We start from the raw sequence: 66,472 nt of genomic DNA on the forward strand, positions 1-66,472 counted from the left end.
GGCTGATCGATGCCCGAATGCGGTCAAGGGATGGCTTCCTATTGGTCAACCACATTATGTATGCCGACGACCTGGTAATTGCAGCTCACTCAGAGGAGGAGTTGGAGGCGCTGCTGCTGAAACTGCAGTGTGCCACTAAGAGGTGGGATTTACCATCAGCCCCACCAAAACGAAGCACCTGGCTGGGTATTTTGTACCATTGGGCACTCCACCTCCACAACTCCCAATTGGTGATGGGGCAGTTGTAGAGAGATTGGAGAGTTTCCCATACCTGGGCAGTGTGCTTATGACCGGCTCCGGTTTAACAGCAGAGGTCTCACTCCGAATCAGTCGAGCGGCATTATCTTTTCATCGGTTGCGTGACGCTGTGTGGAAACTGCCTGGTCTGTCGCTCCGCACGAAGCTTTGGGTCTTCTCGGCCACAGTCATTCCCGCCCTTCTCTATGCTTACGAAATGTGGACCCCCCCCTAATGAACATCTTCGCCGATTTGAAACATTTAGGCTGGCCTGCCTATCATCAATCCTGGGTTTAACCAGGCTGGATTGTGTGAGCTCACAAATCCTCGAAAGATCTGGACAAATTCCCATCGGTGAGCACCTCAGGCAGGCAAGGCTGCATTGGCTGGGCCATGTAGCCCGCATGCCCAATCAACTTTTCGGCCGGATTGAGGGGGCTAAACGGGCGCGGCACGGGCTAGAGAAGAGATGGAGTGACATGGTACAGGAGGATGTGGAGTTGAGTGGACTTGCCGATGACTGGTACCAGCGGTGTCCAGATCGGCCTCTGTGGAGGAGGCTCGTGAAGGATGCTACTGGGCAGTTGGAGGCAGTCACCCTCCAACAGCAACAGAGGGCAGAGGAGCGATGCTCACAACAAAGAGCAGAGCGCCGGGTGGCTAAAGCACAGCAAGTTGGCACAGTAGGGGGCACAGGTGGTGCATCAGCCAGTCATCTCGGGCATCTCAGTCAGTCGACCCGTGGCACCTGGGTCTGTCCCGTGACCTCCTGCCAGCGGGCGTTCGATGCTTCATGTGGCCTCAAGGTGCACATGGCCTGGTGGCACAAGCGTCGTGGTGACGTCACCGCCACTTAGTGGCGATTGGCGGTTGTCATAGCGTCGGAAATGCGTATGCACACACCTGTATCCACTTACCTGCAGTTACAGCCAGAGATCTGTAGAGGGTGCCAGCCTGTACAAGGGGATAGAGAGAGAGAGCCGCACCCTTGTGAGGCTGGGTTCCCCTCCCCTACCCCAGGTGGGGGGCTGGGGGGGGGGGGGCTTCCAGGATCCTCTGGAAGGTTCCAGAAAAGGGACGGTACCGGGGGCGGAGAGTCCCCTGGAGGTGTATAAAAGGGGCAACTCAAGCACAGCTTGGGGCAGTGCTATGGAAGACGAAGGCAGAAGACTGAAGACTGAAAAGCAGCTAGGTTCGGACCCTGGTACCTCGAGCCCGACGTCCTTGTAAGGGCCGGGCCGAGCTTGGACCAGTGGTCAGGACCCGTACCTTGGCTGGGTCGGGTCAGAATAGCCTCCCTAGCTAGGACCCTGGGACCTCGAACTTGACATCCTTGTGAGGGCCGGACCGAACTTGGACCAGTGGTCGGAACCCGTACCTTGGCTGCGTCGGGTCAGTTGGCCTCCCCTAGGTCACAGATAGCCGGAGGGCTGAGAGCCAGGTTACCCAGTGTGAGGACACGCTAGCCTGGAGGCTGTACCTCCCTAGATAGGGGAAGTTAAGGGAGTTCTGTAATAAGTTACAATAAGCCGTGTTGCCTCTAAAAAGACGTCTCAAGTCTCCATAAGAACTCACTACATATGTGTAGTGACTGACTCAGAGATAAAAAGAGTAGGGGGCACTGTTTATTAAAACGGCCTTAACAGTTAACACTTGGTAACTATGGTTCCCAGTCAGGACAGCTGGTAGACTGCCTGACTGGTGACGCCGAGATGACGTTGAAGACTCCAGCAGCACGACGGGGATCCCACTCCAAACGACAGCCCCGTGGTCCCCTCCCGGCGTCCCTCTTATACTGTCAGCATGGCCTGGCTCCGCCCCCGGTCACGCCCCCTCCCGGAACCTACTAGCGGGTTCTTGATGTGCCCCTCCCGTAACCTTTCGCCTAGATAACTCTCCGGTTTATCAGATCCCCTTCCCTGCCAGTGCTATGCTGCTACGTGACCGATTCTATGTCACTACACAAGCATGACGGCCATCACAAAGGCACAAAGTTTCACAGACACAGGCTGCAATAGTTTCACAGCAGGGGGCGATGTTGCTGTGCAATTTGTGGGTACATTTTTACATTCTAGATTTGAAGCTTTCGTGACTGCAAGGATTCATACTCTTTGTTTTTTTCGGTAAAGTCACGTAGATAAAACAAAATCAAAATAAAAGATAACAAATAAATCAAATCACGACGTTTCAGAGGCAACACAAGCTTCCGTCTTCAAGTGGAACAGTTATAGCAAGATAGCTGCATCAAGTGGTGAGCTCTGAGACCCTCGAGCTTATATTCAGGTTAAGGTGGTGGTGGGGGGGGGGGGGGGAGCCAAGCAGGGAACGACGATGAGGGTAAGTTAATCCGTCTTTTGTTATGTTGAGGGTTCGGGGGAAGCGGTGGTTCACTGCACGGGGGCAATGAAAAATGGTAAAAAAAGGATGTGCGCTTATAAGGTAGCTGAAGTTTTGACTTGGTTTATGACATCTTTCCAGTGGTTGCTTATTTTAAAACCATCCTCTCGGTTGAAGTTGTGTCTATGTTTGTATATCTGGATGGCTTCATGGACAAATCTTTGGTAATAACCGGGAGGTTTGCATAGTACTTTGGTATCGGAGAAAACAATGTCATGAGAACCCGCTGTGTTGAGACAATGATCAGCCACGGCAGAAGAATTCGTTCTGCCATGTTTCAAATCTGATTTGTGCTCGCGAATTCGGTCAGAAATATGTCGTTACGTCTTCCCAATATAGCAGTCACCACAGATACAACTCAATTTGTAAACACCGGGGTACCCTAAGTCAGGAATGATATCCTTTACGGATGGGATCAGATTACGGATTTTGTGTACTGTATCGAACCGAACCTGGATCTTGTGTTTGTTTAGAATTTAGGAAATCCTTTTAGTGACGCCTGCTATGTATGGCAGTGTGATGGTTTTGATCGGAGTGTCAATTGGTTGCTTCTGTATGGTAGGAGAAACAGCTTGGCGGATGATACGGTCAGAGTAACCGTTAATCTTGAGGGCTAGATGTACATCTTTCAATTCACTGGTCAGGTGGTGTTGGTCAGAAATGCAAGTGTACATTTTTACACTTAGAAAATGTGGATAATGTAGCCGGTAGAGACCGACTGAAATTCGGTTTTGGTTTCAGCGCTGAAAGGTGGCAAATGGCCTTTTTCGGCATACTTTCGGTTTTGGCCGAAAGTAAAATTTTAACTTTCGGTTTACTTTCCGTTTCGACCGACACTGATATTGACTTTCGGTCGTCAACCAAGGATCTATTTTCGAATATAACGCTAGTTCTACGTCTATCTCTCTGCCTATCGGCCGGTCAGTCGGCGCTAGGCAATCCTATGTGATAGGCTGCAAACACATACACGTCAGCATTGTATGTAATGGTACAGATTCGGGATTAATAAAGTACAACCATAACCACAATCATATAAACAGAAATATATTTTATAGCAATATATTGGGGGGGACATTTTGAGCATATTTAATTATGGGGGGTATGTGTCCCCACCAATATATATTATTATTACTACGGCTTTGTGTCAGGGGATCTTTGATGTCCACTCTGAATCAAACGGAGCGTATAATTGCACACACCCACAGTAATGACCAGGACGGCCTGCCGGATTCAAACCGCCAACCTCCCCAACAAGTGGTGAACGCGCTGCTGCTGGGCCCAGTCACGTTCACGATGATCCCCTGTGACATCCCTTGATTGATGTTTACGTGGCCATTACTTTATGCCACATGCGCCAAGCCAGTGTTCCTAACCCTTGCTTCAATCAGTAGGGAAAGCAAACTCAGACAAATATTATACACAATTACCTTTTTAGTCTGAGGAACTCGATCTACAGTCGACCCTTCTGCATCGCGACTTTCCCCATGGCGGTTTCGATAAATTGCGGGTTCGGCATAAGAAATAAAATGGGAATTATTTGGGAGTTTTGCAAAAGCCGCAGACGACATGCGAAGGCCAGCAGACGACACACAAAAAGTTTAGTAACTCATACATTAATAAAATATATGTACGGTACTGTATAATATTAATGTAGGTGCTCGCTTCGTTCGCCAAGGAGACCAAGGGGACATCGCAGGGGGCCTGTGCCCCTAACCCCCGCTATGTGGAAGGGTCGACCGTACATTGAAATTATTAATGCACTTTACTCCAAAGCAAATATTTTAATAAAGTTAGGTATTGAACAATCAAACTATATTAAAGCAGCAGCACAGTGTTTGATACAATATCGAGTAAAATGCAATTCATGGTAAATTAAACAGGTGATATTTTCCAATTTAAGTTTATTTTAATATATATGAGGTAGTGGGAACAGGATTCTCTGACAAGCTGAAAAGGATGCAAAAAAACGTGGAAAGGTGTCACATTGACAATTACACTGAGAGACAGACAGGAACACGTAGAGTAGAGAACACACACAGGGTAGATTCATCACGTTTATCTCCATCCACCAGCGGATAAGACCATGATTATTATTAAATTGAAAGACGTAAACACGTGGATTCGATTATATTTGCAGGGTAGAGACACCATCCTCACGTTGATCTCCATCCAGGAGTGGATATACCACGATGATGATGACATAGAGAGATGCATGCATGGGATCACAGCGAGGAACACGTGGATTAGACGACTCACAGAGGCAGGGCCGAAATAAAGTAACGAGTGGGCTCAGGCTGATAGGGGGGTTACAGCCTAAGTATGCATTACATACAGGACAAAAAAACGAAGTATTTGCCAATGTTAAAATTAACACATTTATTCGACTCAAGGTAATACAAACAAAACAAGTTTAGCTCATAGCTGTAGCAAAGTCGTGCGTGAGTGATGCCATCGTAATGCAGAGATCCTGGGCCCACAGCAACGCGAGAGGGCCTCACGAGCCTCTGGACTAACCCGGCCCTGCACGCAGCTTAGAGACAACATCACCACCATCACCGCACTGACTGCTGAACATAAACAATCAAATTATATTGTCGAACTTTACAATGCACTAATCCACGACCAGCGCGGTGGAGTATGGCCAAGGCGCGGGTGGTGGCACCCGCCACGAAGACGACGACGACGCCGCTCACAGAGAGCTCCGTGGGGCACTCACGGCTCGGTGCGGCACTCACGGCCACGGCTACACGGGGCGGCCGAGACGTCGGCTCCGTGAGGTTAACCACGACGCGCTGCTGCCTCGCCCTCAGCAGGGCTCCTCACTCGCCACCCGTGGACTTCACCCTCAGCAGGGCCCCTCACTCGCCAGCCGTGGACTTCACCCTCGCGAAAGACCCCCCCTCCAACCATGCAGCCTCTAACACACGAAATGTTATTTTTATAGCTTTATTTTGGTGATTTCTAAAACATATGGTTAAGCCATGTTTCTTGCGGAAGTGCGGAGTTGGCCTGATAACTTGAATCTAAATTGTCTTACGGTTGTTATTGTTTGTGTTGCATCACACTGGGGTTTTTGCGCACAGCGTTGTAATACGGTGTTTTTTTTCTTGAAGATTTGCTGGTTTATCCAGGATGTTTCTGTTGCGCGTCGTCGCTTTAAGATGTTCTCTGTTCATATTTTGTTTGTTGCGGTTGCACCCGACTCAAGAGCCGCATGGCTCACAGGGCTATACCTAATAAATGAAACTTGAAACTAACAAACTCGAGGTGAGCGATGTTCGTAGCGAGCGGCTGTGGAGGCCACGGCACGCCCGGTCGCCTTTGTCTCCCTCGTGGCGATGTTTGTCCACCACAAACAAGTACACCAGGTACTTGTTTGTGGCCGAGTCGACCTAGGGGAGGACCAGGCCCGGCTCAGATAATCGTCACTGGGTCGCCGGGTTCGTATCGCAGCGCGCTAACTGCTGCACCACCGCTCCCCATTAATCACCAGCAGCAGCCATGCTAAGTCCACTGCTGGAGGGAAGCTTCGCCAATCGTTGCCTCACGTGGATTCAGGCTCCGTCTGAGGGGGCCGAGTTCAGTTAAAACTTTGAGCTCTAAATCGCTCCCCAAGCAACAGAAATGTTTAATACGACGACAGAAAATTCACACGAAATGTCGTTTTCAAAGAAGTCTTCCCAGATGTGAGATGATAATTATACATAAACAACTTTCTCTATCTGTATATGATGAATATGATGAACGCTTGAGAGAGAGCGAGGCCCTCACCACCGATGACGACGACGATTTCCCATTCTCCCCACATTCACTATCACAATCAACAAGTCGCAGGGACAGCCGTTCCATTACGTCGGTAAGTGCACAACTTGTTATTAAACCAATCGAGGGGTTTAAAAACAAATGGAGGGGTTATCCATCGCGTTACCGTGACTCGAGTCGCTTGATGGACGTCAATGCGAGGAGAGGAGTCGTTCTGACGGTCGAGGCGTGAGGGCAGGAAAACTGCAACGAACGACGGCGCCCATTGAACCGACTGGGCGTGAGACCAGTTTCAGTTTCTTTATTTTGGTTTAGCCCTGTAAGCCATTCGGCTCTTGAATTGGGTGCAACCACAACAAACAAACAAAAACTAAAACACGAACAAGAAAAAACATCTTAAAGTGACTATGTGCCTGTACAAACAGAAAATCCATGAAAAAAAAACGGCAAAATATTCCTGAAAAAAGCACCGTACACCAACGCTGTGTGCAAAAAATCTCAGTGGGATGCAAGTCAAACAACAACAACCACAAGAAAACTGATGTAGCGGAGTAGAAAATTCACATGGGTAAATTGGCCATATACAGTACATACAAACAGTGTGGGTCATGTAAGGTCGGGCAGGTGATGAAGTCACGGGTGGCGTAAACAAGCCAAAGTAATTAAGGGAGTCAAGAGACGAGGGCTGTGATTGGTCGAGAGGCTGTTAGCGTTAAGTGGCGGCGTCACGGAGTCTGGGCCGTTGGACAGGTGCAGAGTTGGCGGGAAAATGCCAGCGAGGCACGTGGCAATTTATTAAGGCTGATTGGAAAGGGGATAAAAACGCTAGGTGATGTGGACGGCGGGGGAGTTGGCGAGAAGTGGAGACAGCAGGGGGTAGAGAGAGATGCGAAGAGTGGAAGCCGGTAAGTGTTAGTGGGAAATAGATTGAGAGCCGAACCCAGAGGACAATAAATAGCGATAGCGAGAGTTAGCGTTAGCAGAGTGGAGATTACGGTATAGGTAGGTACAGGGAGAGTTATCGATAGACAAGTCACTGTGTGTGAATAGATAGACAAGTCACTGTGTGTGAAGAGATAGACAAGTCACTGCGTGTGAAGAGATAGACGAGTCACTGTGTGTGAGGAGATAGAGATAGAACCACTGTGTGTGCGGTGAGAGAAGAAGAGACTGTGTGGGGAGACAAGGAGTATGAGCGGACGGTGCTGAGGGGAATTCGAGTGTTCGAGTTGGCGGAGCGCTGAGAAGATAAATTATATATATAGTGTGTGTGCGGAACGATGGAAATAAAAGTGACGGTGGAAGAAAGGCGATTGTCGTCCGAGTGAATCCAATGCACTACATTTGGTGTCAGAAAAAGTACGGAACACGCCACGATGTCAAAAAAAGCGGCAGAGAAAACAAATGTGCCAGTGTACTCGGGCGGCGACAGCAACAACGACGATGTACAGCCTGGCCAGATGGTCGGCAGTACTCCTGACCGGGACAGCGGTTCGGGTGGTGCTGAGGGCCCGGGATCGCCAGAGGATTGGCGAGTCCTCATGAACCAGTGGGAGGCCAGGATGGAGAAGTTGTCGGAGGAGTTCCGGAACTTTTTGACGGAGAACCGCATTCAACAACCAGTACCGGGTCTACCGCCGGAGGTTGCCACTCAGCCGGAGCGGGTGGAGGACTCTGACGACGAAGACGACCGGTCGGCGGGACCACCACGACGGCTACACGTACAACGATTTGAGGCCAAAGTGGGAGATTGGACGGAGTTCATACGAAGATTCCGTGCGGCTTATGAGTCTCTGAAATGGACGGAGAGTGCCGCGTTACGAGCACTGCCGACGGCATTGGATGATGACTCCTTGGCGACTTTTAATGGACTCCCTGCCGCTGTCAGAAAAACATTGGATGGTGCTATTGTGGGAATGAGGAAAGTCTACGAGCCGCGGTCGGTCGCCAAACGTCGATTTCAACAGAGGAAACGGGAGGCCACAGAGTCCCCCCTGGCATTCCGCAGCGCCTTGCTGGCCCTCGCCCAGGTTGCATACCCGGCGATGGACGAGGAGGGCTGGGACTCCCTGCTGCAGGAGAAGATGTTACAGCTGGCGAAGGAGCTGAAAGCGTCTTGTCACTCCCGGACAAGGACGATGACGACGATGTGTCGTCGTTGCTGATCGCCAGGAACATACAAGTCAACCTTGATATACGAGACGGACCAGCGGCGGCGGTGGCGCAGCCGTCGCTGTCAACCCCTGCCGGGGCCGGGAACCGGGGGTGGTGGTGGACGAGACGCCGCCGATGGCAGCGGCGGCCGGGGTGTCGACCAGAGAATGACGGCGTCGTCCCGGGGTGTATGGAGACGGCGTGCATCGGACATGCTATGAGTGCGGGCGGAGGGGTCATCTCGCCCGCGACTGCTGGAGACAGAGAGGTGGTCCTCCAAGGGCACTGAACAACTACAGTGGGCGGTTCCCCCAAGACCAAGGATCCCGGGTGAGTCGAGATGCATTCAATACAGGGCCGCCCTATCCACATCACTCATCCGCGTTATCTCACCCGTATTCATCGAGTTCGGATAGTGCGCATGGCCGGGATACGTGGGGCGCGTTGGTACATCGTGTGTTGGGGGCCGCGCCGGGATCATCGGATGTGATGGCATGCATTCAAGGTGTTATGGTATGGGTTATTGTAGATACCGGGGCGTCGGCGACTGTCATTTTGTTGCAAATTTTTCGGTCGCTGCCGATGTCGCCTGGATCGTTGGGGCCGGTGGAAGGGCCATGCGTAGCGGCAAACGGGGGTAGTTTGGGCATTATGGGCTGCGTGGTTGCGACAATTCAAATTGGGGAGGTGATTGTGACGGGAAGTGTTTTGGTTTCAACGGACTTGGCGGTACCGTGTTTGTTGGGCACGGATTTTTTGCGAAAGATGCCGATTAAGATTTTAATGGAAAAAGGTTGTTTGGAATTACCGTCGGGGAGATGTATGAAATTTTTGGGGACGCCTTCAAAATTTGCGGTGGCGAACGCTGTGGTGCGGACCGTGGTGAGCCGCACCGTGCGCATCCCACCTGCATCGCAAATATTGGTGCCACTATGGTTAAAGAAGAAATTGCCTTGGGATAAGCTGCAGGAGGGAGTGCTGTTAACACCCTCAAATGCTGTATCGAGAATGCCCACCGTGGTAGGGGCTTTTACTATAATACCAACATATATCCTTTCATTCAAATTGGAAATGCGGGACACAAAGAGGTTGTTATTCAAGAGGGCACTATGTTGGCGCATGCGACGGGTGCGCCGGGTCCAGAAACGAAAACGTGTTTTGCTATGAGACAGGTTGAAATGTTGTCAAGGGAGGAAGACGATCCGGAATGGTTAAGCGATCTTTACAAACAAAACCCAGAGTTATCGCCTGTGCAACGGTCGAGTTTGCATGCGTTGCTAATGGAATTTAAAGATGTGTTCAGTTCAGGGAAATACGACGTGGGTCGGACGACGTTGTTGCGGCATTGTATTGACACAGGAAACGCACCTCCGATCAGGTTAAATTCGCATCGTGTAGGTCCGCTTGAGAAATAATGTATTCGGCAATCTGTTGATGAAATGCTAGAGCAAGATATTATTGCCCCATCGTCCAGCCCGTGGGGAGCCCCTATTGTCCTCGTTAAAAAACATTATGGAACCATGCGATTTTGTGTTGACTATCGGAAATTGAAAAAAGTTTTGGTGGCGGAAGCGTACCCGCTTCCACGAATTGATGATTCACTGGACGCCCTGTCTGGCGCCAGAATCTTTTCGACCCTCGATCTGTTGTCGGGCTTTTGGCAATTGCCCCTGGATGAGGAGTCAAGACCTAAAACGGCATTTCGGACATCACAGGATTGTATCAATTTAACGTGCTCCCGATGGGACTCCACTCCACGCCGGCGACCTTCCAGTGATTAATGGAACTCGTGTTGTCGGGCCTACAGTGGGAGTCATGCTTGATATATCTAGATGATGTGATTGTTTTCAGTAGGAATTTCGATTAACATTTGCAATGACTGCGCGCCGTTTTTGGCAGAGCGCGGCGCGCCGGATTGAAATTGAAACCAAAGAAGTGCCAATTGTTAAGAACATCGGTGAATTATTTGGGGCACGTTGTTAGCGCGTCAGGAGTGGCCACTGATCCGGAAAAGACGAGTTGTGTGCGAACATGGCCAGTGCCGAGAAGAGCAGGGGAAGTGCGTAGCTTTGTGGGCTTTGCGTAGTATTATCGGCGGTTCGTTAAGGATTTTGCCACGATTGCTCGACCATTGCATGCGCTGACCGGGAAAGGTGTGAAGTTTCAATGGGGGATTGCAGAACAAAAATCGTTCGAAGCATTGCGGGCCGCATTGGCGGATGCACCGCCGTTGGGATACCCGGATTTTACAAAGCGATTTATACTTGACACGGATGCCAGTGATACGGGCATAGGTGCGGTTTTGTCACAGATGGTTGAGGGCGTCGAGACAGTGGTGGCATATGGCAGCCGGGTGTTATCGCCGGCGGAGCAAAAATACTGTGTGATGCGTAGAGAATTGTTGGCGATTGTCCATTTTGTTCGGCAGTACCAACCGTATCTGTACGGCAGGGAATTTTTGATCTGCACTGATCACGCAGCACTACAGTACTCGCTGCGCGTGGATCAGCCATCGGGGCAGATGGCTTGCTGACTTGAGACCCTCCAGGAGTACTCTTTCACGATCCAACATAGGAAAGGAACGCGCCATGTAAACGCGGATGCTTTGTCGAGGTTGCCGCGACCGGCTGAGACGTGTCGGTGCGCAGAGGGCTCGCTGCGTTGCGGCCCGCCGCTGCAGGAGGGTCCGCAAACGGTCGCTGCAGCGGGTTCGGGAGTGCCAGGGATAATTCCTGGAGCAGAAATTGGATTGTTGGGGTTGTCATTGAAACAGTGGAAGCAACTGCAGGTAGAGGATTCCTCGCTGACCAGGATGAGGCTGCGTGCCTCTCGTTCAAGGGGATCAGAGGATCGCCCATTTTTGATGTTGACGGAGGGGTTGCTTGTTCGCTGGGATGTGGCAGCACAAAAATTTTGTATTGTTGTCCCGAGGGTGTTGCGGGGGAAACTCATTAACGAGATACATGAGAAATTGATGCATTTGGGGGAGAAGAAGACCGCGTTGACAGTGGGGAATGAATTTTACTGGCCGGGAATGTTTAATGATGTGAAACAGCATGTAAAAGCGTGCCAAGAATGTGCGCGGAAGAAAGCGCCGACACGGCCATATCGTGTCCCTTTGCAATCGATTCAAGTTTCGAGAGTGAACGAAATTGTGGCACTAGATATTTTGGGTCCGTTCCCTGTCACCCCACGAGGGCACAAATATTTACTCGTCGGGGTGGAATACTTAACTCGTTGGCCGATGGCATGGCCGCTGTAGACCAGTCAGCGATGTCGATCGCTGAGGCTTTCTTGAAAGGGTACGTCTTAGATAACGGGGCCCCGGAACAATTGCTTACTGACCAAGGCAAAAAATTTTCATCGAAATTGATTAAAGACGTGTGTGATTCGCTGGGGACCAAAAAAATCCGGACGTCCCCATACCACCCGCAGACTGACGGGATGGTCGAGCGGCTGCATAGGACGCTGACGTCCATGCTTTGTCACGAAGTAAACACCGCTCAAGATGATTGGGACCTGCGTGTTGCAGCGACGCTGGCCGCGTATAGATTGGCCCCGCATGCCTCAACGGGGTACTCGCCATTTTTTCAATGTATGGACGGGAACCAGAAGCGCCGGCTATTGTTAAATTGGGAATTCGGAAGCGAGAGAAATTTACGACGGTGCCTGCTCCAATGCAGGTGGCTTTAGACCGTCTGAGGGAAGCCCGGGAGGCTGCATTGAAAAATACGGCACGACGACAAGCCGCTAACGAAAGATTGTACGGCAGGCAGCGGCCACGAGAGCCGTGGAGTGTTGGCGATAAAGCCTGGTTGCACTGCCCCATGGTGCCGGTGGGAACGTCCCCAAAGTTTCACCGCCCCTGGTAGGGGCCCGTTGATATTGTGGAGGTTTTACGGAATCAGAGTGTGCGAATAAAATTCGGTCGTTGGACATGGTTTGTTCACCCATCGCACCTGAAGAAATTTGTGTTACCATATGACGCGTCATCCCCCCATCCGAGAGCGGCCTGTATTGGATGTGTCCGACGAACCTGTGGGGAGGTCACAAGTGCGCGTGTCCCAGAGATCTGCCCCCCGTGTGCCTGCAGGATCGCCTCTTTTGGGCAGAGTTGCTGACCGGACACCGACTGAACGGCCACAGATCCGGACCGATGTCCGTCCCGACCGGGAACGACGGACAGCCCCTCCAGCAGTGTCGCTGGGACAGGGAGGGGTGCAGGGTGGAGCCCAGGAGCGCCCCTCGTTGGCGAGACGAGCGAGGCCCTCCCTTACCGCAGGGTGTCCCGTGCAGGGGAGATGGGCCGGCAGCAGGAACCCGTTCCAGGAGAAGTACACTACGTTGACTTTGGGGGGTTTGGGGATTCTGTATAAAGGTGTTGTGTGAGTGTCGTTGGGTTGTACGTGTCGGGTGGTTGTACAAAATGGTTATGTGTTGCGAGTGCGTTCTGTATATATGTTATCATCATTCCGTCCGCTTCACTCCACTACTCCAATTCGAGTATAGCGTAGCCGGGGACGGCTAGGTTCTTTCATCCTGGGGGGGGGGGGGGGGGGGGGTTCTGATATAGTGGCCATATACAGTACATACAAACAGTGTGGGTCATGTAAGGTCGGGCAGGTAATGAAGTCACGGGTGGCATAAACAAGCCAAAGTAATTAAGGGAGTCAAGGGACGAGGCGTGTGATTGGTCGAGAGGCTGTTAGTGTTAAGTGGCGGCGTCACGGAGTCTGGGCCGTTGGACAGGTGCGGAGCTGGCGGGAAAATGCCAGCGAGGCACGTGGCAATTAATTAATGCTGATTGGAAAGGGGATAAAAACGCTAGGTGATTTGGACGGCGGGGGAGTTGGCGAGAAGTGGAGACAGCAGCGGGTAGAGAGAGATGCGAAGAGTGGAAGCCGGTAAGTGTTAGTGGGAAATAGATTGAGAGCCGAACCCAGAGGACAATAAATAGCGATAGCGAGAGTTAGCGTTAGCAGAGTGGAGATTACGGTATAGGTAGGTACAGGGAGAGTTAGCGATAGACAAGTCACTGTGTGTGAAGAGATAGAGAAGTCACTGTGTGTGAGGAGATAGACAGGTCAGTGTGTGTGGAGAGATAGACAGAGTCACTGCGTGTGAAGAGATAGACAAGTGCCTGTGTGTGAGGAGATAGAGATAGAACCACTGTGTGTGCGGTGAGAGAAGAAGAGATTGTGTGGGGAGACAAGGAGTATGAGCGGACGGTGCTGAGGGGAATTCGAGTGTTCGAGTTGGCGGAGCGCGGAGAGGATAAATTATAGTGTGTGTTTGTGTGAAATTATATAGTGTGTGTGTGTGTGCGGAACGATGGAAATACAAGTGACGGTGGAAGAAAGGCGATTGTCGTCCGAGTGACTCCAAGGCACTACACTTACATTAAGGCATTCAGTCTAACTCCGTACTACAATCATTTAAACAAACATGTCCAAACCAAAAAACTTTTCGAAATCACCAAAAAATAAAGCCATAATTGCAACGTAACAGTGATCACAGGGACTGTGACCGGATTTTTACAATAAATTACCTAAATAACATGTAACACCAAATCCTAGAGCCATAGCTGGCTGCATGAGTTACTCCAAAATCGCCCTCTTACCGCCAACCCCCCCCCCCCCCTTCAAAACCGATGCCCAAGCACACAATTGGCCTCCTTCACTCACATACATTGCCTAGCCGTATATAAATATATATATAAGTATCTGTGTCTATGTTACAATTGTATGGTTGAGGAGTTTCAGCGCGTGCTGACAGCGTACAGTCGCCGTGCTGCAGCAGCAGCAGCTCTGTGTCTGAGACGTTTCGCGGAGTGACCTCACTCAGTGTGCCCGCTAGCGTCACGGCCTGAGCTACTGCCGCCTCTTCCACTTTCGCCCTCCGAGCTGCAAAGCGCAGTGTGCATTCGTTCATTACCGGTTTAAACCGATTAAGCCACATCCTCTATGAGGGGGGTTTTCATTCCGGAGGCCAAATTGTTACATTTTCTTGCTGTGGTTGTCCCACCTGATGAAGGTCGTTTGTGTTGCGATTGAAACATCGTGATTTATTTTATTTCTATCTGCTACGTGACTTTCTTCGCTCCAGTTAAGATTAATTTTATCCAAAAAACTCGTGATTATTTCGTGATAATCAACGTTGCTTATTTTAGTCGCAAAACGTTGCCTCAGCTGAGCCCCCAATGAGCGAGTCACGTGGCGAGCGCGAGCCCAGAGGGCGTCTCCACGGCGTCGTCTCGCAGCCCTCCGACCTCCAAGGCGGCAGCGAGGCGCTGCCGCCTGGAGGAGCGACAGCGCCGCGAGTGTCGGAGACGGAGCGGGGTGACGGGGCAGCACCGCTGGCAGAAGGAGCTCCGCCAGGCAGAGAGAGCCCCTCCAGGTGGCGCCGGGGTCGACTCTGCCGTGCCGGCCAGCAGGCGTTGGGAGAGGTGGATGTACCCACACTTCACCCCACCGCACGCGATCTGCTGAGTGCGGCCTCACTGTGGTGAACCCCATTCGTACGGCAGGGTGGACAAGTTCTGCGTGAGTCGCATTGAAGATGCTCGCCTCATTGTTTTAACTGCCACGCTGAGAGACAGAACCGTTTAGTTCACTAAACCATTCGGCTACCGTTGGTCGAGTCACATTTTATGCCCCCCCCCCCCCCAGGCACTCATTGATATGTGGGACTCGGTATATCCACCTATATACTATTTAGGGGACACACTGTGATAACAAAATAACAAGTGGGAGATTATTCAGTGTGGAAATAACCTTTCAGAATAGTCTTCTGACCAATAACACGAATGGTAGAACGGGTCCGTACCTTCCAAATGTCATTCTTAACGAAAAAAGACGTCTTACTCTTCTGGAATATCGTTCTGAATGAAAAAAAATAGCCATGAGACCATTCCGTGTCTTCCAGAATGTATAACAACTCAAAATACATTCTGCAACACGCACCATCTCCATGACATCTTTCATAAAAGGCGCATGGTGGCACAAGTGTAGTGGGTTCGAATTAGGTGCACACACGACTCCTTGGGAGGCAACGCTGATTTATTAGAACGGTAAGTAATATAACACTGCACATAAGGTGGTGACCACCGACCTGCTCTAGCTAACACATACTTCTCAAATACTCTAGCGTGACCCAGCCAGGTGGGCTACTGCCAGTTCCGCTGACTGGAGGCTTGACTCTTCTTGGCGTCTTCACGATGCATCTTCGCTCTTGATACGAGCAGCCTCGACCCTCGTGAGGAGGCTGCTTATATGGGCCTCGGCGTGCCCGGGCCCCGGCCCGGCCACGCCTCCCTTCGAGAACTCTCTCGAAGCCCCCCTGCTGTCCACGTGCCCTCCGAGGTGCCCCCTAGGCCCCCGGCCCCCACTAGGGTCCAGTTACGTGTCCAGCCGGGGTCACAGAGTGCCACGGCCTCACACCACCCTCGTGGCCTCCCGCGCCCAGAACCGGCCTTGACGTCATTCCCGCCTCCAGCCGGGATGACGTCATGCGTGTGTGTAGACCCGCGTGGTCATGACGCTCCCCCGCATAGTGACGTCACGCTTGTGCGTGTGTACACAGTAGTGATACTACCATCACTACACAAGCATGGATTCCAGCACTAGGGACACAGTAAGGGTTGGTGGGTCGCACAAAATGTCAAACTCTCTCCGTGGCCGTTAAGGAGCTATACTCAGACTCACCAGGAGATGGCAGTAGAAAACAAATGTGGACTCCACACGTTCAGTTTGCATGGGGTAAGGCGTTTCCCACTCGCATGCGTGATTTTATTCCGAGATGCAAACACTGATTAATTTACCTATAACACGTTAGTATATAGAGGACCGCAAATATTGGGCAATTGATGGCACTGGCTCACTGCGTGGCTGCCTTCCATCTTGCCTGTGGTGCCGCCTCACGCATCCGAGTCGTTCTCGTTCTTTGAAAGTGAGTGAACACTGTTCGCATTATAGGTTGAAATAATTATTCTGAAAGAAAAAACATATTCCTTCGAAGAGCATAAATCATGGCTGGGACCAAGCTCAGAGCCAAACCAATAAAAAAACGGTGATTGCATTGCTTGAGTGCAAAGGTCCAAGGGGAACATTGGGCAGACCATCCCCTAACACCCTTCCAACATTCACCTCCACCCTTCACTATCATCGCTCCCCCACCACCCCTCCCACATCCCTCATCACCCTCCTCACTCACCCCTCGCCACCACCCCACAATGTCATAGACGGGCTGTATTTTTATTTGCAACTTGGCTCTGGATGAATTTTAACCCATGTCACCCCAAGGCCGGGCTAAAGTTCAGCTGCAGCAGAGCACTAATTTTCATATAGGCCAGAGTGTGACTGCATTACCAACCCTTACCGATTGACTTGTCGAGTGGTGTTGGGTTCACAGCACAATTGTATTTACGCGATTTAACCCAAAACACATTAATATGAATGGTAAAATACTAACGTTGTTACTGGGCAAAAACTAAAATGGATTGTATGACCTTTTGATATTCATTTAAACTGTTGATTTCCTTAAAGTGGGGTTTTAAAGTTGTCAAGGAACAGTATTTATTACATATTCTTCGTTTTTTCGGTAAAGTCACGTTGAAGGGAAACAACAAAATAATAATATATATATAAAACAATGAAAAATTCTCACGACGTTTCGACCATAACTCAAACGGTCGTCTTCAGGTGTGTTGGTTTGCATAAATTTATTTGTAAACGGAGCATTTATTTACTTATAAAAAAACGTTAGCGCAACGATTTGGCAGTTTATTTAGGGCTAGTCCATCTATATTCTGAAAAGAGGAGGGGGGAGACGAATTTTTTTTATAATGTATGCTGTCTGAAAGCCACTGTAAGCGTGAACAATCAATTAAGACCTGAAATGGTTTATCAAATCTTTCCAATGATTGCTAAGATAGAATCCATCTTCTCGGTTGAAATTGTCTCTGTGCTTGTATATGTGGATAGCCTAATGAACGAATCTCTCATGGAAGCCAGATGGCTTACAAAGAACCTCTGTCTTGGAAAAGTCAATGGCATGTGAGCCTACTGAATTAGAACAATGATCTGCCACGGCCGAGGTGTTGGTCCTACCGTGTTTAAGGTCTGCTTTGTGTTCACGAATGCGGTCCGAGACATGGCGTTTGGTTTCTCCAATGTAACTACTACCACAGAGGCAACTTAGTTTGTAGACACCAGGGTATTGTATGTCCGGAATCACATCTTTTACAGACGGAACCAGATCACGGATTTTATGTAATGTGTTGAAACGGACCTGGATCTTGTGTTTATTCAAGATTTTGGAGATCTTTTTTGTGATCCCCGCAATGTAGGTTAAAGTGATGGTTTTGAAAGGCTCCTCAAGAGGGTTCTTCTTCATGGTTTGAGTGATAGCTTTGCGGATTGTATAGTCGGAGTAACCATGCTTGTAAGAGCTTGGTGTACGTGTTTGAGTTCACTGTTTATGTGTTCCTGGTCGGATATGCATTGGGCTCTATGATACAGAGTCTTGATGAGAGAATTCTTCTGTGATGGATGGTGGTGGGAATCCGGTTTTAGATAAGCATCCGTATGGGTAGCTTTCCTGTAGACAGAGTGGCTCATTGAACCATCCGGTCTCTTTTTAATTAGGACATCCAAAAAAGGTATCTTGCCATCTATTTCGACTTCCATGGTAAATCTGATGGCTGGGTGTATGGAATTGATGTGGTCGAAGAATTGGTCTAGAGCAGGCCGGCCATGTGGCCAGACGACAAAAGTGTCATCCACGTACCTCTTCCATAAGGCAATGCTACTGTCATCATGGATAAAATAGAATACAACAACAAAATTAAAGAATTACTCGACGATGGTAGTTAAACAAAAATAAAAAGAGATCCCACCAACACCCTCGTCACACAAACCAACAAAATAATTTCTGATTCAACCGCATTAATTGATCAATCTAAACAGTTTTCGTTGAAACCTTCTGCTGCCAGGCCACCAAGATTATACGGCTTACCAAAAATACATAAAGTAGATACTCCTCAAGAGGGTTCTTCTTCATGGTTTGAGTGATAGCTTTGTGGATTGTATAGTCGGAGTAACCATGCTTGTAAGAGCTTGGTGTACGTGTTTGAGTTCACTGTTTATGTGTTCCTGGTCGGATATGCATTGGGCTCTATGATACAGAGTCTTGATGAGAGAATTCTTCTGTGATGGATGGTGGTGGGAATCCGGTTTTAGATAAGCATCCGTATGGGTAGCTTTCCTGTAGACAGAGTGGCTCATTGAACCATCCGGTCTCTTTTTAATTAGGACATCCAAAAAAGGTATCTTGCCATCTATTTCGACTTCCATGGTAAATCTGATGGCTGGGTGTATGGAATTGATGTGGTCGAAGAATTGGTCTAGAGCAGGCCGGCCATGTGGCCAGACGACAAAAGTGTCATCCACGTACCTCTTCCATAAGGCAATGCTACTGTCATCATGGATAAAATAGAATACAACAACAAAATTAAAGAATTACTCGACGATGGTAGTTAAACAAAAATAAAAAGAGATCCCACCAACACCCTCGTCACACAAACCAACAAAATAATTTCTGATTCAACCGCATTAATTGATCAATCTAAACAGTTTTCGTTGAAACCTTCTGCTGCCAGGCCACCAAGATTATACGGCTTACCAAAAATACATAAAGTAGATACACCCCTTCGTCCCATAGTCTCTACTATCGGTTCCCCCACCTACAAACTAGCTCGTTTTTTGTCTGAAATCCTGCGTCCTTTCACTGGAAAGACCACCTCTGCGGTACAAAATTCTACTCACCTGGTATCGACAATCAAGGGTATTTCCCTGTCCCCAGACGACCTGCTTGTCAGTTTTGATGTAGTTTCCTTATTCACCAAGGTTCCTGTACCTGACACCATTGCAATCATTGAAGACTTGGTTCATCAAGGACTAAACACTGAGGTACCCCCCCTGGTGAGACACTGTTTAACCAATACATACTTCACTTGGAATGGAACTTTCTACAAACAAACTGAGGGCACCCCAATGGGCTCCCCCCTTTCTCCAGTTATAGCTAACATTTTCATGGAGAAATTTGAGACTGACGCCATCCAGACTGCCACTCTGCGCCCAACCTTATGGAAGAGGTACGTGGATGACACTTTTGTCATTTGGCCACATGGCCGGCCTGCTCTAGACCAATTCTTCGACCACATCAATTCCATACACCCAGCCATCAGATTTACCATGGAAGTCGAAATAGATGGCAAGATACCTTTTTTGGATGTCCTAATTAAAAAGAGACCTGATGGTTCAATGAGCCACTCTGTCTACAGGAAAGCTACCCATACGGATGCTTATCTGAAACCGGATTCCCACCACCATCCATCACAGAAGAATTCTCTCATCAAGACTCTGTATCATAGAGCCCAATGCATATCCGACCAGGAACACATAAGCAGTGAACTCAAACACGTACACCAAGCTCTTAGGGCTAATGGTTACTCCGACTATACAATCCGCAAAGCTATCACTCAAACCATGAAGAAGAACCCTCTTGAGGAGCCTTTCAAAACCATCACTTTACCCTACATTGCGGGGATCACAAAAAAGATCTCCAAAATCTTGAATAAACACAAGATCCAGGTCCGTTTCAACACATTACATAAAATCCGTGATCTGGTTCCGTCTGTAAAAGATGTGATTCTGGACATACAATACCCTGGTGTCTACAAACTAAGTTGCCTCTGTGGTAGTAGTTACATTGGAGAAACCAAACGCCATGTCTCGGACCGCATTCGTGAACACAAAGCAGACCTTAAACACGGTAGGACCAACACCTCGGCCGTGGCAGATCATTGTTCTAATTCAGTAGGCTCACATTCCATTGACTTTTCCAAGACAGAGGTTCTTTGTAAGCCATCTGGCTTCCATGAGAGATTCGTTCATGAGGCTATCCACATATACAAGCACAGAGACAATTTCAACCAAGAAGATGGATTCTATCTTAGCAATCATTGGAAAGATTTGAAAAACCATTTAAGGTCTTAATTGATTGTTCACGCTTACAGTGGCTTTCAGACAGCATACATTATAAAAAAAAATCGTCTCCCCCCTCCTCTTTTCAGAATATAGATGGACTATTCCTAAATAAACTGCCAAATCGTTGCGCGTGGCGCTAACGTTTTTTATAAATAAATAAATGCGCTGTTTAAAAATAAATTTATGCAAACCAACACACCTGAAGACGACCGTTTGAGTTATGGTCGAAACGTCGTGAGAAGTTTTTATTGTTTTATATATATTTTATTATTTTGTTGTTTCCCTTCAACGTGACTTTACCGAAAAAACTAAGAATATGAATTACTGCAGTCACGAAAGCTTTAAATCAAAATTTAATCGCCTCTACGGGGAGGGTTTTCACAAAACTTTAAGATCCTTCAACAAACTCCGGGATAAGAAAGCTCAGCTGATCGAGTCTCTCACCTTCCTGAAGAGATGCCGCGACTCTGGGGTAATACCAATCGCATTTACACTGACCTCTGCTGCTGTAACTTCTTCTAATGCGAAACGAATTCTTTTCAAAACTAGCTTAGCTCTTATCTCAGAAAAAATCAGACTTATACGCACCGAACTAGATCAGTTAGACAAGACACTCTACAAATCACACTTATCATTGACGGCAACAATGTCCACATCGGATTGGGAACATGTAGACAATATGACTGCCTCTTCAGCTGCTACTATGTCGACCAAATGTAAGGAAAACCTGATTTCCAAATTTAACCTCCTCTTCAACAACAGACCGGACCCACACACCAAAAAGTTAGACGTTAATAAAGTCGTAATTAATCGCAGTAACAGTTCTATTTCCGATGGTCTGAAATCCGTTTTAGCTAAAGGTCTAAACTTTGCAGTCACACCTAAACACATACCAGTTAATGATATAATTGCCCAAGTAGACGTTGCTCTCAGGGGCCTGGGTCACATCGCTGCAGAAGTAGCAAGATCTGAAATCGCTGCAACCCTCAAAAACGCTAAGATGCCAGATGCCAGCTAGCAACCTCAGCAAAGATGAGCGTTTTGAATTATATAAATTAAGAAAGAGGAATGATATTGTAGTCCTCTCAGCTGACAAAGGCAATGCTACTGTCATCATGGATAAAATAGAATACAACAACAAAATTAAAGAATTACTCGACGATGGTAGTTATACAAAAATAAAAAGAGATCCCACCAACAGCCTCGTCACACAAACCAACAAAATAATTTCTGATTCAACCGCATTAATTGATCAATCTAAACAGTTTTCGTTGAAACCTTCTGCTGACAGGCCACCAAGATTATACGGCTTACCAAAAATACATAAAGTAGATACACCCCTTCGTCCCATAGTCTCTACTATCGGCTCCCCACCTACAAACTTGCTCGTTTTTTGTCTGAAATCCTGCGTCCTTTCACTGGAAAGACCACCTCTGTGGTACAAAATTCTACTCACCTGGTATCGACAATTAAGGTTATTTCCCTGTACCCAGACGACCTGCTTGTGAGTTTTGATGTAGTTTCCTTATTCACCAAGGTTCCTGTACCTGACACCATTGCAATCATTGAAGACTTGGTTCATCAAGGACTAAACACTGAGGTACCCCCCCTGGTGAGACATTGTTTAACCAAAACATACTTCACTTGGAATGGAACTTTCTACAAACAAACTGAGGGCACCCCAATGGGCTCCCCCCTTTCTCCAGTTATAGCTAACATTTTCATGGAGAAATTTGAGACTGACGCCATCCAGACTGCCACTCTGCGCCCAACCTTATGGAAGAGGTACGTGGATGACACTTTTGTCATCTGGCCACATGGTCGGCCTGCTCTAGACCAATTCTTCGACCACATCAATTCCATACACCCAGCCATCAGATTTACCATGGAAGTCGAAATAGATGGCAAGATACCTTTTTTGGATGTCCTAATTAAAAAGAGACCTGATGGTTCAATGAGCCACTCTGTCTACAGGAAAGCTACCCATACGGATGCTTATCTGAAACCGGATTCCCACCACCATCCATCACAGAAGAATTCTCTCATCAAGACTCTGTATCATAGAGCCCAATGCATATCCAACCAGGAACACATAAGCAGTGAACTCAAACACGTACACCAAGCTCTTAGGGCTAATGGTTACTCCGACTATACAATCCGCAAAGCTATCACTCAAACCATGAAGAAGAACCCTCTTGAGGAGCCTTTCAAAACCATCACTTTACCCTACATTGCGGGGATCACAAAAAAGATCTCCAAAATCTTGAATAAACACAAGATCCAGGTCCGTTTCAACACATTACATAAAATCCGTGATCTGGTTCCGTCTGTAAAAGATGTGATTCCGGACATACAATACCCTGGTGTCTACAAACTAAGTTGCCTCTGTGGTAGTAGTTACATTGGAGAAACCAAACGCCATGTCTCGGACCGCATTCGTGAACACAAAGCAGACCTTAAACACGGTAGGACCAACACCTCGGCCGTGGCAGATCATTGTTCTAATTCAGTAGGCTCACATGCCATTGACTTTTCCAAGACAGAGGTTCTTTGTAAGCCATCTGGCTTCCATGAGAGATTCGTTCATGAGGCTATCCACATATACAAGCACAGAGACAATTTCAACCGAGAAGATGGATTCTATCTTAGCAATCATTGGAAAGATTTGATAAACCATTTCAGGTCTTAATTGATTGTTCACGCTTACAGTGGCTTTCAGACAGCATACATTATAAAAAAAAATTCGTCTCCCCCCTCCTCTTTTCAGAATATAGATGGACTAGTCCTAAATAAACTGCCAAATCGTTGCGCGTGGCGCTAACGTTTTTTATAAATAAATAAATGCGCCATTTAAAAATACATTTATGCAAACCAACACACCTGAAGACGAACGTTTGAGTTATGGTCGAAACGTCGTGAGAATTTTTCATTGTTTTATATATTTTTTTATTATTTTGTTGTTTCCCTTCAACGTGACTTTACCGAAAAAAACTAAGAATATAAATTACTGCAGTCACGAAAGCTTTAAATCAAAAGTATTTATTACAGTATTACATGCAAATGTACATTTTTTTCTCATTTATGAGTTTAACAATGCTTCCCTTTTGTTGACTCATAACATTTATAACACTGACCTATGCACATGTAAATACAGCACCACATTCTTGTCGCGACATATGAGCCATTCAAATTATGCAAGGCTCGTCAGGAACGGAACCGTTCGTAAGTCAAGTACTACCCGTAAAAAAGTGATTTAATTCATTACAGATTTTTTCATGATTACTGATTAATGAGTCTCAAACAAAGATAAACATCCCCCAAATCGCCTTACAGATTTTTGGGGCAAGTACTGTTAACGAGCACCTAATGAAAGCCAGCACGGTACACAAGGGGGTGGGTGGCCAGCACCACGTCCGGGCGCTTTTACCTCCCGAGGTGGCATTCAGATTAATCGTTACAAGTGTTGGCCGTGATCGGGAATCAAACCCGGGTGGCCAGGTTCATAGCGCAGCGCGCTAACTGCTACACTACCGCTCCCTACATACACACACACAGTCCAGAGGCTATCGCTGATGACATTCGAACACCAGTGGTGGACACCTCCCAGTCTTCCACCAAACCCCGTGATGAACAGCTTTGAAGTATGGTTCATAACAGGCCACATGGGGGAGGAGAGCCTCCCCTGGCCAGTCTATTGACACACGGTAGGCAGCAGATTGTCATTCTTCTTCCTGCCGTGGTAGTTAGGAGATATTAACAAACTCACCTGGTCTACAGGAGGTCGTGGGTTCGATCCCGACACTGACGCCTGCTGTATATTTGGAGTTTGCATGTTCTCAGCGAGGTCTCATGGATTTTTCTCCGGGTCCTCTGGTTTTTCCCTCCACATTCAGAAACATGCGTTTAGAGTTTTGCTGCAATACATTTCCACTTAATAAGCCACTTCGTTGAGTTGTCATTTGTGGCCAGGTTGCTTCTGAAAAAGAGCTATCTATATACAGTAGCTCAGTGGGGCCTTACCTGGTAAATAAAAGTTCAGTTTGGCGGTTGAGGCAATGTCCAACTTTGCTGCTGTTGTTGTTTATTCTCGCGACTCCTTTCAGTCTGGAAGTTCTTTCTCCTCACTTAATGCCGCAATGGTCGCGTACACCATAAAGTCTTCCCCGGGAGGTCGGCGAGGCTGCGTGCAAGGCGTTAGACGCTCCATTTGAAGGCTTGCGTACACGATCTGTAAAAAGACAATAAACATATCTTTAGGGCAAGTACTGTTAGCAAGAAGCACTTGCGAAGGTCGGGAAAGCACACAGAGGATGGGTGGCCAACACCACGCCCGACCACCTTTGTCTCTCCAGTGGCCATGTTTTGACATAACCACACCAGATATTCATTCGAGGCTTATTCGACCTCGGGTTCAAATAATCGTGTTGGCTATGAGCTGTAATAGACCTCGGGTCGCTGATTTCGTAGTTTAATGGGTACTGCAAGATCCAACCGTGTCTTTCTACTGCTCGCTGAGCTGCAATGTCTTTCAGTTTCCGAATGAGTACATTATAAGGTCGCACTCATTACACAAACAAAGTTCTTCCCACAAATGAACCACAATACCTTGGTGATTTCGTTAAGGAGTAGAAACTAACTTCACGTGGACTCCGGTCATCCTTGCAGTGGATTTTGGCTTACCATCGGGCAAAAACGGTGAGGGCATCGGACGCTTTCAGATATACTTCTGGGATGCTCTTATTAGGCAGCCACACAAAACGGAGTAATTCGGCCGAAGATGGAATCCTGCTGCTGCTGTCACCGTATCTCGAATTGTGGAGCAGCAGCAGCAGGACCTGCCAGTTGCTACCTCACTGCTACACATGGTAGAATTCAGATGGGAGCAGCAGTTGGAGTGACCAATTAATTATCCAGCACTCAGTGATTTACTCAAGTCACTCGCTGACTCACTCAGCCAGTCATTCTTGCCGCTAGCCACTTACTCAGCTAGACACTTAATAATTTTCCCATTAATAATTTACCCAGCACTTACTCATTCACCCTGCATTTATGCATTCACCCAGTCACTCATTAGCTCATTCACTCACCCACTTCTTCACCCATACAGTTCAGAGTAAAGCAGCTTTCAGGTTGATTTATGATCCAGCGCTCACTGATGTATTTCAATCCGTCGCTCACTCACTCACTTCCTTATCATTTTTCTCTAGGTACGAACATGGTCACAGTGGCCCATGAGACTCACTTTGTTGATCGTCCCCTGGCCCACCTATAGTGAGGACTACCAGACACTGACTGTCTTACCTACACTGTTCAACCACCACACTCTAGGTCACCACAACTCACTCAGTAACCCACTCACTCACCTACTCACTCAACCACTCACTGACCCACTCATTTGCATAGGGCAGGAGAGGGCAGCACAGCAAACTACACGGTTCCAATGTGATGCAGGATGTTGCTGCGGTGCAGTGTTGACTCCATGGGCAGTGTTGAGTGTATGGGTATCGTAGAGTCTAAGGCCAATGTTAAGTCTATGTGCAGTGTTGAGTCTATGCATGTGCAGTGACATAGGGCTGACTGTTGGACAGCAGCAGCAACTGCAGGTGGGCACTTTGCACACACGCCGCTGAGTATATACGCTGATGTGCTGGCAGGGCAGAGGAACTGGGGCAAGGGTCATGGTAGACCTCGTGTGGAAGCCCCTGGAACCCTCTGGAGCAGGGGTCGGGAATCTTTTTGACTAAGAGAGCCATGAAAGCAAAAAATTTGGAAATTTATTTCAGTGAGAGCCATATAATATATTTTAAAAGTGAATTCAACTAAATGTCAGTATAATAAGCCTCTGAATTTATTATTTTAAATAATGTTGTTATAACACTCACCATTAATGCGACTTCTGGTGCTGCATGGATTTGCTGATGTCTTTGTAGTCGGGTTGGTACTTGGTGAGGTTAAGCTTCATGCAAGCGTTGAGGCTTTCATCTGTTAAACGTGATCGTAGGTTGGACTTGATGTTTTTAAGATGTGAGAATGACTGCTCACATGCATACGTAGATCCAAACATGGTCAATACAGCAATACTCACACGCTGCAGTGTGTGGTATGTGACAGGAAGCGCGTTCCAAGTTTTGAGAATCAGCTGGTCTTCGGGTTGGAGTTTTTTCATTTCTGTCCACATGTGCTTGCTCGCCAACTCCGCTTTCTGTCGTGTGATTCTTTCCAAATCTTCATTCAGTGACTTGAACTTATTCACCCACATGTCTGAGGCCTTCAGGTCAGCCACTTCTGCTTCAAAATCTCTGACGGAGACACCAGGGATGTAATTCAGGTCGGCTGTGTTCAGTGAACACTCGTTTGGATGGGTGATGAACTTAAAAAGACGAGTGTGCTCACGAAATTCTCCAAAGCGTGCTTTGAAGGACTGTAGGAGACTGGATGTGCAGCCAGCTAGCTGGTGGAGATCAAGGTTTTGAATGGGCTCACTTGCTGTGCATGCATCTTTAAATTGGCTCAGTTTTTCAAAATGTAGTAAACGACCTGTTTCAAGATCCGTGATGAAAAGCTCCAGCTTGTTTTCAAAAGCAAATACAGCTTGTTGAAGGGATAACACTGTATTTCCAATGCCTTGCATTTTCACGTTGAGCTGGTTCAGATGTTCAGTCAGATCTACGAGATAGTAAAACTTGAGGAGCCACTCGGTGTCGGCTAGCTCAGGATGCCCGACGCCTTTCATTTCAAGGAAAGTCCGGATTTCGTTCAGGCAAGCCGCAAAACGGCTAAGCACCTTCCCTCTTGACAACCAACGCACATTGCTGTGCAAAAGCAGACCAGGATAGTTATTTACAACTTTATCCAGCAGTGTTTTAAACTGGCGATCATTTAAGGCTCGGGCAACAATAAAGTTGATCACACGAATGACCAGCGACATCACTTCGCCAAACTGCCTGTCACACATCTGAGCACAAAGTGCCTCCTGGTGTATAATGCAATGGAAACTTAGGATGGGTCTATTTTCATGTTCACGGAGAAGCGCCACAAATCCTTTGTTTTTCCCCACCATACACGGAGCACCATCAGTACACACTGAGAGAAGTTTATCCATAGGTAGACTTTTTTCTTGAGCAAACTCCATGAAAGACTTGAATAAATCCTCACCTCTTGTGGACCCTTTTAATGGCAGAACAGCAAGACTTTCTTCGCGCAGTGTGTCACCAACAGCATATCTTGCAATCACGCTGAACTGCGACAAATGGCTCACGTCTGTTGACTCATCCAAAGCCAGAGAAAAGAACGGCGCTGCATTTATGTCCTTCACTTGCGTTTCCTCCACTTTGTTTGCCATCACGATGGTACGATCATGAACAGTTCTTGCCAACAGAGGCATGTCTTGTATCCATTTGATTATCTTGTCTTTGTTCGGAAGATCATCAAAAAGTTCATTGGCTACATCCAGCATGAACGTTTTAGCATACTCGCCATCTGTGAATGGTTTTCCGTTCCTCACTATTGCTAAAGAACCAGCAAAGCTAGCCGAATTATAGTCACCTTGCCGGGTCCATACGCGGAGTTGCTGCTGGCTAGCTTGCACCCTGCTCAGAAGCTCTTGGCACGCTTTCTTTCTGCTGTCTCCCGCAGGGTATTTTGATGCAAAGGTAGCGTGGCGCGTGTCGAAGTGCCGCTTTACATTCGACCGTTTCAACGATGTAATTTTGTCATTGCAAATTAGACACACCGCAGAACCCGCTCTCTCCACAAAGGCGAATTCTTCGGTCCATTCGTCCTGAAATGTACGATACTCGTCGTCTTTTTTTCTTTTCGCCATCTTCTTCGTCGAAGGGTTAGCTTTGAGCTAATGACCGAGCAGACGCAGTCTCAGACTGATTCAAAAGGGGGCATTTACCTGTTTTACCCAGCAACGGCAAACGTAGGCCAGTATCATCCAATTAAAATAATGGACAATTGCTCCTGCAGCCCTGAACAGGACATGCGCAGTGAAAAATCGATGGATGGATTAAAACAAGTGAGAATATTTTGTTTTATCTGCGAGCCATATGCAATCATCAAAAGAGCCACATCTGGCTCGCGAGCCATAGGTTCCCGACCCCTGCTCTGGAGGGTTTGAGAAGGGGGGCGCGGCTAGGGCGGAGCCAAGCCGCCCAATCATTGCGTGGCCAGATAGCATTGGGCTGTCTCCGTCGACGCCACCGGTGTAACGCGGACAGGGTCATGTCTGGGACGGGGCACGCGGCAGCGGGGTCGTGTGTGAGAGAGAGAGGGAGCCCGAGTGGTGGCGTGAGCTCGGCTGGCTGTGTCTACGATGCACGCCACCCCCACACACAGACGACACTACACATGCATGGGTGTTGAACGTCTTTCACACTGTGCATAGCCAACCATGCTTATCAGAGGAAGGACAACAAACTAAATACAAAAAGCAGTTCTGAAGAAATTAGTTGAACACATAGGCTTTCGCGACCAATATTATCCATGATAAAACATTTGTGGGTTAGATCGCACCACCTGACTCAACATTGCCACCCATAGACTCAACACTGCCACCCATAGATTCAACACTGCCACCCATATACTCAGCACTGCCACCCATAGACTCAGCACTGCCACCCATAGAGTCAGCACTCATTATAGAGATGTTTTTTGGGTTAGATCACGTAAATATATAAATGTGTCGTTAAAACCCGTCACCACCCAACACAGCCAACTAGTAAGGGTTGTCCGTCAACAAAACATGCTAATTACTTACTACCTCAGCACACCGGTGTGTTGGAAAGTCAACCCACAACATTTACAATTCAAATACTGTGACGTTTCTCTGGTGATAACATCACCAACCAGCTTCATCAGGTGATAGCCAAAATTGTGAAGAAGAATAATTGAGTTATCAAATTATTGAGATGGATATATTTCACGCACCTCACTCGTCTCCATCTCCTCTAAGCGACGAGTCTCTCCACCAGGGTGCTGCGTCTCTCCCAAGTCTCCCTTCCTTCTACCACCACCACCACTATCATCAATACCATCACCATCACCACGGCTGAAATGACTTCTCATTGTCCTCCAACAACACCAATTCCTGCTGTGGTAGCGGTGGTGGCACCGGTAGAGAAGCACCATCAGCAACAGAAGGAAGATCAGAGCCCACGTGGTTATGGCGATGAACTCTTTGGCGCGAAAAGGCAAAACCGTCGATGGCACCGTCGATGGCACCGGCGATGTCACTGCATGCGTCGTAGCAGCGGTTCCTGTTGCAGAGAAAGGGACAGCGCGATTGGTGGTGGCTAGGAGATGTTAAATATATTGCCTGGTATACAGGGGTCGTGAGTTCGATCTCGACTGACGCCTGCTAGAAATTTGGAGTTTGCGCGTCTCTCTCCCTGTGGTCACGTGGATTTTTTTCTGGGTCCTTCGGATTTTTCCCTCCACATTTTGAATCAACATAAACGCATTTAGAGTATTTGGCTGCTATAAATTTTTCACATGATGAGCCACTTTGTTTAGCTATCATTTGCCGTCAAATCGCTTCTGAAAAAAGAGCTATATAGCTCAGTGGGCCTTCACCTCTTCACCTTGCGCCGTCAGGTCGAAATCGACCTCTGGTGACATCCACGACCAGACTCTCCTATCCAAACCTGTCTCTCACTGCCTCTCGTAGCTGGGCAAGTGTATGGCCAGTGGTGTTCTTGATGTCGTCCATCCATCTCCTCCAAGGTCGACCTCTGACCCTGATATCTTCTCCATTCCCAAGCAAGACTGATTCCTCTCGTCCAGAGGTCCTCATAAAGTGTCCAAAGATAGTACATTTCTGCTTCATGAATAAGGACTCGAGTGGAAGAGCGGGACCGATCTCTCTCAGGACGGACATGTTTGATATTTGGCTGTCCGTGGTTTATGTAGCATTCTTTTCCAGCACCACAAATGCTCTGATCCTCTTTCTCTCACTCAATCTCGGCGTCCACAACTCCCATCCATATACGACAACAGGGAATACCAGAACTTTGACAAGTCTCTTCTTGGTGCTTATGGTAATGCCCTTGTCTCTCCCTATCTTATTTAGCTGTGACATGGCTATTCTCCTGAGAACTGACCGCCTACTGATCTCGTGGCTACATTCTCCGTCTTCAGCAGTCAAGGAGCACAGGAAGACAACGTTCTTCGCAACTTTGATTGATGCATTTTCCAGACAAAAGAGTTTAGTGGTTCTGTCGCCATCATCTTAATCCTTTGGAGATTGAGCCACAGCCCAGCCTTCCCACTAGCTTCTTTAACATTTACCAACAGGGTCATAATTTCAGCTTTGCTATTTGATAGTGGGGTGGTATCATCAGCATCTCTTAAGTTGTTTATTCTTCTGCTTCTAATCTTCACGCCTGTTTCGATGCAATCCAGGCCTGCCTCTCGCATAATACGCTCACTGTATAAATTGAATAGGTAGGGACACAGTATACAGCCCTGTCTTACTCCTTTCGCAATGTCAAATTCTCGTAGAATGGGCGATGCTCTTTGGTTGGCATATATATTAAGTAACACAGTGGGCCATACCTGGTTAAAATAGTTTAAAATTAGCTTAAATTAACCTTTCTACAATTGACGTTGAAGATGATAATGCATAAGCCATTTCTGTCTATCTGTCTGTAACACGACGACCCTTGTAAATATGATCCTGCAGGAACGAAGCTTCAGCAAAATGATATGTTGCTATTAGGGGCTTACCGAATTGGGGAAACAATTTAAATTTTGATTTAAAGCTTTCGTGACTGCAGTAATCCATATTCTTAGCTATTTCGGTAAAGTCACGTTGAAGTGAAACAATAAAATAATAAAATTTGTAAAACAATAAAAAAAATTCTCACGTTTCGACCATAACGCAAACGGTCATCAGGCGTTATGGTCGAAACGTCGTGAGAATTTTTATTGTTTTATATATATTTTATTATTTCATTGTTTCGCTTCAACGTGACTTTACCGAAAGAGCTAAGAATATGAAACAATTTAAGTTATAAAAGTGCTGAACAAACGTTGAAGATACACGCCAGAGCAATAAAAAAGTATTAATTGAAAAATTTCAAATAGTGATTTGTCCTGGAAGATACCAGTACAGGATCCGTATTGCTGATTAAACACTTTCAAAGACAAACGTAAGCCGATAAGCTTTAAACAATCTACCTATTTGCGTGTGCACAATATTACTTCAATTCAAGACGTTGTAGGCTTCCGCGACAAATATATTGTTAAGCTGTTGTGGGCTAGATCGCGCAGACGTTTCATAAACAAAGGTGGGAGGGAGGAGAGGGAGGAGAGGGAGGGCGTTCCGGAGGGGCCCTGCAGAAGGAGCAGCGGCCGCATCTGAAAGCGCTGCACGATGCGGTTTTACCTCCATTCCGCACCTCCAGTTAACACGGTTGGCAATGCACGGTGCAAAATAAGTTCCACATACGTGCATACATACGACTGTCTTTGTTCGATGGTGAGGTCTTCATCCCAGCCTCTCTACAAGAGCAAATTGGGAGCAGTCGCGAGGGCAAAGAACCGCCGTGCACATCGCCCATTTGACCCCTCCTGCCCCCCCACCCCAGCAAGCTATTCACCTCACTGACCCAGGTGGCCACTAAGCATCATAAGTGTGGCAGGAGCGAATTGCGGTAGGCTCCGGCCACAGATGCCCGAAGTGGGTAAAAGGGAATGGCTCGCTTTGTTACCCATCTGAGAGAGTCACCGCTCCCGTGTCGCTGCAGCTTTCTCATCTTGACCACTGATGGCGGCCGTCCCAGATCTGAGTCTTGCTTTGCCCTCGGTTCCTCGTGAAGTCTTTCGTGAAGACTTGTAGTCGTGTTTTGCGTTTGTATCCTTGCGCCGTTGTGCTACAGAGTCGAGAAGAAACTGGGTCCCAGTCTGTCAGTTGCTCATTTTGAAAGAGCCGTGAATTGGTTGTCAATGTTGAGGACTTGTTTTTTTATATTATAGCTTGGGCGTTGTAGGAGACCTCTTGTTGGACAATCGTTTAAGCTGGTTGTGATAAATTAGCAATGGTCTGTATCAAACTCCAGGCTACAGACGCTCTGCGATTTGACAGAGTTTTCCATCAAGAGTTAATAAGTACGCAGTCAACGGTATTTCTCTATTTAGCTATCGCTTGACATCCCGGTAAATGAATGTTGTGGCTCTGGAGCCACCTGCCACCTATTCTGTGCACATAACATAATAAAATAAAAATTCAAATCTTGATTTGAAGCTTTTGTGACTGCAGGAATCCATATTTTTGGTTCTTTCGCTAAAGTCACGTAGGTAGAAAAAATATAACAGATGACGACGTTTTGATCGCAACACAATCGAAACATCGTGATCTATTCTTTTTTCTACCTACGTGACTTTACCGAAAGAACCAAAGAGTATTATTTTGTATTTTACCAGGTCAGGCTCCACTAAGCTATGTAGCTCTTTTTTTACATAAGTGACTTGGCCATAAATGATAGCTCAACAAAGGGGCTCATCACTTGGGAATTTATAGCAGCCAGTTATCTAAACGTGTGATGTTGATTTGCATGTGGAGGTACCCGGAGAAAAATCGAAGCGACTACAGAGATTGAGAGGGACGCAAACTCCAAATATACAGCAGCAGGTGTCAGGGTCAAGATTCAACCTTCGACGAAGATAACATCTCGCCACCGTGGCCCTCCTTAAAAATATGTAAATATTAATTTATTTCCCCACAAAGTAGTTCTCATTTAGTCAACCCTTTGAAGGATGATGGCCGAGTTCCCCTCCCCAAGCAAGGATTTAACCTTTGGTGCCAAGCTGCCTGAGCTAGTTTGAGATTTTACAGTGCATCTGAGTTAACATTGGGAGAGAGAAAAAAAATTGTTATGATTAAGATTAATAGTATCATGCATTGTTGCGATTCAAGGATTGTGATTTTATTCTGGAATCTATTTTCTTTACATTGTTTTGAATGAAGCGGCCTCTAGTATCTTCGGAGAAAAGTGAACCGAATACGTAGAACACACGCGTGCAGGTATACAATCGATTCTTGCTTACACAAATAATATGAATGTTTTGTGATGTTCAGACATACTAATTGATGCACCACTATAATTGTTACAAACTAAAACCACAACGTGTGTACTTTATTTACATCGAGTGAATGGTTAATGTGAATTTATATATGCAGACATTACATCTCAAGCTTTGTGGAATTACCTTGAGAAGTTACTGTCAAATTGTAAACCATCTCATGACGATCAGCTGTGCTTGTTTCCAGAAAACAGTGGTACATTCCACTCGCGTTCGCTGGGACTGAAGCCAGAGTGATGGAGCCATTTCCACTGCTCAGGTTCCCAGAGAAAACCACGTAGTAGAGAGATGGGTTGCAGTATGTGACACGTTGAATGCCACGAAATAATATCTGTCGAACAAGATATATTACACGTTTAGCAATTTGTTTTAATTGATGCACATTAGTGTTTATTCATACCAGTCGGCTGGTTCCACACTCCCAAAAACTATGTGGAAGAGCTCTATTGGAAATCTGCTGTCATATTTTGATTGAACCATTCAAAACGTATGATGGAATGTAACGTCGAATTATGTTTAAACATTTCATCCCTATAATTTGAAAGATTGGGGTTAAAATCGACATTTTTTTTATTTGCGCAACTATATTAGTTTCCACATGTATTATTAGTTAACGCTTCTAAAACATTGGTAGAATTTTAATGTACCTTCTTTTACATAGAGCATCTCACAGCAAAAAAAAAATCCCTTGTGTTAACAGAAGGATTTTGACTGAAACCCAAAATGCGGTACCCGGTAGCCAATTACAGAACTCTGAGCACTGGGGATGTTTGATCTCAATTCACCTTGTCCACCAAGAAGCCCTAGCAGCCCGCATTTTGCACAGAAATAGAAACAATGAAGAAGCTATTCGGGCAGTCCAGCAAACAGCAGTTTGCAATCGTGAATCCTTGAGGTTATAGTAGCGCATGATACAGAATCTCTACACCGCTACTATTTCAAAGGGGCATATCAGGCTATATTTCTGAACTTGTAGAAAGCTGAGCTAATTACAAGAGACAATCACTCCTCTAATCTAGCATTGACATTAAGGGCGATGCCAAAGCGTCGCACGGAAGATTAACGTTTTATTTTATAGCCAGCAACATTAAAAACAAAATCAGAACATTTATTTAGTCTGTAGGAATCCGTTGCGCTATTGGAGCTCTTTTTCACAGATGTCGTTACAACAACAACCAAACAGCTGCAGCTGATTGACAACTCATTTCTTGTCGTTGTGTCTTAGTTTGTTTCCCCCCTGTACTTCCAGTTAGTGTGGTTGGCTATGTACGGTGCCAAAGAAGTTCAACACACATACATAGTATACTATACACTACCTTATACTACACTACTAAACACTACACTACTATACACTACACACATACAGATAACTGCACACATCACTGCCCCCCCCCACCACCCCTGGCAAACAGGGGGCAGCTGATATTTAGTCCCACGAGAAGTAACACTGTCTCGCTATCATTGAGCCCAAAGGAAGTTGGAGGTCAACACATCTTGTTGTCCATACGACCAGCTGCTGAGGTCTCTGGACAGCTTAGACAAGTGGTTCTCAACCTGGGGTGCATGCACCCCATCTCTGAATGGGATCTCTGGACAGCTTAGACAAGTGGTTCTTAACCTGGGGTGTATGCACCCCATGGGGGTGCGAGATGCCATTTCTGGGGGTGCGAGATGGTAAATCATCGAAATACAAATTAGGCGCGGGCATGTAAGTACAGCTACTTTGTTTAATCAAACCTATGTATTTACGAACATTATATATTATTTTAATGATTGAAAACCAACGGATGCAGTAAAGGTTAAGAAGCACTGGCTTAGACTGACGAGAGAGATCTCTGAAAGGAACCTCGGCCTAAGCAATAGTAGACCTGGAGATCGTTTACTCGTAATGTATTTCATAACATTATTTTATCTATATACATTAAATAGACACAACGCCGAGGTAAATTCTTCACTGTGTGATGTCCCCCCCCCACCCCGATGAGTGCAGTAATTACTACTATACAGTCGCTAGATGCTACCACTATAGGCCTTAGATATTACTGCAGTGCGGCCAGAGAAATCATGGTGGGGGGGGGGGGGATCAGCGGTAGCAGCCCAGCCCCAGCCTGCCTAAGTGTCACCTCGGCCAGCTGCACAATCTCGACGAGGCCAGAGGCTCTGCACGGACTAGGCCTCACCACGCCACTCTGCCAGGTGAGTACTTTGTGCTAAAAAGTGGATAAATACTGCTGTAGAGTCAGCATGTACTACTGTCGTGATAGCAGGTCCCACCACAGTCGGTATGCACTGCTGTAATCATAGCAGGTACCACCATAGTATGCACTGCTGTAATCATAGCAGGTACCACCACAGTCAGTCCAGACTGCTGTTAGATTTTGAAGAGTAGTTTTGAAATATTTTTTTGGCCTTGGCAACGCCGGTTAAAAAGCTAGTTATTTTGTATACGGCACATTCTGCACGAGTGACATGCACACTGTGTGTGTGTAGCAATACAGACGGATATTGCACTGGGCTGATTATCCCTAAAGTGTGCTAAATTGGTAACACCACGTGTAATGAGAGATTGCAATACTCACCGTTGTGTTAGACTGTCCACATCTCCATCGCACGCGGTCTATTGTGGACGATGTTGAACAGTTAAGGAGCACATCTTCACCTTCAACAGCCGCCATGTGCTGAATGGGTCTATTTGCTACATAAAGAAAAATGTGCAAAATGAATGCAGAGACCACCAGCATTGAACTTTAATGGCTGAATATGAGCAGCCTGGAAGCATCAGCAAACCATGCCATCTCCACACACACACAGATACCTTATTAAAGTCTAATCTCTGGAAAATTAATACAGTATAACTTTCTGTATGCGCAAGCTTCTGGAAATTTCTAGTGACGCACATTCACGAGTTACTAAATGCATAATAATTCCCTATTCCCGAAACTGGCAGACTTCAGCATTCTAGAGTTGTATGAAAGTGCCGACAAACCGCAGAGTTTTACTACTTTTGAAACATTCCGCTGTGAAGATGAGGCGTGCTCTCTCTGGACCACGCGCTTTGTCCTGAACTCGCTCTTGTGCATGTTTTACTTTGTACTTACAGTTGACTTTGTTATATATTTTATAAATCGTCGTCAAATCATAATAGTCAAAGGTTATGAAAGAAAAAAAGATGTTCTGTGCATCATTAGACCTCCTTTGCCAGTACCAAAATGTAATAATAGTGTATTCCCCCTTTTTTCTGGCAACAAAACTGAAACCTTTTTACAAGGATTCATGTCTGCATTAACCACAATACCTGCAGTCAAAATGCAAACAAAAAACATACTATGATAATCTATCACTGTCCTTGAAACTGATTGGTCCACACCAAGAGACGGCTTTCTTTTGAGCATCGACCCAATTCGTGCTCGACCAGATGACGCCAAAAGGCATACAGCTCAAAGACAATGAACTATCAAAGTAATGAGGGCTCGGGGTGAGCTTCTACATCATTAGACCTCCTTTGCCAGTACCAAAATGTAATAATAGGGTTTTTTACCTTTTTCTGGCAACAAAACTTAAACCTTTTTACTAGGATTCATGTCTGCATTAACCACAATACCTGCAGTCAAAATGCAAACAAAAAATATACTATGATAATATATGCATTGTCCTTGAAACTGATTGGTCCACACCAAGGGACGGCTTTCTTTTGAGCCTCGACCCAATTGGTGCACGACCAGATGATGCCAAAAGGCGTACAGCTCAAAGACAATGAACTATCAAAGTAATGAGGGCTCGGGGTGAGCATCTACATCATTAGACCTCAATTCTAGATTTGAAGCTTTCGTGACTGCAAGGATCCATACTCTTTGGTTATATTCGGTAAAGTCACGTAGTTAAAAAATAAAACAACAATCACGACGCTTCGGCCACAACACAAGCGGCCTTCATCAGGTGAAGGGAACAGACTGTCTCGAGGACAGCGCTGGAGTGAGACCTGCAGGTATTGTGGTTAATGCAGTCATGAATCCTTGTAAAAAGGTTTCAGTTTTGTTGCCAGAAAAAAGGGGGAAAATCCTATTTTCAAATTTTGGTACTGGCAAAGGAGGTCTAATGATGTAGATGCTCACCCCGAGCCCGCATTACTTTGATAGTGCATTGTCTTTGAGCTGTACGCATTTTGGCGCCATCTGGTCGGGCACGAATTGGGTCGATGCTCAAAACAAAGCCGTCCCTTGGTGTGGACCAATCAGTTTCAAGGACAATGCATATATTATCATAGTATGTTTTTTGTTTGCATTTTGACTGCAGGTATTGTGGTTAATGCAGATATGAATCCTCGTAAAAAGGTTCCAGTTTTGTTTCCAGAAAAAAGGGGAAAAACCCTAATATTATTATTATATGTTATTTGCAGTTCATTATTTATCGTAGCCATCGTTATTAAACATTTGCCATTACTCCCCCCCCCCCCCCATGTTCACTCGTAACAGGAACATAACCCCCCATTTTTTCCCAGGTGGAACCAAGGTTTCTGGATTTGCAAAATGTTTAATTCACGATACATTTTCAAGAACGTTACATTCGCGGATAGAGAGAGGGTTTACTGCCGAAAATTACTCTGGGTGGCAGAGTCGGTGGGGAAGTGCTGCCCCCTATCGTGTGAGTCAGATGTCTTTTGAAAGAGGATTCTAGAGGTCGCTGTGAGGTTGCGTATCTCGTGATATTACGTTGATAACACAATTGGGGGAAACGATTGAAGACATAAAAGGGTCACGCGTGGTTGAGGAGGTCGTCACTGCCAATGTCGTTGATGCCACTGTCGTTGATGCCACTGTCAGTCCCAGTGTTCGCCGAGTACTCATTACACACACAGTGCGCTTGCCCCAAATGAACCACAATACCTTGCTGATCTCGTCAAGGAGCATAAACCATCACTCAAACTCCGGTCATCCTCGCAGCGGCGGCTTTTGGGTCTCCATCGAACAATTGCATCGCGCACTTTCAGATGTGCTTCTGCGGCTGTCTGGAATGCTCTTCCTTCCGAAATTGGGAAGCCACTGGAACTGTGCACTTTTACATAATACAGATTGACAACTCATTTCTTTCTAACTGATTTTTGCATTTAGTTGGTTGTCATTCCGCCACACCTCCGATTAGCACGGTTGACTACTGTACGTATGGTGCGAAAGAGGTTCAACATGCATACACACGTACATACAACCACGGGACCACCACTCTTAACTCAGCTTATTTTCATCACAAACGTATTGATATAAATAAAGCTGTATCATTAATCTACAGCGGACATGAATAACGCAATGATTGAACGGATCTTATCAGGTGTGTGTAGCTTATTTCTAACTCACAACCCATGCCCCACATCAAAATGCGCGTGGTTGCTAAGAGTAACACGGCTGACACAACTCTTGCCTGTCGCATCAAGCGATGGAGCCGCTATGCAAGCCTCGTGGTCTCACCACAGACTACAGGGCCTGAGATGTTTTGAGATATTATTTTACCAGGTAATGTCGACCACGGAGAGAGAGAGAGACATGCAACCTTCAAATATACAGGAGTCAGGGTCTGAATCAAACCCACAAACTCCTTCATACCAGGCGAGGTAGTTAACATCTCCTAGCCACCGTGATGATGATCAGAGAGAGAGATGCAGACTCCACATATACAGCAGGATTCAGGGTTGGGATCGAACCCACGACAACCCTGCATACCAGGTAAGGTAGTTGATATCTCCTAGCCACCGTGATGATGATCAGAGAGACATGCAAACTCCAAATATACAGCATGCGTCAGAGTCGGAATAGAACCCACGACCTTCTGTATACCAGGCGAGGTAGTTAACATTTCCTAGCCACCCTGGCATGGGCGCCACCAGTGCAAAATTAAGCTTGTGCGGGGCCTGTAGCACATTTTATAAAAGGGCCATAAATAAAAAAAACCACGTAAATATTAAAACACACATTTTTAACTTGCATAGTAAAGTAATTGTATTTTTTCATTCGCTATAGATCCAGATAATACGACAAATCGCTAACCTTAAACACCAAGTCGTTCGTAAAAGTTAAAAGCAGTATAGTACTATAGTAATAGAGCAAGTGCAGAGTCACTGAACCGGAATTGAAAGCTTGAAAGCATTTAGCGCGGGGCCTTTGAAAGTGCGGGGCCCATAGCTACACACGTAGCATCTTTTTCCTACTGGGATTATCCGGCACTGGGCGCGACCATTACTATCGCGAATTTAAACAACCGAAGGAGCGCGCATTGGAGAGCACGCACACACGCACGCTGAATTATGTTGTTCACCAACGTTCCACTCCATCTTTCTTACCTGAGTTAGTCACGTGCACCGCCACCGCCATTACCGTTACGAAGAAGACGGACTCGGGGTGGTTCATGGTTGGGAGCTCCTAGGGCGTGTTACAAGAGACAGGGATGAGGACAGGGCAAGGTAGGAGCAAGCACAACACACATGGTCCCGTTGTGATCAGTTATATTCACTTTACACTACAATACACTACACTACTATACACTGCACTACTTTACACAATACACTACATTATTATACACTACGCAATTATACACTCCACTACACCACTTTACTACATTGAAAACGAATTATTTTTTCTTGTTATGCACTTTTTTCTCGTTATTTACGCATTAACTTTCTTTTTTCCTAAGCAGTGGGGTTTTATTTATCGTCTTTTTAATACGGAACTGCATAATAGATGTGCAGCGTTGTGGTATGCAATTGCTTGAATGAAGCTATATGAAATGAACTAATGACCATTACGGTGCGACACAAGTTCTACATACATACACATAAGCATAGCGTAAAATAGTCGGTGCTGGCGTTGCATTGTGTTCTTGTCTTCAGGAACTGGTGCAGGAGAACGACATTGCTCTGCACGACCACTGCCTGCTCTGTTCCTCTCGCGCAGTGGTTCTCAGAGGTGCGGTCCCCTGACCCAGGAGTGGCTCCAGGCCACGGATGGCATCGGTGTTGAATTTAGATCTGAAAAAGTGATGGTTCCCTCATCCCCCCTCCCCTCCATTTAACCACCAACTCGCATTGACCAGCGTGGCGAAATTTGTTGTAGCAAATACACTCTGCATACACAAAATACTACGAGCCCCTATAGAGCATATACAGAGGCCAACAGCAAATATAAAGATCCCCCGTGTAACACGTAGGCTTTCGCGACCAATATTATTCATGATAAACGTTTTTGGGCTAGTTTACGTTATTTATAAATGTGTCGTAACCCTCCACCACCCGACACGGCCAATCAGCAAAAAAAGTGTCACGTTGACAAAGGACAAATAGTTCACTACTTTAGCCCACCGGTGTGTTGAAGAGTGAATCAACAACATTTAAAAATTTTGAGTACGCCGTTTCTCTGGTAATTACATCCAGCATCATCCGGCAATTCGCCAGAATGGTGAAGCCCTTCACTTGCTCCCGGTCTTAAATAGAGCAGCAGCAGGGTGACGTCATCATTTAACTCATTCAGGTGCAGTGATTTGAGGCGGAGGGGGGGGTATTGTAATTATATAATCGATTGGTAATCAGTCAATGGTTATGATTAGTAATGAGTTGTAGATTAGTAATGAGCTGTAATGTGTGTTATTGTAATTATATGCTACGTTTGTAATCAGTTAATTAGTATTTGTTTCCCCTATAAGGGATTGTAATATGTATTATTTAATAATATGCTTCCAGGCCGCACTAAGCCTGTAGCTGTCAGAGCGAATACAGTTATTTCTATTTATCTCAATTTCAATGGTTTATCTAATTAGTCTTTGCCAGTAATAATTAGTTTTGCACAACACTTCAACGTGATCAAAATAAATTGAGTGTCCTTGTTGACAAGCATGATCTGCCACTACCGACAGTTGTGTTTGAGATAATTTAATATTTATTTGGTGTTCTTTAAGTCTTACGCTGATGTTACGTCCAGCCTGTCCAATATAGCATCTGCCACAAAGCAATTAATCCGATATACACCTTCTGTTGATAATTTAGGTAATTCGTCTTTAGTGCAAGATACTAGTTTTTGAATTTTGTGTACTCCACCAAATCTTACTGTAATGTTTTGCTTTAGCAAAACACGGGCTAATTTGTCAGTTACTCCTGAGATATATGGTATTTTAAATGTTTTAACAATCTGATCGCTTTCAGCAGTGTTGCTTTGCGATCGTAATTTGGCATTTAGTGCTCTGTTAATTTGAGCATTATTGTAGCCATTCTGTCGTAATGCTTCTTTAACATGTTTCATCTCTCTCACTAGACTTTCACAATCTGACACTGTTTTTGCCCGATGTATGAGCGTCTTGATAAGAGAGGATTTCTGAGCTGGGTGATGATATGAATCTGCATTCAGATAGGCATCAGTGTGCGTTTGCTTTCTGTAAACGCTGTGTGTTATTTTTTCATTTAGGCCATGTCCAGGCAAAATATCTAGGAACGGGAGTGTGATATTCACCTCCATTTCCATGGTGAACTGGATGGCCGGGTTTTGTGCATTGAGATGATTTAGAAAATCATTGAGTGTGTCTTTACCATGTGGCCAGACAACCAAAGTGTCATCCACATATCTAAACCAAAAAGATGATTTTAATGTGCTCGAGGCAAGTGCTCTTGTTTCAATGTTCTCCATATACAGATTTGCTATAGCAGAAGATAAAGGAGAGCAAATTGCTGCTCCTTCCTTTTGTTTAAAGAAATCACCTCTCCATAAGAAGTAAGTGTTATTTCAACAATGGTCAGCGAGTTTCTGAATATCTTTTGGTAAACCTGTATTCTTTACTAGTGTATCAAGTAATTTAAGGGATTCGTTCACTGGAACCTTAGTGAATAGAGAAATCACATCAAAACTCACTAGAATATCATGAGGGTTGAGTTTAATATCTTTAATCACATTAACAAGATGTTCTGATTTTTTTATGAATTAAGATGTCCTACCGATGTAGGGCTGTATTTGTTTAGTTATATATGTTTGCTAATTTATATGTGGCAGAGCCAATTGTACTGACTATGGATCGTAATGGGATGCCGATTTTATGAATGTTTGGTAGCCCATACAATCTAGGTGGTTTTGAGGCCCTTGGCTTAATTTGGAATTGCTCATTCTAAGGGATTAATGAATTTACAATGATTGCAGTAGTCTTACATTCTAAAGTATTAGTTGGATCTCGTATAATTTTAATGTAGGTACTTTCCTCTATTAAATCTTTAATTTGATTATCATAATCGGCTCGTGAAATTAGCACAGTAGTGCAGCCTTTATCAGCTGCCAGGATTTGGATATCTTTATTTAAACGGAGCTTTCTTAAGGCTTTTGCTTCGTTCGAGCTTTTTGTACTTTGCTATTCTCAATTATTTTGGCAACCTCGTGTCTATCTTCTTTGGTTCTTTCGGTAAAGTCACGTAGAATGAGAATAAAATAATAAATTGATAAAATAAAATAACACAATAAAATTTTCACGACGTTTCGGCCACAACACAAGCGGCCTTCATCAGGTGAAGGGACGAGATTTCTGGAGGACAGCGCTGGAGCGAACACAGCCAAGCTCAGACCGCGACCTTTAAGTTGTGTGAGAAGAAACAGAGCGCCTTGACAAAGGAATTAGCATAGAATTTAGCATTGAAATCGCTGAGTGATTAGCTTGTGACTGGTCACAGAAATGGCTATATGAAAGTCAAAGCCTACACATCCACAGAGGCACCTAGTACAAATCAAACAGGAGAATTTAGCATTGAAATAACTGAGGGATTATCTTGTGACTGGTCATAGAAATAGCTATGTTAAAGTCAAAGCCTACACATCTACAGAGGCACCTAGTACATGGACGCCAAAGGGGCTGCAACAACTCGACTATCATATAGTAAACCGATGTGAAAAAAACCTAAGTCTAAATTACATCAATATAATAAATATACTCAATATATTCTTCAATAAGCTGAGCTAATAACAGTAACTGGGTATACACTACATTATATAATGAATACTATATAGTAAACCAATAAAAAAAACTAAAATATAAACTACTTCAATGTTATCAATAAACTCTATATATTCTCCAATCAGCTAAGCTACCAACAATAAGTCGTTATATATCATAATGCTATATGGCGAAAAATGGGTGGATTCTTACCCTCAACTTTAGCACTACGGATAGCTACGAGCCCCGTTCAGATGGGCGAGTTCATCCATGGTCGGAACAGAGGAGGGGGAGAGAGATAGCTGCGAGGCGCTGTTATACTCCATGTTGTAAACCATACCATTAACCGTGGTGTGAGAGGTATTAAGAGTCAATGCCAGCAAAAGAGCTGCGGTCTGAAGGTCATCGTAAAATACAATTAATTAAGAACCGAAATGGTTTAAAACATATTTCCAATGGTTACTAAGCCAGAATCCATCTTCTCGGTTGAAATTGTCTCTGTGCTTGTATATGTGAATGGCCATTCACCAGTCACAAGCTAATCCCTCAGTAATTTCAATGCTAAATTATCCTGTTTGATTTATACTAGGTGCCTCTGTGGCTGTGTAGGCTTTGACTTTAACATAGCCATTTCTGTGACCAGTCACAAGCTAATCACTCAGCTATTTCAATGCTAAATTATCCTGTTTGATTTGTACTAGGTGCCTCTGTAGATGTGTAGGCTTTGACTTTAACATAACTATTTCTATGACCAGTCACAAGCTAATCCCTCAGTTATTTCAATGCTAAATTCTCCTGTTTGATGTGTACTAGGTGCCTCTGTGGATGTGTAGGCTTTGACTTTAACATAGCCATTTCTGTGACCAGTCACAAGCTAATCACTCAGCTATTTCAATGCTAAATTCTATGCTAATTCCTTTGTCAAGGCGCTGTTTTTTCTCACACAGCTTAAAGCTCGCGGTCTGAGCTTGGCTGTGTTCGCTCCAGCGCTGTCCTCCAGACAGTCTCGTCCCTTCACCTGATGAAGGCCGCTTGTGTTGTGGCCGAAACGTCGTGAGAATTTTATTGTGTTATTTTATTTTATCAATTTATTATTTTATTCTCATTCTACGTGACTTTACCGAAAGAACCAAAGAAGATGAATCCTTGCAGTCACGAAAGCTTTAAATCGAAATTTAACCTCGTGTCTAGTCATCTCTGCCTCATTATGTGGAAGGAGTCTTACTGCTGATTCTACCTCAGCAATTATCTCATCCACTGGAATTGTGGGTGGGATAATGGCAAAGTTAAGGCTTTTAGAAAGGACAGAGATCATGTCACTAGTTAAAACAGTGTTAGTCAAGTTCATTACGGTTTTGTTTTTAAATTGTTCGTTTTTAATAAGGATTTGTTTATTATGAAGTCTAGAGAATTTATTCATTAGGCTAGTTTTTGTTAGATTAAACACATTATCAGCCGATTGTTGTAACGGCTTTAGCGATTCTGAAATGTCAGATAATTCACTCCTGTTGTGCTGTATTCTCTCTAATAATAATAATGCGCTAGCTTTGTGTAGTATTTGGTTAGCTTTAGCAGACTTTATGTGATGTGTTATTTTAACTGCGTTTGGTATTACCTTCGAATCTCTGCACCTTTTGAGGAACATCAGTGAAGATATTAATTTAATACACTTAATGCGGAGCTTCTCCAATTTTCTGGTTTTAAGAAAAGTATCCTCCCCATAAAGGTTAGTCAGTGTAACACGTAGGCTTTCGCGACCAATATTATTCTCAATAAACATTTTTGGGTTAGATCGCGTTATTTATAAATGTGTCGACACATTTATAAATAACGCGATCTATCCCACATTTATAAATAACACGATCTAACCCAAAAACGTTTATTATGAATCTCCCGTGTAGCCTCTAACAGAGTGTTGGGGCAAAAGCAGTTAGTAGTGAGCATCTATGGAGTCCAGCACAGAACACAAAGGGGGAGGTGTATGGTCAACACCATGCCCGGCCGCCTTTGTCTCCCCAATGTTGATATTTTTGCTTAACAGCATAAACTGTTTGAAGGCTGAGTTAACCTAGGGGAGGCCCAGGACCGGTCCAGATAATTGGCACTGATGTTGGCCGTGAGCGGGAATCGAACTTGGGTGGCCAAGTTTCTAGGGCCGTACCCCCGTGCATAGGAACACACACACACATTGCCATGTACACACGCAGCTTGTGTTCGTACATCCACATTGCAGTAAACATACAAAAAGACAAAGATCCCCCGTATATCCTTGAACAGACTGTGGGGGCAAGTGCTCGTAGCGTGTAAAACCTATGAAGGAGATGGGTGGCCAACACAGCACTCATTGCATACACAAAGTGCTTGCCACAAATGAACCACAATACCTCGCTGATCTCATCAAGAAGCATAAACCTTCACGCGAACTCGAGTCAACCTCGTAGTAGCGGATTTTGGATAGCCATCAAACAAAGATGGTCACCGCATCGCGCGCTTTCAGATGCTATATAAACTACACGACACTATATACTACACCAATATACACGACACTATACACTCCACTATAGACTACACTTTTGGCTAGTCATCGAACAAAGACGGTCACCGTATCGCGATTCTGCAGCCGTCTGGAACAACTCATTTCTAACTTGATTTGGTGCTTTCGTGACTGCAGGAATTACTCTTTGGTTCTTTCAGTAAAGTCACGGAGAAATAGAAAATAATAATAAATTACATAATAGCATACGATGTTTCGACTTCAACGCAAGCAATCATCATCAGGTACAAATGAAAGAGCTAAATTTAAGACAGATAAAACACAGAGAGACCGAGGGGAGACAGAGAGAGATGGAGAAGCATACTAAATAATTTTTTTTTGTAATATTTGGAAATTAATATATTGCAACACAGAGGGTCGGTCAAAACACAATTAACACATGGTCTGGTTGATTAACGTTAATCCAAAGATTGCTCAATTATAAGTTAAGTGTGAAATTTGAGAGAGAGACAAGACACATATACGGAGACACAAAGACAGAACACAAGCAGAGAGAGAAGACACAGAGACACAGAGATAAATTAAATGCAATACCGCGCAGATAGCCGGCCAACATAACAGTCAACACCTTACCTGGTTGATTACGTTCCTCATTTCTACTTTGTGTGTTTAGTTTGTTGTCCTTCGTCTGCACAACCGATGAGCAGTTGGCTACATACGGTGCCAATAAAGTTAAACATACACACATTGCACTATACACTACTATACACTACACTATACACTACACTACACACTACACTATTATACACTACACTACACACTACACTACACACTACCATACTGTACAATACACTACTATACACTACACTACCATCCATTGCACTACACCACTATACTACATTGAGAACTAATTTATTTAGAGCTTCTTTTGTGTTTTTAGTTTGCTGTCCTTACCCCACTCCTCCGATTAGCACGGTTGGCTACGTACGGTGCCAATGAAGTTCAACACACGTACATAAAACATACATACAACATACACACACGCATACAACATACACACACATACAACATACATACATACAACATACATACAACAGACATACAACACACATACAATATACATACAACATACATACAACATGCACACAACATACACACAACATACACACAAAATGCATACAACATGCATACAACATACATACAATATGCATACAACATACATACAACATACACACAACATACACACAACATACACACAAAATGCATACAACATGCATACAACATACATACAACATACATACAATATACAAACGGATGCGGAGCTCTCGTTTTGTCTGCGCTCGCGTCTTGCTCCAAGCTGCAGCTCCCTCGCGATAGCCGCTGTGAGCAATGGGCGTGCGGTCGAGCCAGATGCGTCACTCGGTCGGTGAGAAATTCCATTTCCTCTCTGGGAAAATTTTTCGCGTTGTTATTTACCACAGCCAAGAGCAGGGCTGTGTGTGAGCGAGTGTGTGTGTGTATTTGTTTCGGGGCGAGCGGTAATGTAGTGGTTTTGCGTACTCTGCTACGACCCCGACGACTACAGTTCGAATTCCGTTCACGGCCACCACCCAGTGATGATTTTTTTAACCGGTAATGGGCCTCTCCTAAATCGACTTAGCCTTAAATATATGGTGTGGTGTGTAAACATCGCCACGAGGGTAACAAAGGTGGCCTTCATTAGGTAGCCACGTCGTTTCTAAAAAAAATAGCTACATAGCTCAGTTTTCTTTACCTGGTAAATAGTTTAGTTGAGCAATGGTTGTGAGCGCAGTGGCTGTCAGGACTGCGCTCTTACCTGGTGAACTAAACCCAGAAGCCACAAGCCACGCGTGTGGGGTCGAACCCAGGACATGGCCGTGCCTGGTCATGCGTGCACAGAGATGTGTTTGGGGCCACGTTTCTATCCTGATAACATAATAATCGACAAATGTTCTCATTCAAAACATGAAACTGTGTTCATACGTATCAGAAAATGTAGTCGCTCGTTCTGTATTTCAACTGATAAATGTGTAGTGACGTAGAATGAGTCACTAGAGTGCGTGGCATGGGATTCTCGGAGAGAGGAGGACTATGAGTATAGCAGCCCGGTCTGCCAGTGCGACACATGAGCAGAGCCTGGAACCCCCTGGTGGGATCCAGAGGGGGACATGGCCGAGGGCGGAGCCAGGCCCCTTCGGGGAGGATAAAAGGGAAGCTCCGACACTCAGTCGGGGCTGCTGTTGTCTGGGAAAGGAACTCGTCGTGCTGCCGTCGTCCTCGTCTTCATCCTCCTCGGCGTCGCTGGTCGGGTAGCGTACAGACCCTGGGTAGATATCCCCTGTGACTATATGGAACGGAATAAAGGATGTGCCTCCAACTCTTAGTGTGTCCAGATTGAAACACTACACACGGGCAGTCCTCCACTTTACGAATGGGTCCCGTTCCTGAGAGCCGTTCGTAAGTCGCATGGTTCGTAAGTCAGAACACAGCAATGCACTGCATTTAAATGCACATATGGTCAGTGTTATACAATTAGTTACGGTTCAACAAGAAAAAAGCGAAGCATTGCAAAACTCATAAATAAGAATAAAAATTGTACATTTGCACGTAATAAGTAAAATGGAATATAATAAATAAATTAATGCTCACCTCCGATTAACACAATTCACTACATATGGTGGGAAAAAAGTTGGCTTGCTTGTCGGAAGGAGCGTACCGAGTCCCCACAATTTACGAACGCACACACATATAGACACAACAACAACAACCGCCATTCACCACTAAGTGGCGGTGACGTCACCACGACGCTTGTGCCAGGCTATGTGCACCCTGAGTCCATGTGAAGTGTCGAACGCCCGCTGGCAGGAGGTCACGGGGCAGACCCAGGTGCCACGGGTCGACTGACTGAGATGACTGGCTGATGCACCGCCTGTGCCCCCTACTGTGCCAACCTGCTGTGCTTTAGCCACCCGGCGCTCCGCTCGTTGCTGTGAGTGTCGCTCCTCCGCCCTCCGTTGTTGTTGGAGGGCGACTGCCTCCAACTGCCCAGTAGCGTCCTTCACGAGCCTCCTCCACAGAGGCCGATCTTGACACCGCTGGTACCAGTCATCGGCAAGTCCACTCAGCTCCACATCCTCCTGTACCACGTCACTCCATCTCTTCTCTAACCCGTGCCGCGACCGTTTAGCCCCCTCAATCCGGCCGAACAAAAGCTATTTTGGCATGCGGTGGCTGGGCATGCGGGCTACATGACCCAGCCATCGCAGCCTTGCCCGCCGGAGGAGCTCACCGATGGGACCTTGTCCAGATCTTTCAAGGATTTATGAGCTCCTCACACAATCCAGTCTGGTTAAACCCAGGATGGATCGTAGGCAGGCCAGCCTAAATGTTTCTAACTGGCGAAGATGTTCCATTAGGGGGGTCTACGTTTCGCAAGCGTAGAGAAGGGAGGGAATGACCGTGGCCGAGAAGACCTGAAGCTTAGTGCGGAGCGACAGACCAGGAAGCTTCCACACAATGAAAAGATATTGCCGCTCGACTGATTCGGAGTGAGACCTCTGCTGTTAAACTGGAGCCGGTCATAAGCACACTGCCCAGGTATGGGAAACTCTCCACTCGCTCCACAACTGCCTCATCACCGATTGGGAGTTGTGGGGGTGTAGTGTCCGATGGTACAAAATACCCAGGCAGGTGCTTAGTTTTGGTGGGGCTGATGCTAAGGCCCCACCTCTTAGTGGCACGCTCCAGTCTCAGCAGCAGCGTCTCCAACTCCTCCTCTGAGTGAGCAGCTATTACCAAATCATCAGCATACATAACGTGGTTGAGCAATAAGGAGCCATCCCTTGACCACACCCGGGCATCGATCAGCCTCCCATTATATCTGTACCATATGGAGATTCCGCCGGTACAGCTATTGAAGGCTTCACGAACTACGTGGTCAAGATAGATGTTAAATAATGTGGGAGCCAGAGGACATTCCTGTCGCACCCCAAGGTGTACAGGGAATGGCTCTGACTCCCGACCACGTAGTTTTACCCGTGCCCGCTCTCCATCATGAAGGTCCTTAATGATCGTGAGCAGAGGGTCAGGTACTCCAAAAGCACGAAGAACAACCCAGAGCCCAGGCCGAGACACACACAGACACACACACAGACACACACACGCACACGTAGACACACGCACACACAGAACGACAATGACCCCCCCGTGTAGCCTTACAGACTGTTGGGGCAAGTGCTGTTAGCGAGCAGCACTGTATACAGACACACACACAGATACAAAGACACACGCATACAGAGACAAAGATCACCGTGTAGCCTGTGAGAGACTGTTGGGGCAAGTGATGTTAGCGAGCAGCACCTATGAAGGCCGGCACTGCGCACAAAGGGGTAGGTGGCCATCACCACGCCCGGGCGCCTTTGACTCCCCAGTGGCGATGTTTACACACCGCAGCAGGTGCACATTTGAGGCTGAGATGACCTAGAGGATGCCCAGAGACCCATTCAGATGATTGTCAGTGGTGTTAGTTGTGACCGGGAATGTTGTGAGATTACTTTCCAATACAACGGTGTATTGAAGCAGTATTGCGCTTACATTGTTTGTTCACATGACAATTATATTAATTGGCTATGCCGGCTGGAGGGGTATGTACGACACACATTTTACTTACGCGGTCTGATCCAAAAAATCAAGTATGAATCATGATTTTGGTCATGGCAGCCCACACTTTGACTCATTGAAATATTTATAATTGGACTTAAACTCCTCGCTCACAGACTGAGTCAGCTAGGCCCCACAGTGGCAAGATGTTAACTATCTCGCCTGCTATGCAAGAGATCGTGGGTTCGATTCCGACCCTGACTTCGCAGTGGCTAGGATATGTTATATACCTCGCCTAGTATACAGGGTCGTGGGTTCGATCTCGACCCTGATGCCTGCTGTGCGTTTTAAGTTTGCATATCTCTCTCTCCGTGGTGAGATGTTAACTACCTCGCCTGGTATACAGGAGGTCGTGGGTTCGATCCTGATCCCGACCGTGACGCTTGTATATTTGGAGTTTGCGTGTCTCTCTCATAGTGATCACGTGGAATTTTCTCTGGGTCCTCCTGTTTTTCCCTCCACATTTAGAAAAATGCTTTTGAGTGTATGGCTGCGATAAACTTCCACATGATGAGCTACTTTGTTTAGCAATCATTTGTGGCCAGGTCGCTTCGGAAAAAGAGCTACATAGTTCAATGGGCCTTACCTGGTGAAGTTAAAACAGCGACTTACCTTCTCTGTGTGTGTGTCGGTGGGACACTGAGCCAACCAGCGGCCCAGGTGATCAAAGCGGACAAATTGTGGTCAACAACTCGCAAGGGGCATTTAAGAACTTGCTAGCTCAAAGGACACGATGATGATGATTATCATCAATGGGCAACCTTGGTTAACCCACTATTGGGATGATGAAGGCCCTCCACAACCCATTGTCAGCTTCTCAAACGACCTGGTACAGAGCATCACATTCAATCAGTAGTGCGCTCGTTGAAATGTTACCTTTGTAGAGAGGTGATTTTCTACCAGAGTGGTCCAATCTGTAGGCAAGGGAGTGGGTGACCGTACTGGGGAGCCTACTAAAGGCTGTATGGAAGCGATAAGGTGGCTTTAAAAATAAAAATCTGAATCCAGGCTTCCACTGAAAACCGCGAGCTCACAAATAAAGCGGAGTGGTCTGTGGCACACTGTACACCTTCAGATCGCTCGGAGACGTCATGGCTACTTGCTGCTTTACTCCCTGAGATGTAATTTATTTATTTTAAAGCGTTTGTAAAAAATAAAGATAACATATATACAGCAATCCCTCGCAAATCCGTGGGAGGTTTAGTTCCTGGAAAAGGACGTGGGGGCCTCTGCGGTAATGCGTGTATGATGTTTAACGTCTTTCGCACCATACATGGCCCACTGTGCTAATCGGAGGTGCAGTATTAAGTCTATGGGCAGTTTTGATTTACATCTTTCGTGACTACAGGGATTCATATTTTTGGTTCTTTCGGTGAAGTCACGTAGAAGGGAAACAATAAAATAATAAAAATATAAACCAATAAAATTCTCACGACGTTTCGATTGCAACACAAGCAATCATCATCAGGTGTGAAAACCACAGCTGTGGTTTCACACCTGATGATGATTGTTTTATATTTTTATTATTTTATTGTTTTATATTTTTATTATTTTATTGTTTTATATTTTTATTATTTATTGTTTTTCTATGGGCAGTGTTGATTCTATGGGAAGTGTTGAGTCTATGTGTAGTGTTAGCCTATGTGTAGTGAATCACTTTTGAGACACTAATAGTAGGAGGCAACACGCGTTTATTCAATACATTTAACACTTGTTCACACACGGGATAACTACAAATAGGTCAGAGCAGCCGGCACTCTGTCTGACCTATGACGCCAGAGACGAAGACAAAGACGTAGCGTGTAGGTTTCCATTCCACCGACAGACAGCCCTTATCCAGCCTCGGGACTTCCCTTTTATGCCCCCCGGCATGGCCTGGCTCCGCCCTACCAGAAGATTCTGGGCCACCTTCCACGTGTCCCTTGCCTGGCTCCGCCCTTGGCTACGCCCCCTGTTAGAACCCACCAGATTGTTTTGAGCTATACCCCACGTGTCCCCTCAGTCACCTTTGCCCTATATCCCTTACCCCGGCCTATTAAGTGCTCTACCAGCTGGCCGGGGTGCTACGTCCTCATATGTACATTTCTGCCAGCAGCCTAGTGACCCACTCTGTGGCCTTGCATGCTCTGCTGACAGAACGGCTGCTACACCCTGCTCTGCTGGCAGGTCGGCCGTTACGCCCACAATTCCTCTCTTTGTCAGTAACCAGCGCTACATGCTGTAATGGCCATTTTTTGTCATTAAATCACCCCCCCTCAAAAAACACAGCCGTGCCGGCTGACCTCCATATCTCGTGCAGTGGGACGACTACCCAATTAACCAACAACAATCCCGACGACAACAACAGTAACAACAACAACCTTCATACCCCCTCGCGAGTCAACAACAACAATCAATGGAAAAATGAAAACAATCGCAAACGCACAGTAATAAACCCAACCCCCAGACTCTATACACCACCCGACGACTGCTGGCACGCCACAGCCCACGAACACAGGTAGAACTCAGTTCAACCGGCAAACACAGCCCGGCTCGTGTCTGTGCCCACTTGCCAGACGATGGCGGAATAAATAGGATGACTGGGGCAGTTGTTAAAAACGAACAGTTCTTGAACAGGTCCTCGTCGTTGGACCCCGGGTTGGACAAGGACGGGTTCCCTGGGGACGACTTGAAAATGGTCTAACGGGCACGGCCCCTCCCGGAAAGAAGATGGGGGGGGGGGGGGGGAAGCGGGTTTTGATCATTCCTCCCTCCTTGGATCGCTTTCAGATGGCTCAACGGGCGGTTTCCGCGGTTGTCAAGTGCTGCATTCCTGTGGGTGGAGGAACAAAAATCTGCTGAGGCCTAACCTCCGTGGTCGCACGCCCAGGCTCGTCGGCCACATCAGACAACCTGCCTTCGGGTAGTGAGGATGAAACAACCTGGCAAGGAGGAAAATAAGGTTTCAGCCGCGATGGATGCACGTTCCAACGCCTGTGACCAGGGGCGGAGCCAGGGGGGGTGACAGGGGTGACATTCTGCATATAAGTGTACGACACTCGGTCTGGTGGACTCCATGCAACTGCATTGTCAGAGTGTGTCGCCAACCGATGGCGTCTAGTTCAACAGCCTGACTCTCTAATCATTCTTGAAATAAAAATTTGCTGAATGTCACCCCGGCCTGCGACCAACCTGGATCCGAAAACATTGCGGCCTCCTGACCACTATCAGCTCAACCAGGCCCTGCCATGGTCTATGCAATTTATGGGACGTGCCCAAGGGCACATGGGGGCAATGCAGCCATGCCTTCTTCCCAGTTTTCCATGGGTTCCCGGACTCCCAAAGCCCTGCCAGTTTCTCATTGGCCATGAAAGTGCAGGAGGCGGGATGCCTCCTGCGCTTTGATCAATCGTTTAAGGGTGAGGTGCATAAGTCTTGGCACAGCGACTCTCTTTTTACCCGACTCAATATTTAACTGGGCTTCCATGGGGGGGGGGGGGGGGGGGTCACACTCTCTCCAGTACATAAAAAAGAGGAGAACCCGGTAGAGGCGTGAGGGGCCATCCTATAGGCCGCGCAAACATCAGGAACATGTAGGTCCAAATCGGACTGTGCCTCATTGACTTGTTGGCACAACATGGACGTAAGAGTCCTGTGCAGGTGCTCTACCATCCCGTCAGTCTGGGGATGGTAGGGAAAAGTACGAATTTTCTTTCTAACCAACAGATCACACACTTCAACAACTTAAAATAAAAATTCCGACCTTGGTCCATAAGGAGATGTTCTAGGGCCCCTTTATCGAACATGTACCCATGAAGGAAAGCATCCGTAAAAGACGCAGCCGACTGATCTGCCAGGGGCCATGCCACTGGCCACCGTAACAGGTACTCCATCCCCACAGGTAAAAATGTATTACCCCAATAGACAGCAACTGTGATCGGGCCAGCCTCGGTTGGGGCTTTCGGGGAGCACATTCCACACACCCCAAGGTGCATAAACTGGACAATGGGCAGCTCTCGTAACTCTACCCTGCAGAGCAGTCGGCACAACGATGCGGTAACGCTGCACTTCTGCATCCCATCTCATGAGAATCCCATCTCGGAGGACCACGGGGGACATACACCCTGGACCCTTCCTACTGCTCGTTGTACCGACATGGTGACGTATTTTTAGAAGGGAGGCATCCTCTGCCTGGAGGTGCCCCCACTCCTCGTGTGCAAGACCAATGGTGTTGTCGCACACGACCATCACTATGGATGGTGGAGAGTCCACTGACGCTACAACGGCGCAATGCTCTCATTCACCTACCGGTTTACAACGCCCCGGCACCCATCAAACATGCACAGTAGCCCTTGGGCGACAATCGCGACAAAGCGTCCGCATTACAGTGGCGCAACCCTTTCCTGTAGGTGACTGTGAAGGAGTAGTCCTGTTAAACCTCCAACCATCATGAAAGCTGTCCTGACGGCTGGTCAATTCACAGCGCTTATTGCAGGGCCGCGTGATCCGTGCGTACCACAAACTGCCTATCATAGAGGTATGGACAGTACTGCTGCATAAAATTCACGATAGCCAACAACTCGCAGCGTGTAATACAATAGCGCTGCTCTACGGAGGATAGTACCCGTCTCCCGTAAGTGACTACGCTCTCCACCACGTTCTCCACCTGTGACAACACGGCGCCTATTCCAGTGTCGCTGACGTCCATGTCCAGCATGAATGGCAAGGAGAAATCTGGGTACCGAAGGGGAGGTGCATTAACGAGGCCATCGCACAATGCAACAAATGCGGCCTCCTCCTCCTTCCCCCACGGAAACCTCTGACCCTTTGCAGTGAGACCATGGAGCAGCTTCGCGACTGTCTCGAACCCGGGCACAAAGCATCGGTAGTATGACGCGAACCCAACAAAACTGCGGACTTCACTCACTGACGATTGGGTTGGCCACTTTCGCACGCATGCAGTTTTGTCAGGGTCCATGGAAATTCCGGCCTCGCTAACAATGTGACCCAAATAGTGTTCCGAATTTTGCAAGAGGTGACATTCTTGCGGCCTAAACCTAGAATTGGCTGCCCGCATTTTGACAAACACCGAACGCAGCCGCTGCAGAATGTTGTATATATAGGCCTTTTTCCAAAGATTCATATTAGAATAATTCTGCCAATATTTTTGTTTATTATTGATCGGGGTGAGCATGGGGCATGAAAGGGTGAGGCACACCCCACCCCTCACACCCAGCTGCCTTACAGCATTTAAAGCAACTCGAGGGAGGAGGCCATGAAGAGCCATTAAATAATAAACTCCGGGGCAAAGGGAGGTTAACGACGATCTTGGAAATCTCCAGATTGTCAAAGGACCACATGACATGACCTCCCCGCCGACGTTGTGGACAGTTCACAAACAAATAGCCAGACTCACTGGCACATTATAACTGATATACTTTTTTTATATGGTAAAAGTTTGAAGCTTGGCTATAAGAATTAGTCGACATTATAGACTGCAGTATTCATTATTTTATTTCTTATTGTATCTTTCTATCTACGTGACTTTACCAAGAGAATCAAGGAATATGAATTCCGGCAGTCAAGAAAGCTTAAGTGGAAACTTAGTTATATCTCCATCCTCAGGATATCAAAATATAACTTGAGAATAAAAAGCACGGATCCTTGGATACAGAAAAGGAGCAAAGGTTAATAAAACCCTTGGAATACCGGAGGTAACATCTAATGGTACATTACAAATCTTGGTTAAACATAAACCAAATAATAATAAAAAAAGATTAGACCGGGGGTAACTCAAAATAGATACGAGAAAAATAGGTCAAACACACAAGACCAGATAATGTATTCCATGCAATCAGAGCTTCCCTGGCCGCCTTTGTCTTCCAACAATTTGACACAACACAGAGTAGCCATAAAATACGTATGAAGGGAGAGTGCCTCCCTCCCTTTTAGCAGAAACCACGGAGGCAGGAAAAAGGGGGGGGGGGGGGGTGGAATGCAAACAAACATAAAATGTGATGGAAAGCAGCCAGTCAGGTGTCACCAAGAGGAGAGGGGGGGAAGCGACCAAACATATGCCCCTTGTTTTTGTTTTACCTCTTTCTATATATGTAACTTCAACAATTGAACCGAAGTACGTGAGCTCCTGCAATCACGAAAGCTTAAGTCCAAACTAAGCTATATCTCCAACCTCAGGATATCAAAATATAACTCGAGAATAAAACACCGATCCCTGGCGACACGGACTGAGAACAAAGCTTAGCAAAACCCTCGGAATAGTGGTGGTAACAACGAGGGCACATTACAAATCTTGGTTAAACATAAATCAAATAATTATCACGAGGTAGACCGGGGGGTAACTCAAAAGAGACACAAGAAAAATAGGTCAAACACACAAGACCAGATAATATGTATTCCATGGAATGAGAGCCTCCCCAGCCACTTTTGTTTTCCAACAATTTGACACAACACATTTTCCCCCTCGCAAGAGACGCGTGGAGGGGAGAGAATTTCAGATATATGCAGTGACACGACACGTAAAATTCAGTACGGCAAGCGGCAAGCTCCGGGGTGGGCCCTGCAATCGACCAAGGATGGCGAGGCTTGCCGAGTAGCGATGTGTCACCATGTACGAGTTCGGTGCTGACAGAAGAAGTATCGCTCAAGTTATTCTACACTGAGTGCCAACTCCCACCCGGCAGCTGCACGATCAAGGAGAGAGATAGAGTGACGAGCAACGACAAGCAATCAACCGGGAGAAATGGCAGAAAGCGCCAAGGATCGACCAAGCCAGCATCGCAGAGGACCAGCTGCACGCGCAATCGTGCATCTCCAGATAGCATGGAGCAGTAGAGAGCGCGCAGCAGCACCACCAGTGCCACGGAGCAAGGGTATCAGTGGCCAGCGGACAAACGGCGAGCACTACGAGCACCTTCAAAGACAAGCGTTGTGCCGACTCTCTTCATCCAGCAGTGGACAAGCAGCTGCAGCTGCCGCCTCAAAGAGAGCGAGGAAGCTGTTTGTATGAGATGCCCACATTCACACACCTACAACGCATCGCGCGGCATCTGCTTAACACAAAGAGTTGAATAAGGAGACAAAACCACCAACAAACACATAACGCACACAACGCACATATCGGGACTAATAATAAGAAGACTAATAATAAGAGTGTGCCAACTATTAGCTGATGATGAAGAATATTGCTGCCCATTGAGAACGTGGATACGGTCGTTTAGAAGTATTTTAGTCATTCTTATTGTTAATTGCTTAATTGTACCAATGAATTCATTGATGAAACTAAACGTTTAGAAAAAAAACTACGTTACGAATCTACACACTCACAGGGAGACTATCGTGTTAAAATCTTTCTTTTGATCACAGAATCTTGCCGGCTAATTTATTGAAGCCTTAGCCAATTGAGAAGCATTTGTTGAAGCAGGCACACTGCCGCACACCATTGTTCCAAGACATTTCGTTAATTGCATAATCTTATCAATCAATTCATTGAGGTCTACTTTTGCTTCGGGATATGTTTTATTTTTCCTATATGCCCGCTTTACTCTGAGGAATTAAAATATTGTTCTGTTACCCAGTTTAACAAACGTAATCGTTTAGGGTTAAATGTACGGATCAATGAGGAGGACATCTCCAGGAGTACTGTGTTGACATTCCAGACATAAGAGTTTGCATATTAGAGCGTTATGTTTTTGTTTAGAAATTAAAGTTGCTTAACACAGAAGTGTGGTGCCTTCCAAAGTTCATGCATAATAATCTTGATTATGAGAACTGTATCCTGCGGTGAAATTTTAATTTGGAGACCTGACATCAACACACTAAAACATAATCAGTAAATGTTAAAGTGACAATCATTGTATTATCCCGATTGATAATACAACCCTAGACAACGAAGCAGAGCCTAATTATCATAATTGCATACATTAGCATAAGTACATACACTTGCATAACTCAATACAATTACACCTCGCTAATTCGCATAAATTACTTGCATAATTACATACATTAACATAATTTCGGATATTTTTCCGTTTACATTTAACTTTCACTATTTTTACTAATTTTACAAGACCCAACATACATAACAAGTTCCTGAAACGTGCATCTAAAGACGACTACGTCATCCAAATAAATCAAACACAAATCCCATTCGAGTCCCGATACCACTAAATCCATAAGTCACTGGAACGTGGCTGGAGCCGAGTGAAGTCCCATCAGAAGTCAGTTAAATTGAAACAACCCCTACGGTTTGCAGAATGCTGTTTTTTGCTTGCAACTTTCATCCATAGGCAACTGCCAAAACTCTGGAGAAAAATCGCGCACCCGACAGTGCATCCAATGAATCGTCCATCTGTGGAAGTGGGTACGCATCTGCAACAGAGAACTTGTTTAATTTCCGAAAATTCACACACAATCTAAAACTCCTCTCCTTTTTAACCAGGACAATGTTCGCTCCCCACGGACTGGTGGAAGGGGAAATTATATCAGCCGCCAACATCTCGCCGACCGCCTGACACACATGGTCCTTCTCTTTAGGACTAAACCAAAACGAATTCTGACATATGGGAGCAGCGCTACCCATATCAATATGATGATGCATCAGGGACGTGCGGCCAATATCAAATTTATTCTTACTAAACAGATCAGAGAATTCCCGGAACAGTACACGAAACTTGACCCTCTGTTACCACGACAAATCCAGATTTTCCGAACAGAACGCATCCATCCATGATTCATCCGACACCGCTCCCCATTCCACTGAAGCCACAACCTGAGCAGTCACGTCACTGGTATCTCGACAACACATGGCCGTTGCGTGGGCCAAAACCGTACCCACCTGTATAACCACGGGACTCAATCCAGCATTCATCACCTGGAGGAAGGGCTCCTGATCCCCCCTCACTATCGTCTGGGCCCCCACCAAAGTGAAACCACGAACCGCTCTGTTCGAAGGGGTTAAAATAACCCCCACCTCGGTAACTTCCTGATCGAGCTGTTTCCGCAGTCACAAGGGCACAAGCATCTGTGCACCCGGGGGAACTAGAACAGTTTCGCTTACCAGGGTCTAAACCATAGCGTTAGCTATACGCAACTGAGTTGGGGAAGACAACAATGCCAATCGACGCGCCGATGGCAGCTCAACACACCCCTGGTCAATCAAAATCTTGAGGGGCATCTTCTTAAAAAAAACAGTTCCCAACAAACAAGGCACCACCAGTGACTTCGAAACCAACACTGGGCCTGTCATTTCAATATCACCAAACCGTACTGTCGATGATTGGCCCACAATGATTTCGCCATTAGCGGCAACACATGGACGACCCACTGGACTAAGACAACCCAATTTTGGTGGCAAGGACCTATAAATAAACTCCAAAATTATGGTGGCGGATGCTTCCGTATCAATGAGCACCCGCACCTCAACACCCTGCATGGTCCCCTCAACCGCAGACAATCCCGCCGCCACCGCCACGACACAATGCGCCAACGCGGTCCACTGCCCTGGACGCCGCGGCCATCTGCCACCCTCTAAAACCCGACTATCACGCGCCGTGACCCGACAAGGAGCAGAGACGTACGAACCTGACATGGTCTGCGATGAAGAGGCCTGAAATTACTGTGGAGGCCATATTATGATGCACCCCGACTCGCCGTCGCCTTTTACAATGTGCCTGTATGCATCGAGCTACCTTAATCGAAGTCAGGTCGTCCTCTTCCGTGGCGGGCAGAAAAACGTTCATTTCCCTCTCCAACTCCAACAATCTCTCCAACACCAGGAAGTTCAACCCCGCTTGATCCATCTTGGGGTATGCGGCTTGGGCCAGCGACATCAGCGTGCTGCGGAAGGCGAGGGGTGTCTTGGCATCCCCTCGTCTTTGCGTTATACATTTTTGACACACATTGGACGGCGGATCAAAGATAGCTGTCGGATGGGCATACGCCTGTGACAGCGTCATCCTGTCCATTGGGGGAATCGCATAAAATGCCGCCAAGGCATCATCATCCAAAGTCGTAGGCAGCACTCACAGCGCCTCAACATTAGTCTATCCCGTGAGCTCACACGTTGCAGCAAACCAGCTTTGAAAGGCAGCCCCAATCGCCCCCCACGGCTGCAAACTCCCATATAAATGGCAACCGCTTCTTGAGGGTGTGCATCTCTGCACGCAAATTTGGTGGCGAGTCGTATGTGGTGGGAGCCATTTCCTGCCCAGTCGACAAAATGGCGGCCATCCAAGTTGGCTGGGGCTCCGCGGTTTCCCGCGCTTGGTTAATGGCGGCAGCGGGGCTGTCCACAAGCCTCTCGCGAACCACCACATCTTCCTCCGGCTCCTCCACGTCCAGCTCCGCCACCAGCGCTGCCACGTATTTCGTATACGGCGTCAGGGACTCCTAAAGCACAAAGAACAACCCAGAGCCCAGGCCTACTGATGGTATCATAGGCCTTGACCAGGTCAATAAAGCAGAGATGTAGGTCTTGTTGGAATTCCCTACACCTCTGCTGTAGCAGACGGACAGAAAATATGGCATCTGTGCAGGACTGCCCTTTCCTGAAACCGCATTGGGGCTCCAAAATCCTCTCCTCAGCGTGCCTAGCAAGGCGATGTTGAATAATCCTTGCTAGGACCTTTCCCAGCACACTGAGGAGTGAGATGCCGCTGTAGTTGTTACAGTCTGTGTGGTCCCCCTTCTTAAAGAGGAGGACCACCAGGGCATTCTTCCAATCCTGCGGAACCCGTCCAGTGGCCCAGACTTTTATTATGATGTCATGTAGGGCAGTTTGCGCACAAACGCCACCCTCCCTCAGCATTTCACCTTTCCTGGTCTCAGACTCTGGATCGCCTTCAGTACTTCCTCAACGGATGGCATCTCAGCCAGCTACTCACAGGGGGTGACCTCTCCAATATTTGAGGCACCGCAGCCTCAGCAGGGTCATCCCCACTTTGTCCCATTATGTTTTCCAGGCAGAGGGATTTCCCCTCCCCCAGGACCTCACAGAAATGCTCAGCAAATCTGCAAACCTGTTCCTGGGGGTCGGAGATTGGATCACCGTTTTTTCCCCTAATGATGGTAATAGGTGTGGCGCTGCAAGTTACTTTTATGATGGAGTTAAATAGGGATTTGTGATCGCGGGCGATTGCGTCAGAATCCATCTCCTCAGCAATCCGCGACCACCACCCATCCCTGCAGTGCCTCACAGGTCTCCGAACCTCCGAGTGAAGGCTGCGGTAAGCCTCGTCATTCTCTGACATGGGATACTGTAGACGATGAGAGTGGGCCTGTTGCTTTTTCTCAACCATTCGGAACACCTCCTCTGTCAGCCAGGGTCTCTGGGGAGGTCTGGACCGCGTACCCAAAGCAGCCATTGAAGCTGCATGTGTCACAGTACTAAACCTCACCCATTTACCCTCGACATCAGGAGGAGTGGGGGACGATGCCAACTCCAGCCGCAAGCGATGATGAAATTCTCACTTGCAACTTCCATCAGCTAGCTGAGACCAGGCCACCTTAGGTTGGAATGGGGTTCTGGGTATACACCCACCACCGGAGTGGAAGAATGGCAGGCGCTTCTTACAGATGATCTGGCCCATGCCTACCAATCACTCCAGACCAGGTTCCAGCATCATGACCAACTGGGGCATTGAAGTCACTCAACAAGATGACTCTATCCCGAGGGGCCACTTTAGCTAGCACCTGTGACAGGTCATAGAAGGCATCTGACTCATTGGCCTTGCCTGCATCCACGGATGTACACACGAATACTATACATATCTAATTGTACGTAACATGTGTAAAGATGCTCCGACGCGACGTTCATGAAGACGAAGTTATGATCTTTATTTTCGTATGTGTGGGAGTTCAAATCTCTTCGACGAGTACCGATCGAGCGTAGCCACCATCTCGTCTTCATCCCAGGCATGTGCCACAACTTTCGGCGATGCTCCCTTTTTATATCTCTCTCCCCATCCTTAATTAGCTACCACCTGTAGTCGCTTGCGACAGGTTCGTTCGTCTCCGGATGTTAGACATCCAGCCACCCGTCTTATTAATAATCTTTCCAAAACCTGTTATTTATATTTCCAAAATATTTAGTAGCTATGTTTAACGGTTCTCCGTTTAGTACCCAACATCAACCCCTCCCCCTGGGGAAAAAAACAGCTGTCCCGGCTATAACATTTCCTGCAAAGGTAGGATATGTCCAATTGTTTTTAAGACAACAGTCTTGGCCCAACGCAATAAATGAATAAGCCTGTGTGCCATGGGATGCACAAGAGAGAAGAAACCTCTCTCTCTGTCCACCATGGGATTGCTCACCCTGAGGCATGGTTACTGCAAGCCCCAACCGCCATAAGCCCAGGATTCCAGCTATAAACGCTTGCTATAATAGAGGACGTCCAACAACTGTTTTTAAGATAACAACCTTGGAGCTATACAATACATTGATTAGCCCCTGGGCCATGGGAATGCACAAGAGAGAAGGAAGACTTCTCTCTGACTGCCACGGGGTATCTCACCCTGAAGCATGAGTACAAAAAGGCTCAAACAGCACAAGGCTACAAGGCCAGGGGTCATGGAATTCAACCCTCCAACGTGATGAGATTCAACTCTCAGTATCCTTGGTCAATGCCAAACACAGGCCCTCGAAAAGGGGGAAAGGCACCACGGATGATTATGGACCTCATTTTGCAAGCCCAACTAAGTTAGATTACCCCTGCGCTTAGTGCCAAATTAAGGAAAACACCCATGCACAACCTACAACACAACCAGGTGCATTGCCTCCACAACCTTATTATGCATTTAGTCCACCCACATGTGGTTGAAACGGTATGCCTGTCCTGGTGACACAGCTCCCCAGCGCATGCCTGGATGACCCTGAGTCTGCCTGACACCCCCATCCTGCCAGCGGTGAAACCTCCTCTATCTTCATTGTGGCCGTGTCTGAGGAGGAGAGGGTGAGAGCATAGTAGCAGCACCTTGCTGGGGCAGAAGTCTTCAGGCCCTCCTTGCAACACTATTTGGCACGGCAACCCGCAGGCCCAAGAGCACCCCCACTCCCCACTAAACCAGAAATCGCCACCCAGCGCAGCGGGCAGCACCTGGAGCACCTCCCTTTCCCTCCACCCATCGACTTCTATCGCAGCCCTGAAGGTCCGGACATAGGCTGCCTCCACCGGCCGTGAACTCCCCGCCTGGCTCCAGCCGGCCTGCTCACCCAGCAAGGGCCCACTGCGGCCAACGAGCGCCCACAGTGGTTCAGCTGGTGGCCACGGTGGCTCAGCAAGTGCTTGGGCCAGTTCAGCGAGTGGTGGTGCAGGGAGCAGCCCCCATCCAGGTTGTGCAGCGCCAGCCCACGGTGCCGCCGGGAATGGCCACCACTCAGGTGCTGCAGGGAGCGGTGGCTGTGCAGGCCAAGCAGCCTCGCTGAGCAGTGTTGCAGGGAGCAGCGACTGTGCGGGCCGGGCAGCGTCGGCTCAGGCCGAGCAGCGTCGGCCTGCAGCACTGCGAGAAGCAGCGACTGTGCGTACGTACTGACGCACACAGTACATATTCTGCATCAAATATTGGCGGAAGCAGCCACTCCTTGCGATTGGTTGGATAATGTGTCATCCGTGGCGAAAGTGTGTAGGGCGATTTAGAGCTCAAAATCAGAATTCATTCGAACGTGTTGTGATGGGTACTATAAGATCCGACCATGTCCATCTAGTGCACCCCGAGCTGCATTGGCTTCCTGTTGCCGAAATGATAAATAAGGTCACACTCATTATACACAAAGTGCTTGCCATAAATTAACAATACCTTTCTGAGCTTGTCAAGGAACCTAATTAATCACTCGAACTCCAGTCATCCTCGAAGAGGCTTTTGGTGAGTGATCAAACAAAGATGGTCACTGCATTGTGTGCTTTCAGATGTGCTTCTGTGGTCATCTGAAACGCCCTTCCTTCAAATATTAGGAAGCCACTGGAGCTATGCACTTTTAAATATAGATTAAAACTGATTTCTTTAGAACTGCTTTTTGTGGTAAGTTGTCCATCAACACGTCTATTAGCACGGTAGGCTACATATGGTGCAAAATAAGTTATACATACATATGTAGTGTTAATACTTACTGAATGACTCCGACGACTAGGAATAAGAAGAGCCACTTTTATTGAGTTGACATCATAAGGAACCCTATTACGGAATTACACAATAAGGGACCCTTGGCTTCTTTGGTGTCTTCCAGCTTGTGTCTTCCTCCGAACGACCCTACTCCTCGTGCTTTCCCCTTATATATCCCTCAGCCCCCTTTCTCAAATGTTCCCTCATCCTATTTCTCTCGGAAAATCGCTGAACTTTCCCTCTAATGGAGCCAAACCGTCGCCTCTGGGTTCTGCTTTGTTTCCTGCCTATTCTCATTAAAAACTTTCCGTACAATCACTTCAAAAGCCTGCCTCCTGACCAATCCCTGTTGAGACCTTGTTGATATCTTCTTTGTTTCTTTCGGTAAAGTCACGTAGAATGAGAATAAAATAATAAATTGATAAAACTAAATAACACAATAATATTCTCACGACGTTTCGGCCACAACACAAGCGGCCTTCATCAGGTGAAGGGACGAGACTGTCTGGAGGACAGCGCTGGAGTGAGAGCCACGCTGAGATCACGACCTTTAAGCTGTGTGAGAAGAAACAAAGCGGCTTGACAAAGGAATTAGCATATAATTTAGCATTGAAATGGCTGAGTGATTAGCTTGTGACTGGTCACAGAAAAGGCTATGTTAAAGTTAAAGCATACACATCCGCAAAGGCACCCCTTGACAAAGGAATTAGCATAGAATTTAGCATTGAAATAGCTAAGTTAAAGTATACACATCCGCAGAGGCACTCCTTGACAAAGGAATTAGCATAGAATTTAGCATTGAAATAGCTGAGTGATTAGCTTGTAACTGGTCACAGAAATTGCTATGTTAAAGTCAGAGCATATACATTCACCGAGGCACCTAGTACAAATCAAACAGGAGAATTTAGCATTGAAATAACTAGGCGAATTTAGCATTGAAATAACTGAGTGAATTAGCTTGTGACTGGACACAGAAAAGGCTATGTTGAAGTTAAGGCCTACACATCTGAGCTATTCACAGTAACTGGGTATACAATACAATATATAATGAATACTATATAGTGAACCAATAAAAAAAATACTAGAATATATAAATTACCTCAATGTTATCAATAAACTCTATATTCTCCAATCAGCTAAGCTACCAACAATAAGTCGTTATATATCACAATGCTATATGGCGAAAAATGGGTGGATTCTTACCCTCAACTTTAGCAACACAGAACGGGACCCGTATCTATCCGTGTTGCTAAAGTTGAGGGTAAGAATCCACCCATTTTTCGCCATATAGCATTGTGATATATAACGACTTATTGTTGGTAGCTTAGCTGATTGGAGAATATAGAGTTTATTGATAACATTGAGGTAATTTATATTTTAGTATTTTTTTTATTGGCTCACTATATAGTATTCATTATTTATTGTATTGTATACCCAGTTACTGTGAATAGCTCAGATGTGTAGGCCTTAAGTTCAACATAGCCTTTTCTGTGACCAGTCACAAGCTAATTCACTCAGTTATTTCAATGCTAAATTCGCCTAGTTATTTCAATGCTAAATTATCCTGTTTGATTTGTAC

The 66,472-nt window shown here is 46.4% G+C and overlaps 1 long non-coding RNA gene across 1 annotated transcript; it reads right to left on the reverse strand.

The window, feature by feature from the left end:
* Nucleotides 1-23,301: 23,301 nt before the first annotated feature.
* On the reverse strand, nucleotides 23,302-40,999 carry LOC142923217 (uncharacterized). The gene is made up of 5 exons (XR_012940614.1): nucleotides 40,012-40,999; nucleotides 36,263-36,378; nucleotides 33,810-34,014; nucleotides 29,529-29,857; nucleotides 23,302-24,825 (listed from the first exon to the last, which is right to left on the reverse strand). It is a non-coding gene; the product is annotated as an uncharacterized LOC142923217 (long non-coding RNA).
* Nucleotides 41,000-66,472: the final 25,473 nt, after the last annotated feature.

Source organism: Petromyzon marinus, unplaced genomic scaffold (assembly GCF_048934315.1).
Source record: "Petromyzon marinus isolate PM22_M1 ecotype Great Lakes invasive population unplaced genomic scaffold, UKy_Petmar_22M1.pri1.0 PM_Scaffold_34, whole genome shotgun sequence".
In the NCBI taxonomy this organism is placed as follows: domain Eukaryota; kingdom Metazoa; phylum Chordata; class Hyperoartia; order Petromyzontiformes; family Petromyzontidae; genus Petromyzon; species Petromyzon marinus.